Raw genomic sequence first — 72,089 nt, 5'->3', positions numbered from 1 at the left:
GTTAAACGCTGCTGTTATTTTATACAACACAGGAATTTACTAAGAATTTGTATTCTCAATCACTGCCGACAATAGCCAAACACTGCTGGGAAAGCATAGAAGTCGTTCAAAAATAAAACTTTCAAAAAGAACTACTTTTGGCTGTATTGATTTGATAGTCATGCATGGATCAGTGAGATCCATGCATGATTATCTGTGGAAAAGTGTCTGAAAGAGGTAAAAAAAAAATTGCGTGGGATTCCCCCTCCTAAGCATAACCCGCCTCTGGCTTTTTGAGCCGTCCTGGTTGTTAAAATACTGGGGGGGAAAATTGTACTGGGGTTCACCAGTATTTATATAACCAGCACAGGGATCTTAGACCGGTCCTGCTTCCAAAAATATGAGGGACAAAAGACGTAGGGGTGGCATTAGCCCTATAACTAGTCACCACTGGAGGAGTGGGGACCCCTTAAATTGGCTAACCACAAGATTAATTGAGGTCACTCTTGTGTGTGACCTCAATTAACCTTGTGGTTAGTCGCAGACCGCAATTTTCCCACCATAGACTAAAATGGAGGACTGCGATCCTCCATTATAGCTGTTGCGCTTTGCTTGATTAATAGGCCAGGAGTGCACAGCAAATCAGGAGAGCGCTATGACATAGCACTCCCTGATTGGCTGCCGTGTCCACTAGTGACAGCAGTCAGGGGGTTCCCGGCATTCGGGGAGAGGGGATCCATGTGTAAACATGGATCCCTTTTAGTTCGTTGGTTCAGTTTTTTCATTATTTTTTTTTAACCCATGGATGCCTACAGGGAAAGAAGATGACCAATCTACACAGGATTTTTTGTGAGTATATATATATATATATATTTTAACAGGTACCGTATTGGATTCTACATGGAGAAGTGGATGTGAATGGCGGTATGAGATGTAGGTAAGTATGTATGAGTGTGTAAGTGTGTTTTAATAAAATTTTATTGTCACAGTGTGTTGTGTGTTTTTTGGGGTATTTCCTTTGTTGTGAAACTACAGGTACCAGCGGGCCCGTTAATTCCCTGCATGATGGTACTTGTGGTTCTCAAAGTTCCACCATGTGGTGGAGGCTTGCTGGTACTTCTAGTTCCACAGAAAAAGACAATATTATATTGTTACACAATTTTAATGGCTATCATCCCTCCATCCACTGCCCGGCCTTGGGTACCTAGAGGGGGGGACCCCTTTATTTAAGGGGTCCCCACTCCCCCATGGAACCCTGGCCAGGGGTGACTAGTTGGGGGGTAATGCCATGGCTGCAGGGACCTACATAAATGTGTCCCCTGGCTGTGGCATTATGTCCCTGGTTAGTAGAGCCCGATGCTGGTTTCAAAAATATGGGAGACCCCTACGTCTTTTGTCCCCTGTATTTTTGGAACCAGGACTGGTCCGAGTGCCCGGTGCTGATTGTATAAATACTGGGAAACCCCTGTACAACTTTTCCCCAGTATTTTAACAACCAGGACTGGCTCAAAGAGCCCAGGGCTGGTTGTGTTTAGGAGGGGGGACCCCATGCAATTTTCTTTTTCTTTTTTACTATTTCACAAACTGTATACAATGAAGCCCTGCACGGATCTCACTGATTCGTCCAGGATTCATTGTGTTAACTCCGGCAGTGTTTTACTATTCTCTCCCGTAAAATACTACCGGCAATATGAATTACACCAACATCAGTGATTTTGAATTGAAAAAACATGGTAGTTTAGTAAATTACCGTGTTTTTTTCTCAAAAAGTTGCAATCTCACACTGCCGATGTCAGCTGAGATTGATCTCGGCTGAAATCGGCAGAAATACGATTGTTAGTAAGATGTACATTTGAGAATTTGAGAAGGTGTTTGATCTCTAATTCTTCTTAAACTGTCAACTGTCCATCTTAATAAATTGAATTAGCGGGTTAAATTAAATGAGCAAGGTGAGAAAAGCTATTTTATTTACTTTGAAGAAAAGTATCATCAATGTAACCTGTTTATATATTCTATATCAATAAAAAATAATCCATTACACTTTTTCTTTACTGCTGATAAAACAGGGGACCAATGATCATGATTTGCAAATGACAAAAAAATGATTTCACCATCATCATGGGAAATTGTTTATTTACTTTAAGCATGATTAAGCATGACATTGATTGCCACATAAAGTAGCTATAGAAAGTTTACTAACAGATTTTAAAAATTAATTAGGTGTCTTTTGTAGTCTCTCCAGATATGCCGATCCGAGAATCGCCATCCATGACTTCTGGATTACCATGTCACTGCCACCAGCAGGAAGATTTTAGCGACCAAACGCAAGGCCGTCTTTGCTTCAGCCTACACACACACTTATTAATACATCACAAAATAATAGTATGGACCATGAAGGCCTTGGGCATAAGAATTGCAGAACCAAAACTAGAAATTAAGTATTTAATTTCAAGAATATCTTCAGAGCTTTAGTTACAAAAATGAATTACAAAGATTATGAGAAAGTACACACAGATCAGGATACAATTTCAAATAAAACAAAAGGGAAGATAAGTTCAGAAACCTAACTTACTCAACAGCAGGTAAGCCTTCTGTGTGGAGGGATTTCACAATGTAAGAGATATATGGTGCATTCCCAGCTCCTAGCTATTTTCCTCAGAAATGAACAACACAGTATGTGTGAGAGGGGCAGATATAGCCCCATCACAGCTGCAGCCCCCACTGTGTCCTTAACTCTCTCAATGCTGTGTACCTGGGCGGTAAGAAACCAGATTTACTATTTCCACGGCTGTCTTCTTAAATTTTAAGAGGTCTGGTTTCTTGACCTGGCTATTCTGTAATGTTTCTTCTAACTATATAGTTTCTTAGATAAGGGAAGGGCCATAAACTAATCTTTGACTCCCCTCTATACATCAAGTGTCCTCTACTCCCATATCTGTGTAGCTATGTGTTCACTTAGAGGACAGGCTGGCATCCATGTTGTGTCACGGACTCCATTTCATTATACATTAGACATTACATACAAGTCTTATATCACTGGATGCAAGTAAATGTCCCATTTTGCCACATTCCCGCCTGTAAATTGAAGTATAGGGGACTAGTGTCACACATCACAGTCTTACCTGTGTGCCACTGACCAACTGATCATTTTTGTGTGAAAGCCCATCAGCATTTCCGTGCTGTGTACACTTTCTATGCTGAATAGTAAAATTGATTTGTTGGAGCACCACACTCCATCTTAGGAGTTTGCCATTACCTCTGGTAACTCTGAGTGGATTGTTGTCCATGATTATGATGAAGTCTCGTCCATACAGGTATGGCTGTAGTGTTTGTAGAGCCCACACAATCGCCAAGCATTGCTTTGCAATGGTAGCATAGGCTACTTCCCGGGGGAGAACTTTCTTACTTAATAAAAAGGCAGGATATTCTTCCCCCTGCTCATTAACCAGACTGAGCACAGTGGCTAACCCATAGTTAGATGCATCAGTCTGTACTATGAACCTCTTTTCACATTCTGGCTCTGGGGAAAGGGCACACCCTCCTACACAGAGCCATTTATATTTCACCTCTCCCATTCTAAACAGGCATTTCTCTAGTTTCCCAGCTAAAGGTGCCTGGTAGGGGCGCAGTGCATCTGCTACCTGCCCCCTCTGCACCTCAGTTACTTCCTGGCTATAGTGGACATTGGTTAACATCCCATCTGTCAGGACAAATATGTGTTTTGCGATGGGGACACTCTCCTTCGTACACTTTGCTCCCTGTGTTGCTATCTGTTATGGTATGAGTTATAGCTGCTTCACAGCTATGGTCTTTGTCACTCTGCCCCATCTCCACAATACTGGGGTCACTCACCAGAGGCGTCACTAGGGTTGGTGTCACCCAGTGTGGTAACTCATGGTGTCACCCCCCCATGGACCATACCGCGCGTGCTCACAAAGTAAGATGCAATCGCATCCAACTTATGCGAACACCGTTGCATGATTTGACAAGCAGAGTAGTTCAGGGGGTGGCGATGCGGCGTTGTGGGGCTATCGACTCAACATTGTGGGGGAATGGTGTCATAAATAGAGATGGTTCGGGGCGGCTGTGTGATGTCACACGCTGATGCTGCGATTGGAAACATGGCGGCGTGTTACCCTAAATCAGCGATGCGATCACAATTGTATTCTTGACAAGTATATCACTGGCTGCCAATAGCATGCTGGGAGGCTTTTCCCTGTGCTGGGCATCCCCAAGAATGCAAGAGATAGCAGTTGCAGTTTTGTTATTTTGGCAAAACTGCTACTGAAGCTTAATAAGGCACCTAGGCCAGTATACAAATACACGTGGAGAAATATTGGGAGCGATAAACTCTGATGCTTCTTTGATATATTTTTTGGGGGGCTATCCAATTAGGTGACCTGGAGTAAAAGAAGTTAATTTTCTCCACAAAACACAAAGGTTCAGGGAAACCTGTGTGTTTTCAACGGCCCTGTTTTCGGACAATAACTGGGTTGTTTTCAGGGATTTTGCTTTGCCTGCCTGAGGGACGTGCTTAAATGTAGTGTACCACACCATATACCCCTTATACACATGATGCACCACAATAGTAGTATCCCCTATACTATCTAGTACTGGTGCTCCTTACACATTATGCCACATGGCATGAGCCAACATTCACATTATGCCACATGGAATAAGACAAAATTGACATGGAATGAGACACAATTCACATTATGCCATACAGCAGGGATGGGGAACCTTTAGCCCTCCAGATGTTGCTGAACTACACATACCAGCATGCCCTCCAACAGTTTTGCAATTAGGCCATGCTAAAACTGTTGCAGGGTATGCTGGGATCTGTAGTTCAACAACAGCTGGAGAGCCAAAGGTTACCCATCCCTGCCATACAGTATGAAATTAAATTCTAATTTTTACACACAGTATGAACCAAAATTCACATGGAATGAACCAAATTCACATTATGCCACACGGAATGAGCCAAATTCACATTATACCACACGGAATGAGCCGCAATTCAGGGACAGAGAGAGTGACAGCAGGGACAGGGAGAGTGACAGCAGAGACATAGGGACAGGGAGAGGGACAGCATGGACATAGGGACAGGGGGGGTGACAGCAGGGACATAAGGACAGTGACAGGGAGAGTGACAGCATGGACATAGGGACAGGGAGAGTGATAGCAGGGACAGGGAGAGTCACAGCAGGGACATAGGGACAGGGAGAGTGACAGAGAGAGGGACAGCAACGACATACAGTACAGAAGGGAGAGAGAAAGGCAGCAGTGTAAAATTACCTAATCAGCACCGGTGGTGTGGAGGAGTCGGTGATTGGTGGCGTGGAGGATGAGGAGGTTGTGGTCAGCAGTGGTGCAGAGTTAGCTGTGGTCGGTGGCGGATGAGGAGGCTGTGGCTGGCAGTGCAGAGGCTGTGGGCAGCGGTGCGGAGGAGGCTGTGCTGTGGGAGGCAGCAGTGCAGAGAAGGAGGCTGTGGGCGTGGGTGCGAAGAAGACAGCGGGCGGCAGTGGTGGCCTTTGGTGCAGCTATGGTCCAACTATGACCGCCACTATATCAAATCTGCCACAGACCGGCAGCCAATCAGGAGCGGCTGCACCGCCGCTCCTGATTGGCTACTGGTTCAATGGCGCTGAATTTTAATTACTGCGGCAGCGGGGGTCTCAGTCAGTGCTCGAAGTGGCAGTATGCCATAACGGTGTATAGCGGCTCACTTCGAGCACTATATTTACAGAAAAATATATAGATATTTTATATATATATATATATATATATATATGGACAAAAACAAAAGTTCTCTTGGGGAGCTTTACCACCACAGATATACTTATATAATTATAAAATCATTTATTAAAAAACATGTATACTTTTATAACATGAATCACAAGATCACATATGTCATATGAGCAATACATTCATTTCTGATTGTCTGTTATACATGATGTTTTCAATCATTAGATGAAATACTTATTCCTCAGCATGAGAAAGTATGAATGATCAGTTCACTGTTTTTACGGAAAACGCACAATCGTTGAAACCCAACGCGTTTCGTCCCTTAGGACTTCATCAGGGGTGCAAATCTGGGTGGTTCAATAAAAAAATATATATATCAAACAGTGTCCCTTCACATATATTTCAACTTCATGAAACCACTTCATTATTTAATAAAATTTTACCTGCTTTATATACAAAACAAATCACATAGAAATGCAAAGAAGGGAGGATATACTGAAAAAAAGTAAGGAGAACATCGGAGGAGGAGGAAAAACATATGGAGTGTAAAGTAAGGATTGGATCCCTACTGAATGGTTCAAATTTAAATACCAAATATATACCATATAACTATATAGTTCAGTACACATCAATTAATGAACAGTTTACATAATGACCAAGGATGGCATCTAGTGCACGTGATACTTAATTGATTAAATGAAGTAATTGTACATACCAAAGAATGGGTTCACCAAAGGGAATACAAACAGAGCATGAATTCACTGAGAGTGTATTCCTACAAATTAGAATTGTACTTCTATTAGAATACAAAAACATCTTAGAAATGAGGCATCATTCTATTAGTAATGATTCTTAAATGAAATAGTTGGCACCAATCACTCAATTAATATTATGGTGCTCATCAGGAGTTAGGTATAGTCGTTAAACATTTATTAAACATACCACTGGTCAGTTTTCAATAGATTCTCCCACTAATATTGAAATGTGCCTCTTATTAACAAAATGATATACGATGAATTTGTTAAAACAAAACATCAATGTCCATGTTGTATCTACATACATACATATGGTGGTTAATGAGGGACCATACTGAAATAGGTAGATTGTAACCGATGGGAATTCTACTAAAACGATTCATATGTAGCCAAAATAGGATATAGTCTTTTCTACATACTAAACGTGATTAAGGTGTGTGCTCATTTATGAGAGTATATGCTCCCCTGTGGAAACTTAACAAGCCATCAAATTATGGGTGTTGGCTGAAGTACATCAATAGTACATCCATGTATTTCCTATAGGGTTATGGAGTGTTTGATTAGAAAGGGGTACTAGCAATAGATCACCTCCAATGCAGCAACAACTTAAAATATAAAATGTGACAATCAAAATTATTTAGAAAGAGATCCTAATGACACTATTGATTAATTAGATGTCAAGCTCACCTACCAGAAACTTCTATTTAGATTTCACAAACTGGCAATTCGGATGAGATCAGGAGATATTATCCGATCAGACCCTATAAAGATGGGATGTCTTAGTTGGAAATATGACAAGTCTAAATCAATAAAAAAGACTGAATGGAATAAGGTATTTACCTGGCGTGTTGTCTCAAGGTCCACCTCACAGCTATAAGTGAGAGTGAACTCTTTAGTCCTATATATACCCCCTGTGTAATTGACATCATTTCCTGTCAAGCTAATTATGTCCCTCAATTAAGTTAATTGACTACTAGACTACTAGTGGATATTATAGCTAGTGGATTAACCTGTTAAGGACTTGTATCATTTAGAGGAGTCACAATAGACATTGTATAAATTGTGTTTACTATATACGCCGCTCTAGATAAATTGAGAAATGTATAATTGCGTTCCACTCCTATCGAGCGATATGCGCTCCACAGCCGTGACTTCCGGTTCCGGCGGAAATACCGGCGGTCCCGGCGGAATTGCATCTTTCATTTAATAGAATTGCCTGAAAAGATCCCAATGGATCCTACAGCTTGTAAAACAATCCTTTGGGGACATGCATCATACAGAAAAAATCCCTAACGATGTCCTGCACACTATGTCACCTGTGCATTCCGCTACAGACAGGCCACGGAATGCAACATTGCGTTCCATTCCTGTCGGGCGGTGTGCGTTCCAAAGCCGTACCTTCTGGTTCCGGCGGAAGCGCGTCATGCGTTCCACGGACGCCGATAATGCGTCTCATGGTACCTGATGCGATGTTCTAGTAAAGCGATAACATTATGCTTTCCATGGACATTAATTCTGCGTTCCACGGATATTGGGCTCCGTGTATCAATGTCCCTAATAGATTCTACTAACATCATAACTTCAAATAACTCCAACAGAACCACTGGTATTGATGGGTATTACCTTATACAAAGCCTTGTCAATTTACATATATTAACTATGTCAGTGATTTTTCAAAAGGGCTACATAATAATTATGGTAATATAGTGATAATATAATGTGCTCGACTTCCTAAAAAATATTTTATATTTTATCCATAATCAGATCCTATTGCTAATAATATATTACATTTAATTAGTGTGGTGCATTAATCACGTCATTAATCTTTAATTGTGAATGAGACCAATTTAACTCTTAGAAAAAAAAAAAAAAACTATGTCCCATATCTCATCTATGGGTATTAAAATCATTTAAATCAGTGATTAATTTATTAATTAGTGTACTAATTAGTGACTATATCTATACCTACCCGCTAAACATGAATGGACAGTGTTAGGATATAGATCCATCGATCTACCTATTCTCAATTATCCATATACACATTATTTCCACCCTAAAGGTAGTAAATCCAAACTCGGATCTACCCACACTATTGGGTGTCAAGAACAATAAACAACAGTGATTTGTGCAGGCTAATGAGTAAATCCTACTACTAATAAAAAGGATCTATAATTTGCTAAATACAACAATGGGATCGTATAATTACCATAAATTTGATGAATAGTTATAATATCAGAACTAGGAAACAATCCACATCAGCGTGATCCCTCATTTTACAAAACTTTTACACAGAACATATAATCCCAAAGCTCACAATCAAGTGTTTCAATTCCTAAATTATTAAATGGATATTATACATACAACCTTTTCCTGCTTCAATTGCCCAGTATACCAAAAACTTGGTTTCAAACATCGGGATATATAAATGAACCCTATATAAATCTGACCGAAAAATGGTATGAGTTAAGAAAATTATCCCGAAAAAGAGAGATGTGTTCTAAGTAGTAAGGAAAAAAAACCTAAACAGTAGGGATCAGACATTGGCCCATGGAAGGTTAATTTAAAGGTAATAAAGGGGAAAAAAGGGGAAATGCTATAAAAATGAGACAATGTCGATGTCCTCATTCAAGCCCTTGGGGGTCAAGGTGTTAAGTGTGTATATCCAGAATGTTTCTCGTTTTGCTAAGGTTAAATCTCTGCTGCTACCTCTTGGATCCACTGGTATGTGTTCCAAGATTGTAAAAGTAAAGTTGTCCTTGGTTACAGTTGAATTATGCTTATCGGCATAGTGTTTGGAGAGACTGTGCGATGGAAGTTTATGTCTCACATTTCTCATGTGCTCTTGTATCCTGATTTTTGCAAGTCTTTTTGTCTTTCCCACATAAGATAGGTTACAATCACATGTGATCTTATGTGGGAAAGACAAAAATGCTTGCAAAAATCAGGATACAAGAGCACATGAGAAATGTGAGACATAAACTTCCATCGCACAGTCTCTCCAAACACTATGCCGATAAGCATAATTTAACTGTAACCAAGGACAACTTTACTTTTACAATCTTGGAACACATACCAGTGGATCCAAGAGGTAGCAGCAGAGATTTAACCTTAGCAAAACGAGAAACATTCTGGATATACACACTTAACACCTTGACCCCCAAGGGCTTGAATGAGGACATCGACATTGTCTCATTTTTATAGCATTTCCCCTTTTTTTTCCCTTTATTACCTTTAAATTAACCTTCCATGGGCCAATGTCTGATCCCTACTGTTTAGGTTTTTTTTCCTTACTACTTAGAACACATCTCTCTTTTTCGGGATAATTTTCTTAACTCATACCATTTTTCGGTCAGATTTATATAGGGTTCATTTATATATCCCGATGTTTGAAACCAAGTTTTTGGTATACTGGGCAATTGAAGCAGGAAAAGGTTGTATGTATAATATCCATTTAATAATTTAGGAATTGAAACACTTGATTGTGAGCTTTGGGATTATATGTTCTGTGTAAAAGTTTTGTAAAATGAGGGATCACGCTGATGTGGATTGTTTCCTAGTTCTGATATTATAACTATTCATCAAATTTATGGTAATTATACGATCCCATTGTTGTATTTAGCAAATTATAGATCCTTTTTATTAGTAGTAGGATTTACTCATTAGCCTGCACAAATCACTGTTGTTTATTGTTCTTGACACCCAATAGTGTGGGTAGATCCGAGTTTGGATTTACTACCTTTAGGGTGGAAATAATGTGTATATGGATAATTGAGAATAGGTAGATCGATGGATCTATATCCTAACACTGTCCATTCATGTTTAGCGGGTAGGTATAGATATAGTCACTAATTAGTACACTAATTAATAAATTAATCACTGATTTAAATGATTTTAATACCCATAGATGAGATATGGGACATAGTTTTTTTTTTTTTCTAAGAGTTAAATTGGTCTCATTCACAATTAAAGATTAATGACGTGATTAATGCACCACACTAATTAAATGTAATATATTATTAGCAATAGGATCTGATTATGGATAAAATATAAAATATTTTTTAGGAAGTCGAGCACATTATATTATCACTATATTACCATAATTATTATGTAGCCCTTTTGAAAAATCACTGACATAGTTAATATATGTAAATTGACAAGGCTTTGTATAAGGTAATACCCATCAATACCAGTGGTTCTGTTGGAGTTATTTGAAGTTATGATGTTAGTAGAATCTATTAGGGACATTGATACACGGAGCCCAATATCCGTGGAACGCAGAATTAATGTCCATGGAAAGCATAATGTTATCGCTTTACTAGAACATCGCATCAGGTACCATGAGACGCATTATCGGCGTCCGTGGAACGCATGATGCGCTTCCGCTGGAACCAGAAGGTACGGCTTTGGAACGCACACCGCCCGACAGGAATGGAACGCAATGTTGCATTCCGTGGCCTGTCTGTAGCGGAATGCACAGGTGACATAGTGTGCAGGACATCGTTGGGGCTTTTTCTGTATGATGCATGTCCCCAAAGGATTGTTTTACAAGCTGTAGGATCCATTGGGATCTTTTCAGGCAATTCTATTAAATGAAAGATGCAATTCCGCCGGGACCGCCGGTATTTCCGCCGGAACCGGAAGTCACGGCTGTGGAGCGCATATCGCTCGATAGGAGTGGAACGCAATTATACATTTCTCAATTTATCTAGAGCGGCGTATATAGTAAACACAATTTATACAATGTCTATTGTGACTCCTCTAAATGATACAAGTCCTTAACAGGTTAATCCACTAGCTATGATATCCACTAGTAGTCTAGTAGTCAATTAACTTAATTGAGGGACATAATTAGCTTGACAGGAAATGATGTCAATTACACAGGGGGTATATATAGGACTAAAGAGTTCACTCTCACTTATAGCTGTGAGGTGGACCTTGAGACAACACGCCAGGTAAATACCTTATTCCATTCAGTCTTTTTTATTGATTTAGACTTGTCATATTTCCAACTAAGACATCCCATCTTTATAGGGTCTGATCGGATAATATCTCCTGATCTCATCCGAATTGCCAGTTTGTGAAATCTAAATAGAAGTTTCTGGTAGGTGAGCTTGACATCTAATTAATCAATAGTGTCATTAGGATCTCTTTCTAAATAATTTTGATTGTCACATTTTATATTTTAAGTTGTTGCTGCATTGGAGGTGATCTATTGCTAGTACCCCTTTCTAATCAAACACTCCATAACCCTATAGGAAATACATGGATGTACTATTGATGTACTTCAGCCAACACTCATAATTTGATGGCTTGTTAAGTTTCCACAGGTGAGCATATACTCTCATAAATGAGCACACACCTTAATCACGTTTAGTATGTAGAAAAGACTATATCCTATTTCGGCTACATATGAATCGTTTTAGTAGAATTCCCATCGGTTACAATCTACCTATTTCAGTATGGTCCCTCATTAACCACCATATGTATGTATGTAGATACAACATGGACATTGATGTTTTGTTTTAACAAATTCATCGTATATCATTTTGTTAATAAGAGGCACATTTCAATATTAGTGGGAGAATCTATTGAAAACTGACCAGTGGTATGTTTAATAAATGTTTAACGACTATACCTAACTCCTGATGAGCACCATAATATTAATTGAGTGATTGGTGCCAACTATTGCATTTAAGAATCATTACTAATAGAATGATGCCTCATTTCTAAGATGTGTTTGTATTCTAATAGAAGTACAATTCTAATTTGTAGGAATACACTCTCAGTGAATTCATGCTCTGTTTGTATTCCCTTTGGTGAACCCATTCTTTGGTATGTACAATTACTTCATTTAATCAATTAAGTATCACGTGCACTAGATGCCATCCTTGGTCATTATGTAAACTGTTCATTAATTGATGTGTACTGAACTATATATTTATATGGTATATATTTGGTATTTAAATTTGAACCATTCAGTAGGGATCCAATCCTTACTTTACACTCCATATGTTTTTCCTCCTCCTCCGATGTTCTCCTTACTTTTTTTCAGTATATCCTCCCTTCTTTGCATTTCTATGTGATTTGTTTTGTATATAAAGCAGGTAAAATTTTATTAAATAATGAAGTGGTTTCATGAAGTTGAAATATATGTGAAGGGACACTGTTTGATATATATATTTTTTATTGAACCACCCAGATTTGCACCCCTGATGAAGTCCTAAGGGACGAAACGCGTTGGGTTTCAACGATTGTGCGTTTTCCGTAAAAACAGTGAACTGATCATTCATACTTTCTCATGCTGAGGAATAAGTATTTCATCTAATGATTGAAAACATCATGTATAACAGACAATCAGAAATGAATGTATTGCTCATATGACATATGTGATCTTGTGATTCATGTTATAAAAGTATACATGTTTTTTAATAAATGATTTTATAATTATATAAGTATATCTGTGGTGGTAAAGCTCACCAAGAGAACTTTTGTTTTTGTCCATTCTATGTGCAGTACTCCTTCTGACAGGGGGTACCTCTCAGTGGTTTGAGCTATTAGACTATAGCGCAATTAAGGGGTCTTAATTTTTCTGTTTTATATATATATATATATATATATATACACTGCTCAAAAAAATAAAGGGAACACTAAATTAACACTTCCTAGATCTGAATGAATGAAATATTCTTATTAAATACTTTGTTCTTTACATAGTTGAATGTGCTGACAGCAAAATCACACAAAAATTATCAATGGAAATCAAATTTATTAACCCATGGAAGTCTGGATTTGGAGTCAAACTCAAAATTAAAGTGGAAAAACACACTACAGGCTGATCCAACTTTGATGTAATGTCCTTAAAACAAGTCAAAATTAGTCTCAGTAGTGTGTGTGGCCTCCACGTGCCTGTATGACCTTCCTACAACTCCTGGGCATGCTCCTGATGACCTGGACTAAAGCATCCGCCAACTCCTGGACAGTCTGTGGTGCAACGTGGCATTGGTGGATGGAGCGAGACATGATGTCCCAGATGTGCTCAATTGGATTCAGGTCTGGGGAACGGGCGGGCCAGTCCATAGCATCAATGTCTTTGTCTTGCAGGAACTGCTGACACACTCCAGCCACATGAGGTCTAGCATTGTCTTGCATTAGGAGGAACCCAGGGCCAACTGCACCAGCATATGGTCTCACAAGGGGTCTGAGGATCTCATCTCGGTACCTAATGGCAGTCAGGCTACCTCTGGCGAGCACATGGAGGGCTGTGCGACCCCCCCAAACAAATGCCACCCCACACCATTACTGACCCACTGCCAAACCGGTCATGATTGAGGATGTTGCAGGCAGCAGAACGTTCTCCTTGGCGTCTCCAGACTCTGTCACGTCTGTCACATGTGCTCAGTGAGAACCTGCTTTCATCTGTGAAGAGCACAGGGTGCCAGTGGCGAATTTGCTAATCTTGGTGTTCTCTGGCAAATGCCAAACGTCCTGCATGGTGTTGGGCTGTAAGCACAACCCCCACCTGTGGACGTCGGGTCCTCATACCACCCTCATGGAGTCTGTTTCTGATCATTTGAGTAGACACATGCACATTTGTGGCTTGCTGGAGGTCATTTTGCAGGGCTCTGGCAATGCTCCTCCTGTTCCTCCTTGCACAAAGGCAGAGGTAGCGGTCCTGCTGCTGGGTTGTTGCCCTCCTACGGCCTTCTCCACGTCTCCTGATGTACTGGCCTGTCTCCTGGTAGCGCCTATATGCTCTGGACACTACGCTGACAGACACAGCTAACCTTCTTGCCACAGCTCGCATTGATGTGCCATCCTGGATGAGCTGCACTACCTGAGCCACTTGTGTGGGTTGTAGACTCCATCTCATGCTACCACTAGAGTGAAAGCACCACCAGCTTTCAAAAGTGACCAAAACATCAGCCAGAAAGCATAGGAGCTGAGAAGTGGTCTGTGGTTACCACCTGCAGAACAACTCCTTTATTGGGGGTGTCTTGCTAATTGCATATAATTTCCACCTGTTGTCTATTCCATTTGCACAACAGCATGTGAAAAGAAAAATCAGCGGCACTCCAGGACTTGATGTGGTACAATTCTTGTATTAGAACATAACAAACACTGTCATATCCATTTCGGGGCCCATAGCTCCTTGACAAAGGGCCCCGAAATGTTGCATATGACAGAGTTTGTTATGTTCTAATACAAGAATTGTACCACATCAAGTCCTGGAGTGTTGCTGCTTTTTCTTCCTTTATACACATTTCTGTGACAGAAGGCACCTGGGCAACATAGTTGAACTTAAAAGGAGTGCCGGACTATATCTACATCACATACATATATACATACATATATACATACATACATATATATACATATATATATATATATATATATATAAACATATTTTATTAACTTAGTAAAAAAAAATAACACTGGATTATACTGTTATAGTAAACTGTAAATACTAACATTAGATCACAAACACACCTTCCGGCAGCTGAAACAGCTCACAGCCAGCCAGGGAAGTAGAGACAATGAGGTCCGCACAGTCACTTCACTCACTGCAGTATAGCCAGGTCCTCCCTCTCTGGTAACGCTGCACACTGCACAGCACTCGACTCGAGCTCCTCTCTTTCTCCCTCCCAGAATGGCGTGCGGTGCCGGCATGTGCGATGACGTCACGGGGAGTGACGTATAGCACCCGGCATCTATAGAGATCGGACCCCACGGCGTTGTACATAGGCAGGCCAGGCAGTTGTCTGATTTACTTTGAATCAGGCTTATGGAGTCGGCGGGGGTGCAGGGGCTTGATGCCGGGAGTGATTGTGGGTGCCACTGCGGACGTGGATTGGATGGGGGTGCGGGGGTGCAGCTCTTTTTGGTGCATACTTGCCTACTTTTGAAATATAGTTTAAGGGAGATCGTAGGTGTTAGCAGAATGCGCCACATGCCGTTGAGGGGGCATGTCATGTTCCACCCAAAAGGCGTGTCTCGCTCCACCTTTACATACAAACACACTGATGATATATATCCAGAGCAATAAATCTGTCACAAAACTTTGTATAGCAGCCCATACAATGCTTTCACATACAGGTATATCCGTCGTATTGTCTGTTAATATGCTGCAGAAAATATAAACTCCTAAGTGTCACAACTGAGGGCCTTAGCTGACGGGAGGCAGCCTCAGTTGTAGGGGCTGAGATGTACCGGAACCTGGGAGGTTGTATCAGACCCCTGGACATGTAAGTAACATGAATAATAACTGCCCGAAGGCGTGATCACGACAACTTGGATAAAAGTCAATGATGTTTATTATGACAACTCCGCAACACAGCAGCAGTAAAAGAAAACATAAAAGTCAGCAAAGAATAAATACAGTTCCTGGGTACTACAGGGTGGCAGGAGCCACAGGGCACTGGTAGTGTGAGATAGTTCTAATAATCTTCTAGATGGAAAGTCCTTACCAGGCCCGACTGTAGCAATGGAGATAACCCAGGATTGTACCAGCTGGTGTTCCAGGAAAAGCTGGGCTGCTGTAGATAAAACGGCTGCTGTGGATACTGGCTGGAACCAGACTGTTGTTAGCACGGAGTGGATACTGGCTGGAACCAGTTAAATAATAAATGAACTTGGGAGCGATGAAATATGAGCTGAAATGTAGAGCTTGAGAGCGGAGAAATAATAATACCGGTGGAGAGTGGTAAACTGTAGAAAGGACACCGGCCCTTTAAGAGAAGCTGTACTCTGCTGGAAGCTGGGCTGGAAGCAGGAAATGTTGTAGCTGGAAACAGATGAATCCAAAATGGATCGGAGAGTCAGGCTACACCGCAGGTGGAATGCTGGTGCGGGTCTCTATGGTGGAAGTCTTGAGACAGGAGCTGGAACCTGGAAGACAATCACAGGAGAGAGACAAACAGGAACTAGGTTTGACAACCAAAGCACTGACGCCTTCCTTGCTCAGGCACAGTGTATTTATACCTGCAGCAAGGAAGGGATTGGCTTGGCAATTATGCAGATTAACAATACTGACAACAGATTGGAGGAAATGATCAGCTGACAGAATCCAAGATGGCTGCGCCCATGCAGACACTTGGAGGGAAGTTTGGTTTGTAATCCATGTGGTAATGAAAACAGTAATGGCGGCGCCGGCCACTGGAGACAGGAGACGCCAGGCTGACAAGTGCACATCCAACCACGCGGACACAGCGGAGGCCGCGGCTGACGTAATCGCCACTCTGACACTCTGCATGCAGAAGCTCAGGGATGGCGGCGGAGGCCGCGGGAGACGCCATGCCAGATGTAATATGGCGTGACTGTGACAGCGTCTCAGGGAGACAGGAGAGGATGCAGGAATGTGAACATCAGGATAACAGATGGGATCCGGTCCTGGAGCGCTGAGCCAGCCTTAGGAGGCATCTGATGGGTAAGAAATGGCGTCCAGATACCCGGATCGTGACAGTACCCCCCCCTTTAGGAGTGGCCCCAGGACACTTCTTTGGCTTTTGAGGAAACTTGGAATGGAATCTCCGAACCAAGGCAGGAGCATGGACATCAGAAGCATTGGTCCATGAACGTTCCTCAGGACCATAACCCTTCCAGTCAATAAGATACTGTAGTTGACCGTAACGGTGACGTGAGTCCAGGATCTTGGCCACTTCATACTCAACGCCTCGTTGAGTTTGGACTTTCGGAGTTGGAGGAAGTGAGGAATGAAACCGATTCAAGATCAGTGGCTTCAACAGGGAAACATGGAATGTCCTGGGTATTTTTAAGAAGGGAGGCAACTGGAGTCTGTAAGCAACAGGATTGATGACTTGTTCAATCTTGAAAGGACCGATATAGCGAGGTGCAAACTTCATACTGGGAACTCTTAACCTCAAATTCTTCGTGGATAACCATACCCGATCACCCACCTTGAGAGCAGGAACTGCTCGACGCTTCTTATCCGCAAACTTCTTGTACCTGAATGATGCCTTGAGCAGAGCTGATCGTACGCTCTTCCAGATATTGGCAAACTGATGCAAGGTGATATCCACTGCGGGAAGAGAAGTTGCTGGAAGCGGTTGGAACTCAGGGACTTTAGGGTGGAATCCAAAGTTAGTGAAGAATGGTGTTGAAGCAGATGAAGAATGATACTGATTGTTATGACAGAACTCGGCCCAGGGAAGTAATTGAACCCAGTCATCTTGAGAGGAGGACACATAGATGCGGAGGAAGGCCTCCAAGTCCTGATTCACCCTCTCGGTTTGACCATTGGTCTGAGGATGGTAAGCCGTGGAAAACTTTAGCTTGACTTGGAGGACTTGACATAAACTTCGCCAGAATTTGGCTGTGAATTGAACTCCTCGATCTGAGATAATTTCTTCAGGAAGACCGTGGAGTCAGAAGATCTCTTGTATGAATACTTGAGCCAACTTGGAAGCTGACGGAAGACCGGTGAGAGGAATGAAGTGTGCCATCTTGGTGAACCGGTCAACTACCACCCAGATGGTATTGAACTTGTTGCACATGGGTAAATCTGTAATAAAATCCATCGACAAATGGGTCCAAGGTCGACGGGGAACAGATAGTGGAACCAGTTGCCCCGCAGGCGACTGGCGGGATACCTTATGTTGAGCACACTTTGGGCAAGATGCAATAAACTCCAAGACGTCCTTTTTCAGAGTTGGCCACCAATAGGACCTAGAGATAAACTCCAGGGTTTTTTGGATACCTGTATGTCCGGCAAAACGGGAAGCATGGGCCCAATGCATGAGCTTCTTCCTTAGCATCGGTTTCACAAAACTTTTCCCTGATGGGGGCGTAGAGTCCATCCCTACCGTGGAGAATGCCAACGGATTTAAAATAGGATGCTTGTCTGAAGACTCTGACTCATTTTCTTGCTCCCATGAGCGGGAAAGGGCATCGGCCTTGCGATTCTGAGAGCCCGGACAGAACTGGAGTTTAAAGTCGAACCTGGAAAAGAAAAGTGCCCATCTGGCCTGACGAGGGTTGAGACATTGTGCGCCTTTCAGATATAAAAGGTTCTTGTGGTCTGTAAGTATGGTGATTGAATGAGAAGCTCCCTCCAACAGATACCTCCACTCTTCTAGAGCGAGCTTGATGGCTAGCAACTCCTGGTCGCCAATGGCATAGTTGCGCTCAGCTGGGGAGAACTTCCGGGAGAAGAAACTGCAAGGGTGTAAATGGCCATCTTTAGCCCTCTGAGATAACACCGCTCCTACTCCAACGGAGGAGGCATCCACCTCTAAGATGAAAGGAGAGTCGATGTCAGGCTGTTTCAGAACAGGCGCAGAGATGAACCTTTGTTTCAAAAGATGAAATGCTTGCATGGCTTCTTCAGACCACTTGGACGGGTTAGCACCCTTCTTAGTGAAAGCAGTAATAGGCGCCACTATGGTGGAAAAGTCTCGTATAAACTTTCGGTAATAGTTGGCGAACCCCAAAAACCTCTGGACCCCTTTGAGGGTTAAGGGTACCGGCCAATTTTGGATTGCTTGTAGTTTCTCAGGATCCATCTCTAGTCCGGAACCGGACACAATGTACCCTAGAAACGGAATGGACTTGACTTCAAAGACGCATTTCTCTAATTTGCAATAGAGATGATTGACACGGAGACGGGACAGAACCTCTTTAACCCAAAAACGATGTTCCTCTAAATCGTTGGCAAAAATGAGGATATCGTCTAGATAGACCACGACATGACGGTATAGAATGTCTCTGAAGATCTCATTGACAAAATGCTGGAAGACAGCTGGAGCATTGCTCAATCCGAAGGGCATGACGAGGTACTCATAATGTCCGTCACGGGTGTTAAAGGCGGTCTTCCACTCGTCACCCTCACGGATCCGGATGAGATTGTATGCACCTCTCAAGTCCAGCTTTGTAAAGATGGTAGCTCCGCTAACTCTGTCAAAGAGCTCAGTAATCAGGGGTAAAGGATAACGGTTCTTGATGGTAATGTCGTTCAAACCTCTGTAGTCGATGCACGGCCGCAGACCACCATCTTTCTTCTTTACAAAAAAGAAGCCTGCGCCGGCTGGAGAAGAAGAAGGTCGAATGAACCCCTTTGCTAGGTTCTCTTTAATGTATTCCTCCATAGAATGCGTCTCAGGCAGAGACAACGGATAAGTTCGGCCTCGAGGTGGAACCTTCCCTGGAACGAGATCAATCAGGCAGTCCCATTCTCTATGAGGAGGAAGGATATCAGCAGAAGCTTTACTGAACACATCCGTGAAATCTTGATATGGAGGAGGTGGAACATCAGACGACCTGGGGGAGGAAGAACAGACAGGCAATACTTTAAACAAACATGTCTCAGCACAGGAGGAACCCCATGCCAGGATTTGCGTAGTCGTCCAATCAATTGTAGGATTGTGAAGACGGAGCCATGGAAGGCCCAGGACCACAGGATCTGTGGCTCTTGGAATCACTAAAAAAGAAATAAGTTCGGAATGAAGAACTCCCACTCTCAGACGAACTGGTAGAGTCCTTAAAGAAATAACTGCATCAAAAATCTTGCTGCCATCCACGGCAGTTAAAGAAATGGACGAAGGAAGTCTCTCGGTGGGTAGGGACCACCGTTTAACATAGGCTTCAGAAATAAAGTTCCCAGCTGCTCCGGAATCAAGGAGGGCAACGACGTTCCGATAACGTTGAGCAACTTGAAGCGAAACTGGGAGATTACAATCTTGAGGAGATGGAGAGGAGATCATTACTCCTAGCCGGCCCTCTCCTTGGCGAGCTAGGATTTGGAGTTTCCCGGACGTTTGGGACAGGCATTAATGGTGTGAGACGGAGCTGCACAATAGAGACAGAGAGACTCGGAGAGACGTCTTCGGCGCTCAGCAGGAGTTAAACGGGAACGGCCAAGTTGCATGGGCTCATCTTTAGATGGTGACAGTTGACGAGGAGGAGGAGCAGAAGATTTTGGAGCTGATGATCTTCCACGCTCAGTTGCTCTCTCTCTGAAACGTAAATCAACTTTCGTGCAGAGTGAGATTAGCTCATCTAACTTAGAAGGTAAGTCTCTGGTAGCTAACTCATCTTTAATGCGCTCAGATAAGCCATGCCAGAATGCAGCATACAGGGCCTCGTCGTTCCATGCCAGTTCGGATGCCAGGATCTGGAACTGAATTAGATATTGCCCTACAGTACGTGATCCCTAGCGTAAACGGAGAATCTCAGATGAAGCTGAAGTTACCCGGCCTGGCTCGTCGAAGATGCGCCTGAATGTTGACACGAATGCAGTGTAGGAAGATAGCAGGGTGTCGGACCTCTCCCATAACGGTGATGCCCAATCAAGGGCTGAGCCACTGAGAAGAGAGATAATGTAGGCAATTTTTGTACGGTCACTGGGAAAATTGCCAGGTTGTAGCTCAAACTGAATCTCACACTGGTTGAGAAATCCCCTGCAGAACGTTGGAGATCCGTCAAATTTTGCTGGCGTTGGAAGATGAAGACGTGGAGCAGAAATGGGTAAGGTGGGTGGGGTTATAGCTGGAGTCACTGTGGTTGACGCACCAGACGCGCCTGATCCACGGAGAGTTGTCTGAATCCCATCCAGCCGAGTAGAGAGACCCTGGAGACAGCGGATGATGTGGCACTGTGCAGCCTCCTGATGTTCAAGTCGGGCTGCCAGTTCTTGCATCGGCCTGGCCGCTTGATCCTGGTCTCCGGCTGGATTCATTAGGTCAGTGCTTACTGTCACAACTGAGGGCCTGAGCTGACGGGAGGCAGCCTCAGTTGTAGGGGCTGAGATGTACCGGAACCTGGGAGGTTGTATCAGACCCCTGGACATGTAAGTAACATGAATAATAACTGCCCGAAGGCGTGACCACGACAACTTGGATAAAAGTCAATGATGTTTATTATGACAACTCCGCAACACAGCAGCAGTAAAAGGAAACATAAAAGTCAGCAAAGAATAAATACAGTTCCTGGGTACTACAGGGTGGCAGGAGCCACAGGGCACTGGTAGTGTGAGATAATTCTAATAATCTTCTAGATGGAAAGTCCTTACCAGGCCTGACTGTAGCAATGGAGATAACCCAGGATTGTACCAGCTGGTGTTCCAGGAAAAGCTGGGCTGCTGTAGATAAAACGGCTGCTGTGGATACTGGCTGGAACCAGACTGTTGTTAGCACGGAGTGGATACTGGCTGGAACCAGTTAAATAATAAATGAACTTGGGAGCGATGAAATATGAGCTGAAATGTAGAGCTTGAGAGCGGAGAAATAATAATACCGGTGGAGAGTGGTAAACTGTAGAAAGGACACCGGCCCTTTAAGAGAAGCTGTACTCTGCTGGAAGCTGGGCTGGAAGCAGGTAATGTTGTAGCTGGAAACAGATGAATCCAAAATGGATCGGAGAGTCAGGCTACACCGCAGGTGGAATGCTGGTGCGGGTCTCTATGGTGGAAGTCTTGAGACAGGAGCTGGAACCTGGAAGACAATCACAGGAGAGAGACAAACAGGAACTAGGTTTGACAACCAAAGCACTGATGCCTTCCTTGCTCAGGCACAGTGTATTTATACCTGCAGCAAGGAAGGGATTGGCTTGGCAATTATGCAGATTAACAATACTGACAACAGATTGGAGGAAATGATCAGCTGACAGAATCCAAGATGGGTGCGCCCATGCAGACACTTGGAGGGAAGTTTGGTTTGTAATCCATGTGGTAATGAAAACAGTAATGGCGGCGCCGGCCACTGGAGACAGGAGACGCCAGGCTGACAAGTGCACATCCAACCACGCGGACACAGCGGATGCCGCGGCTGACGTAATCGCCACTCTGACACTCTGCATGCAGAAGCTCAGGGACGGCGGCGGAGGCCGCGGGAGACGCCATGCCAGATGTAATATGGCGTGACTGTGACAGCGTCTCAGGGAGACAGGAGAGGATGCAGGAATGTTAACATCAGGATAACAGATGGGATCCGGTCCTGGAGCGCTGAGCCAGCCTTAGGAGGCATCTGATGGGTAAGAAATGGCGTCCAGATACCCGGATCGTGACACTAAGTATCAGAATATTTTAACTACTGTACATGAATACGCCAGAGGTGCTATTCATATAAACCAAGTATCAATACTGCATTCACATATCGGTGCCCTAATAATTGCTGTTCATACAAATAAGTGTGTGGTATGACCAGATTCATCTTAGAGAGGATGCAAACTAACAATTCTGTTTCCCAGAAGCATAACAAGGGTCAATAGTGCCAAGGGCAAATAAAAAACATTTTGCCCCTTAAAAAGGTGTCTTTTGTTGTGGCCCCTCTTGTATTTTCTGTATAACACCAGCATGCCTGCGTTTTCTTTATAGTGGCCACCTCTGTCCGCATATTCCCTGTAGTGACCCCCTTGTCCGCATATTCCCTTTAGTGACCCCCCCATGTCCGCATATTCCCCATAGTGACCCCCTTGTCTACATATTCCCTGTAGTGACATCTCTTGTCTGCATATTACCCATAGTTAACCCCCTTGTCTACATATTTCCTATAGTGACACCCCCCTTGTCTGCATGTTCCCCGTAGTGACCCCTTGTCTGCTTGTTTCCCGTAATAACCCCTTGTCTGCATATTCCCCATAGTGACCTCCAATGTGTGCATTTTCCCTGTAGTGACCAATTGTCTGTATATTCCCCGTATTGACCCCCTTGTCTGCATAAACCCTGCAATGACCCCCCCTTGTCTGCATACAGTATGCCCTGTAGTGACCCCCCTTGTCTGCACACAGTATGCCCTGTAGTGACACCCCTAGTGTGCTCACAGTATACCCTGTAGCGACACCCCTAGTGTCCACACAGTATGCTCTGTAGTGACACCCCTAGTGTGCACAGTATGCCCTGTAGTGAGACCCCTAGTGTGCACACAGTATGCCCTGTAGTGACCTCCTCTGTCTGCATATTCCCTAAAGTTACCTCCTTATCTGTGTGTTGCCTATAGTTTCCGCCATTGCTTACATTTTGCTATAGTTACCCCCTTGTCTTTATTATGCTTTCGGAGAATCCCCAAACCCCCCCATGTTCCTTACTGGCTCCTGTTCCCCTATCCAGATCTTCCTGCTAGTGCTCCCAACTCCTCCCAGTAGTTACTTACCATAGTAGAAGGGCCTCCTTCCTTCCCTCCACATAGTCTTGGCTCCTCTCTGACATGCAGCATGATAACTCACCAGCACTTCCTGATGCTGCTGGGGGATGAGTCATCGCTGTAGCTGGGGAGGTGTCACAACTGAGGGCCTGAGCTGACGGGAGGCAGCCTCAGTTGTAGGGGCTGAGATGTACCGGAACCTGGGAGGTTGTATCAGACCCCTGGACATGTAAGTAACATGATGAATAACTGCCCGAAGGCGTGACCACGACAACTTGAATAAAAGTCAATGATGTTTATTCATGACAACTCCGCAACACAGCAGCAGTAAAAGGAAACATAAAAGTCAACAGAGGATAAATACAATTCCTGGGTACTACAGGGTGGCAAGGGCCACAGGCACTGGTAGTGTGAGATAGTTCTTATAATCTTCTAGTTGGAAAGTCCTTACCAGGCCTGACTATAGCAATGGAGAGAACCCAGGATCGTACCAGCTGGTGTTCCAGGAAAGGCTGGGCTGCTGAAGATAAAACGGCTGCTGTGGATACTGGCTGGAACCAGACTGTTGTTGGTACGGAGTGGATACTGGCTGGAACCAGTTAAATAATAAACGAACTTGAGAGCGATGAAATAATAATGAAGTTTGGAGTTTGAGAGCGGTGAAATTATAATGCCGGTGATAAATGACAAACTGCAGAAAAGGGGTACCAGCACTTTAAGGAGAGCTGACCTCTGCTGGAAGCTGGATGCTGAAAGCAGGTAGATCTGTAGCTGGAAGCTGGTGAATCCAAATGGATCGGAGAGTCAGGCTACACCGCAGGTGGAATGCTGGTGCGGGTCTCTGTAGTGGAAGGATTGACACAGGAGCTGGAACCTGGAAGACAATCACAGGAAAGAGACAAACTGGAACTAGGTTTGACAACCAAAGCACTGACGCCTTCCTTGCTCAGGCACAGCATATTTATACCTGCAGCAAGGAAGGGGTTGGCTAGGCAATTATGCAAATCAACAATACAGACAGCAGATTGGTGGAAGTGATCAGATGACAAAATCCAAGATGGCTGCGCCCATGCAGACACTTGGAGGGAAGTTTGGTTTGTAATCCATGTGAGAATTGAAGCAGCAATGGCGGCGCCGGCCACAGGAGACAGGAGACGCCAGACTGATGAATGCACATCCAAACCACGCGGGCACAGCGGAGGCCGCGGCTGACGTAATCGCCACTCTGACACTTTGCATGCAGAAACTCAGGGACGGCGGCGGAGGCCGGGGGAGACGCCATGCCAGATGTAATATGGCGTTTACTGTGACCGCGTCTCAGAGAGACAGGAGAGGATGCAGGAATGTAAACATCAGGATAACAGATGGGATCCGGTCCTGGAGCGCTGAGCCAGCCTTAGGAGGCATCTGATGGGTAAGAAATGGCGTCCAGATACCCGGATCGTGACAGCACCCCCCCCTTTAGGAGTGGCCCCAGGACACTTCTTTGGCTTTTGAGGAAACTTGGAATGGAATCTCCGGACCAAGGCAGGAGCATGGACATCAGAAGCATTGGTCCATGAACGTTCCTCAGGGCCGTAACCCTTCCAGTCAATAAGATACTGTAGTTGACCGTAACGGTGACGTGAGTCCAGGATCTTGGCCACTTCGTACTCAACGCCTCGTTGAGTTTGGACTTTCGGAGTTGGAGGAAGTGAGGAATGAAACCGATTCAAGATCAGCGGTTTCAACAGGGAAACATGGAATGTCCTGGGTATTTTTAAGAAGGGAGGCAACTGGAGTCTGTAAGCAACAGGGTTGATGACTTGTTCAATTTTAAAAGGACCAATGTAGTGAGGTGCAAACTTCATACTGGGAACTCTTAACCTCAAATTCTTCGTGGATAACCATACCCGATCACCCACCTTGAGAGCAGGAACTGCTCGACGCTTCTTATCCGCAAACTTCTTGTACCTGAACGATGCCTTGAGCAGAGCTGATCGTACGCTCTTCCAGATATTGGCAAACTGATGCAAGGTGATATCCACTGCGGTAACAGAAGTTGCTGGAAGCGGTTGGAACTCAGGGACTTTAGGGTGGAATCCAAAGTTAGTGAAGAATGGTGTTGAAGCAGATGAAGAATGATACTGGTTGTTATGACAGAACTCGGCCCAGGGAAGTAATTGAACCCAGTCATCTTGAGAGGAGGACACATAGATGCGGAGGAAGGCCTCCAAGTCCTGATTCACCCTCTCAGTTTGACCATTGGTCTGAGGATGGTAAGCCGTGGAAAACTTTAGCTTGACTTGGAGGACTTGACATAAACTTCGCCAGAATTTGGCTGTGAAATGAACTCCTCGATCTGAGATGATTTCTTCAGGAAGACCGTGGAGTCGGAAGATCTCTTGTATGAATATTTGAGCCAACTTGGAAGCTGACGGAAGACCGGTGAGAGGAATGAAGTGTGCCATCTTGGTGAACCGGTCAACTACCACCCAGATGGTATTGAACTTGTTGCACATGGGTAAATCTGTAATAAAATCCATCGACAGATGGGTCCATGGTCGACGGGGAACAGATAGTGGAACCAGTTGCCCCGCAGGCGACTGGCGGGATACCTTATGTTGAGCACACTTTGGGCAAGATGCAATAAACTCCAAGATGTCCTTTTTCAGAGTTGGCCACCAATAGGACCTAGAGATAAACTCCAGGGTTTTTTGGATACCTGTATGTCCGGCAAAACGGGAAGCATGGGCCCAATGCATGAGCTTCTTCCTTAGCATCGGCTTCACAAAACTTTTCCCTGATGGGGGCGTAGAGTCCATCCCTACCGTGGAGAATGCCAACGGATTTATAATAGGATGCTTGTCTGAAGACTCTGACTCATTTTCTTGCTCCCATGAGCGGGAAAGGGCATCGGCCTTGCGATTCTGAGAGCCCGGACAGAACTGGAGTTTAAAGTCGAACCTGGAAAAGAAAAGTGCCCATCTGGCCTGACGAGGATTGAGACATTGTGCGCCTTTCAGATATAAAAGGTTCTTGTGGTCTGTAAGTATGGTGATTGAATGAGAAGCTCCCTCCAACAGATATCTCCACTCCTCTAGAGCGAGCTTGATGGCTAGCAACTCCTGGTCGCCAATGGCATAGTTGCGCTCCGCTGGGGAGAACTTCCGGGAGAAGAAACTGCAAGGATGTAAATGGCCATCTTTAGCCCTCTGAGATAACACCGCTCCTACTCCAATGGAGGAGGCATCCACCTCTAAGATGAAAGGAGAGTCGATGTCAGGCTGGTTCAGAACAGGCGCAGAGATGAACCTTTGCTTTAAAAGATGAAAGGCTTGCATGGCTTCTTCAGACCACTTGGACGGGTTAGCACCCTTCTTAGTGAAAGCAGTAATAGGCGCCACAATGGTGGAAAAGTCTCGTATAAACTTTCGGTAATAATTGGCGAACCCTAAGAACCTCTGGACCCCTTTGAGGGTTAAGGGTACCGGCCAATTCTGGATTGCTTGTAGTTTCTCAGGATCCATCTCTAGTCCGGAACCGGACACAATGTACCCTAGAAACGGAATGGACTTGACTTCAAAGACGCATTTCTCTAATTTGCAATAGAGATGATTGACACGGAGACGGGACAGAACCTCTTTTACCCAAAAACGATGTTCCTCTAAATCGTTGGCAAAAATGAGGATATCATCTAGATAGACTACGACATGACGGTATAGAATGTCTCTGAAGATCTCATTGACAAAATGCTGGAAGACAGCTGGAGCATTGCTCAATCCGAAGGGCATGACGAGGTACTCATAATGTCCGTCACGGGTGTTAAAGGCGGTCTTCCACTCGTCACCCTCACGGATCCGGATGAGATTGTATGCACCTCTCAAGTCCAGCTTTGTAAAGATGGTAGCTCCGCTAACTCTGTCAAATAGCTCAGTAATCAGGGGTAAAGGATAGCGGTTCTTGATGGTAATGTCGTTCAAACCTCTGTAGTCGATGCACGGCCGCAGACCACCATCTTTCTTCTTTACAAAAAAGAAGCCTGCGCCGGCTGGAGAAGAAGAAGGTCGAATGAACCCCTTTGCTAGGTTCTCTTTAATGTATTCCTCCATAGAATGCGTCTCAGGCAGAGACAACGGATACGTTCGGCCTCGAGGTGGAACCTTCCCTGGAACGAGATCAATCGGGCAGTCCCATTCTCTATGAGGAGGAAGGATATCAGCAGAAGCTTTACTGAACACATCCGTGAAATCTTGATATGGAGGAGGTGGAACATCAGACGACCTGGGGGAGGAAGAACAGACAGGCAAAACTTTAAACAAACATGTCTCAGCACAGGAGGAACCCCATGCCAGGATTTGCGTAGTCGTCCAATCAATTGTAGGATTGTGAAGACGGAGCCATGGAAGGCCCAGGACCACAGGATGAGTGGCTCTTGGAATCACTAAAAAAGAAATAAGTTCGGAATGAAGAACTCCCACTCTCAGACGAACTGGTAGAGTCCTTAAAGAAATAACTGCATCAAAAATTTTGCTGCCATCCACGGCAGTTAAGGAAATGGACGAAGGAAGTCTCTCGGTGGGTAGGGACCACCGTTTAACATAGGCTTCGGTAATAAAGTTCCCAGCTGCTCCGGAATCAAGGAGGGCAATGACGTTCCGATAACGTTGAGCAACTTGAAGCGAGACTGGGAGATTACAATCTTGAAGAGATGGAGAGGAGATCATTACTCCTAGCCGGCTCTCTCCTTGGCGAGCTAGGATTTGGAGTCCCGGACGTTTGGGACAGGCATTAATGGTGTGAGACGGAGCTGCACAATAAAGACAGAGAGACTCGGAGAGACGTCTTCGGCGCTCAGCAGGAGTTAAACGGGAACGGCCAATTTGCATGGGCTCATCTTTAGTTGGTGACAGTTGGCGAGGAGGAGGAGCAGAAGATTTTGGAGCAGATGATCTTCCACGTTCAGTTGCTCTCTCCCTGAAACGTAAATCAACTTTTGTGCAGAGTGAGATTAGCTCATCTAACTTAGAGGGTAAGTCTCTGGTAGCTAACTCATCTTTAATACGCTCAGATAAGCCATGCCAGAATGCAGCATACAGGGCCTCGTCGTTCCATGCCAGTTCGGATGCCAGGATCTGGAACTGTATAAGATATTGTCCTACAGTACGTGATCCCTAGCGTAAACGGAGAATCTCAGACGAAGCTGAAGTTACCCGGCCTGGCTCGTCGAAGATGCGCCTGAATGTTGACACGAATGCAGTGTAGGAAGATAGCAGGGTGTCGGACCTCTCCCATAACGGTGATGCCCAATCAAGGGCTGAGCCACTGAGAAGAGAGATAATGTAGGCAATTTTTGTACGGTCACTGGGGAAATTGCCAGGTTGTAGCTCAAACTGAATCTCACACTGGTTGAGAAATCCCCTGCAGAATCTTGGAGATCCGTCAAATTTTGCTGGCGTTGGAAGATGAAGACGTGGAGCAGAAATGGGTAAGGTGGGTGGGGTTATAGCTGGAGTCACTGTGGTTGACGCACCGGACGCGCCTGATCCACGGAGGGTTGTCTGAATCCCATCCAGCCGAGTAGAGAGATCCTGGAGACAGCGGATGATGTGGCCCTGTGCAGCCTCCTGATGTTCAAGTCGGGCTGCCAGAGGATAAATACAATTCCTGGGTACTACAGGGTGGCAAGGGCCACAGGCACTGGTAGTGTGAGATAGTTCTTATAATCTTCTAGTTGGAAAGTCCTTACCAGGCCTGACTATAGCAATGGAGAGAACCCAGGATCGTACCAGCTGGTGTTCCAGGAAAGGCTGGGCTGCTGAAGATAAAACGGCTGCTGTGGATACTGGCTGGAACCAGACTGTTGTTGGTACGGAGTGGATACTGGCTGGAACCAGTTAAATAATAAACGAACTTGAGAGCGATGAAATAATAATGAAGTTTGGAGTTTGAGAGCGGTGAAATTATAATGCCGGTGATAAATGACAAACTGCAGAAAAGGGGTACCGGCACTTTAAGGAGAGCTGACCTCTGCTGGAAGCTGGATGCTGAAAGCAGGTAGATCTGTAGCTGGAAGCTGGTGAATCCAAATGGATCGGAGAGTCAGGCTACACCGCAGGTGGAATGCTGGTGCGGGTCTCTGTAGTGGAAGGATTGACACAGGAGCTGGAACCTGGAAGACAATCACAGGAAAGAGACAAACTGGAACTAGGTTTGACAACCAAAGCACTGACGCCTTCCTTGCTCAGGCACAGCATATTTATACCTGCAGCAAGGAAGGGGTTGGCTAGGCAATTATGCAAATCAACAATACAGACAGCAGATTGGTGGAAGTGATCAGATGACAAAATCCAAGATGGCTGCGCCCATGCAGACACTTGGAGGGAAGTTTGGTTTGTAATCCATGTGAGAATTGAAGCAGCAATGGCGGCGCCGGCAACAGGAGACAGGAGACGCCAGACTGATGAATGCACATCCAAACCACGCGGGCACAGCGGAGGCCGCGGCTGACGTAATCGCCACTCTGACACTTTGCATGCAGAAACTCAGGGACGGCGGCGGAGGCCGCGGGAGACGCCATGCCAGATGTAATATGGCGTTTACTGTGACCGCGTCTCAGAGAGACAGGAGAGGATGCAGGAATGTAAACATCAGGATAACAGATGGGATCCGGTCCTGGAGCGCTGAGCCAGCCTTAGGAGGCATCTGATGGGTAAGAAATGGCGTCCAGATACCCGGATCGTGACAGGAGGATTCTTTCTGTCTTCCTCCTTGTGTGCCTCCCGCAGCCAGCAGCATAAATACAAAGAGCGGCTGTGGGCGGCGCTGAAGCCAAGGCCGCCAGTACAGTGAGTGCACGGCAGGACCTGGACAGCACCGCAGGACCCGCCCCCGGCATTTCTGGACCTTTTCAGGGAAGGGCATAAACGCAGGAGGGCAAGCAAGGTTTGCGGGGCAGAGGGAAGCCTGTTCTGGTGACACCCCATTGAAGGGTGACATGTGGGTACGGGCCGCACCTCCGCACCCCCCTCATGACGCCACTGTCACTCACCTCCATACACAGCCTCTGTGAATAAACACTGTATACCTCTACTCCCCTGTTACCTTCATCCGGAGAGATAGTACCATCAATCATCATTTTTTTAAATTGTGGTCATCTTTCAGGGTTGTCAGCATAAGGGGTGAGGCTCTCACCTGTGCAAGCTGAGACACTGACACAGCCACCCTCCTTACAGCAGGACCTGATGCATGGTCATTAACCCCTGCAGTACAAGGCAACATCTGACCATCTGTTGTATCTGACATCCCACAAGATCTACATTTCCCATCAGTAACATATTGAGGACATAACCTAATGGGCTCTGCTCTGTGAGGTAGAGGGATGGAAAGGGCGGGCCTGGAGAGGTAAGCTTTCCACTGAAGCCTCAGTGTGTGAGAATCCCTGCTGGGTGTCTGCATGCAACAGGAGTGCAGGGAGGGGGGAGTCAGAGGGGGAGAACAGCAGCGTGTGTTTCTCCCTTCTCAGCTGTTGACACAGCCCCCTTCTCTGGCACTACCCTGGTACCTAACATGCTGGCTGCACCCCTGACAGACACATTATTTCCCACATTGATACATGCATCATCAGAATTACTGGTAACATAGGTACAAGACAATACATCATCCCCATTATTATCCTGACTGGGTGCATCATCCTGGGGTACTTGCAACACAACATGAGCATTTTCATCAATACAAGGAATCATTACCCCTCCTTTACTAAAAGACATTTGCATGTTTTCAGGGCCCCTCAGAACCTGCAAATCCACATGAGATGTTTCAACAATACAGGGTGTTATTTCCTTGTCACTACACATAGACATTGGCATGTTATCTGGATCACATGGGACCTGTGAAAGAATAGTGTTAGCAAGAAAAACTGGCAATGTTGATGTAATAGGGACATCAGCCTGCAGCCTGCATTCGGCCCAGATCTGTCCCTAGCAGAAAATTGGGAGGCAAGCTGGGTTGCCCAGACACATCCCTTATGTCTCCCCCGGTCTCCCTTTCCAGATAGTGATACTCTCTGATCAGGGAAGAAACAGGTTCACCCTTTAGCAATGTATCATTGGTGACATCACTATCAATACACATGCTACTAATCTGCATTTCTAAATCATCCAAGACTATAACAGGTTTCTTGCCTAAACCCACGCAACTGCAAGTGCTAGCACTGGTACCTATCAGAGGCTCACCACCATATACTGTACCACTATCAAATTGGGGTATGAACAATGATCACATAGCATTACAGGTACTGTACATAGATTCACATCATTGCAAGGTTTAGCTTCATCACATACTACCTGAGATGAATCATATATTTCAACAGACTTAGAAATGTCAGGCAGGCACACATTGTGCTATCAATTGTCCAAAGTCAGTCCTCACGAACACATTCTTTGGAATAATAACTCCCACCTCTCTTATCAACATAGTCTCCTCCACAATCAGTTCCTCCTGAAAATCAGCCTCTCCAATCTGCAAATTCTGCACAGACGGTGGTAATATGCTGTTTGCAACAACAGCTCCCCCCAGTAAGATGCACTGCACCTTGGGATGCGAGAACTCTGTAACATAGTCCACACCGACTGTAGATGTTGGGGGTATCTATCCCTCTTGGGGCACTCCTGCATGCTGGGCGACTGCTTCTTCCACTGATAAAAGAAGCTTTCGTAGTCATTGTCTTTCATCATCCACTCGGCGACACTGATCATGCCAGAATGGAGTATCAAGCGTCCTCCAATTGTGTGCCTTTCTCCAAGCATCTGCAAAACATTCCTCCAGCTCATGCAGCAGGTACCCAGGACTCATCTCGGGACCTGACTGCAGAAGTGTGGATTGATACTGGCTGAGAGCATGGCATTCATTCTCCTCTGCCCAACAGAGCTGCCAGAACATCTCGCTGAGGGTATTGTCATGGCAGGAGAGACCCTGCAGCTGATATTCTTTAATTAGCTCCTCCGTACTCATCCTGGAAAACAGGTCATCTGGAACTGCAGCACTTTCTGCCATCTTCCTGGTACTGGCTGAGGTGTCAGATCTCTGTCAGGCATCCGTTGTAAAGTCCAGGGTCAGCTGGTTCTGTGAAATACAGCTGGAGTTTACTTGGCCTTCTCTGTCTGCCTCCAGCATGGGGAAGTGGACACAATGCGATCGATGTAGGTTTGCGTCTCTGACCATAGGCTGCCAGTCAAGTTTTGCTAACTCCAACTGGAACTTGCATTAAGCATCTTTTTCTGCAGCAGCTGCCTCTCTGTACAGCGCTGCTTTCTCTCTCTCCAGCGTAGCTTGGCATTATGCAGCCTCTCGTGCATTAAACTGCTCCATAACTTGCAGTACCATCACTGCATCTGGCTTTTTTCACATACAGATGGATCCAGGTTTATCTTCGCCTTTAATAGGATTAACTGAGCCAGGTTAGTCAGACTTAATCCCTTGCTGTATTGACTTAATCCCCTGATGTATTGTTTTCTGTTTTGTATTGAAGCTGAGAACAATAGATGAAAGGCTTATGTTAATAAACCATGGTGTGCCTAGGCACAGCAAAGAAGTCAAGATAAATTTGGACCCATCGGTACTTCAGAACCGATTGTAGATATTGATCCATCCTTAAGGCCATTCATCGAAGGCCCACACTGATATCAGAGTCCACATCAGAGTCCAACTTCGCAGTATCACATCACTCAGTACATAATTGTCCAGTACGGGCTACATCCCAGGCTAATGCATTAGCCCTTGCTGATGAACTCTCCCCCAGTACAGGTCTGCTGACATCCCAATGCTCTGTATCACTTTCCACAAGGTCATGGATCGATCTCTTCTCATAAGTAGCTGCCATTCCTCTGCAGTTACTTTGCCAAAATAATAAAAACAGGTATGGGGAACAGAAATTGCCTTAACTGTGTGACTTTATGATTTTCTGCTTCTGGCAAAGTGGGTTTTCCTCTCAAAGAATTATTCCCAAATTCGCTTAAGTTCTTATCAAGAAAACAATTATCAATCCCACATGCTGCGAGCCACTTTGTCATGACGACCGGCTGAATCTCCTGATACGCCAATCCAAGAATCGCTATCCGTGACTTCTGGATTACTTTAACCATGACACTGCCACCAGCAAGAAGATTTTAGCGACTAAATGCAATGCCGTCTTCACTTCAGCCTACACACTCACTTATTAATATGTCACAAAATAATAGCATGGACCATGAAGGCCTTGGGCATAAGAATCACAGAACCAAAACTAGAAATTAGGTATTTAGTTTCAAGAATATCTTCAGAGCTTTAGTTACAAAAAAAGAGTTACAAAGATTATGAGAAATATTTAAAAGTACACACAGATCAGGATATAATTTAAAATAAAACAAAAGGGAGGATAATTTCAGAAACCTAACTACTCAACAGCAGGTAAGCCTTCTGTGTGGAGGGATTTCACAATGTAAGTGTCAGGAATGTGTATTTGCTTTATGTCACTTACCGGTGCTCTGATGTGCTGGGTCTCTGGAGGTCACATCCTCAGCCTGGCAGCATGTTCTATGATTGCCTGCAATGTGCAGAGAATCTCTTCAGTGTGTACCCTGCTTTCCATACAGCGTGTACCCCAAGATATTCCCACCATCTCCAGAGTATGGGTGCTGCCATGACACCTGCAGTCAGCTGACTTGGTGCTATCCACTCCTGTGCACTGGAGCGCTCACATGACTTGATTTTCCAATACTTGCTGACAAGGGGGTATATAGCCAGAGTTCCTGCTCAGTATCATTGCCTTGAACAATGCATCCCATCCTGTGAACAAGCATCTCCTGGCTCCAGTCTTCAGAGAGTCCCCTGTGTCAGTGCTCCGTGGAACTACAGGCACCAGCCATCCAGTTCAGTTGCATCTCCATCTACATTCTGCTCCAGCATTCACTAGCAGTCTCCTGAGACTCTCCTGTGTCAGTGCTCCATGGAACTACAGGTACCTCTGCATCAGCACTACGCTATTCAACCTGCACTAAAGCATCCTGCTTAAGTTCAGCTGTCTCCTGCAATAACCTAACCTGGTTCTGTTGTTGTATGCAAGCATTGCCTATTGACTGTGTTACCAATTGCCAGTACAAATCCTGTTTCAAGTTCCTATCGGTTTCCAGGCCAAATATCTGCATTGCATATAAAAATCCTGTTTCAGGTTCCTATCGGTTTCCAGGCCATTTATCTGCATTATCAATTGCCTGTACAATCCTGTTGCAAGTTCCTATCGGTTTCCATGCCATTCATCTGCATTATCAATTGCCTGTACAATCCTGTTGCAAGTTCCTATCGGTTTCCATGCCATTCATCTGCATTATCAATTGCCTGTACAATCCTGTTGCAAGTTACTATCGGTTTCCAGGCCGATCATCTGTGTTACCAATTGATTGTGCAAATCCTGTTTCAAGTTACTATCGGTTTCCCGGCCGATCATCTGCATTACTTACCTGCAAAGTACTGTTTCAAATTGCCATCGGTTTCCAGGCCGATCATTTATATTGCCAAGTATCTCTGTAAAGTTCTGTTTAAGTTATCATCAGTTTCCAGGCCGATCCTCGCTTACTTTCAGCTGTTATCAGTTCCCAAACCAACCTATTGCATGTGATTGCTTCTCCAAAGACTCTGTCAGCCTCCATGCAGACATACAGTTGTATTTGCTATTGCTCCAGTGATATTTATATTTCCTGTGTGCTCTCAATAAAACATAATTTGCGCACATGCGCAGGAACTTATTACAGCCTCCTCGTTTCCTCCACCACACCACTACTGACCCACTAGTGTCCCCTCCGGGAACAGACACAAACCCAGACCTGACAGTTTGTTCAAGGCTCATGGACTCGGATAGCAGACAGAGTGTGGGGTCAGGGACCCTCCAAGGTCTTGCATCGTGACTCGATGGTCAAGAGGCTACACAACAGCAAGTAATCCAGTTTTTACAGAGAATGTCTACCCGCTTGGATACTTTGCAGCGATCCTTTCCAATTTCCATTTCTCCTCCGGCCCCTGTTCTAGTCACTCCTGTTCCAGCTATTCCAGCTTCTACTGTTCTATCCGTTCCTATGGTTGGACCTCGTTCAAGTCAGCCCTATGGCACACCCTTTAAAGATAATTCACCTGAGAGGGCAACTTCCTCTTTCAAAGGTTCCAGGACTCCTCTGTCTCCTACTGTGAAACCTGAACCAATAAGCACTCTCTGTCATTTATTGGAACAACTTCAAAGTCTTCTATCAATAATTATTCCAATAATACCAGAAATTCTAGAAGGTAATTTAAACACAGTAAATAATCCTACTCAACCTACTGAAACTAATACAACCACAGTGTCAGACTTCATTAAAACTAAAGTCTCTCCTCCCATGCAGAGAGAGGGTAGATTCCAGAGCTACCCATCCTCCAAACTCTCGGAAGCTGATCTCCGTCATCGCAAGCAGCTTCACCTCTGTTTCTACTGTGGTATTTCTAGTCACCTCATTAAAGACTGTTCTCTCTGCAAGTAAAAAGTTGGCAACAGGTCCCAGCATCACAAAGTTCTTACCTGCAAATCTTCCTGAGTATTGTCTACAATTCCAGTTTCTTCTATTCCAGACATCAGTGTCCAAAAAGTCTATGATTGGGGTCCTGTGACGAATAGGCCCAATTCCGAGTTCAGAAATTGAAAGAGACTGTTTATGCAGTGCCGGCCTTAGCTATAGGCAGGCTAGGCATTTGCCTAGGGCATCCAAGCATGTCTAGGGGCATCCAAGCATGTCCCTGCAATATCTCATGCTGGGAGGGACAGTCTGCAAACTAACTGTTACTTTCCAAAGTATTCAATCAGTACTGGTATACACTGCTGTTTACATTTGTCAAATAAAATGCACACTCTCCCTTAAAGTTCTTTAAACTCCCTCCGACATGCTTGAATGCCCCTGACTTGTGAGACCTCAAACAGACAGCAGAAGCCTGGTAACTGCAATTCCTGGACCTGTGACATTTTCACTGACTATATAAGGTTATTACTGGATGGCTCCTAATGATACCACATGTGTATTTGGAAGACTGCTTCACATAAATCTGACATCACCTATACTGCTTGTGCACATGGGGGAGGGGAACCCTGCCATCCTGTGTGTGTGCCCCTTATCCCTGTGCAAACCCCAGGTGTCTGCAGGGACATAACATGGACAGTGTTCTGCTCACACTTTATTTCCTAGTCAGTCCATGCCATAAAATTACTCTGCCAGGATGGCATACCCTGTGAGGTCACATCCCTTGTTCGGGTACCCCTATAACAGGTGCGAGTGCAAGCACGCCCCACCCATCCTGCCACCACCTATCTCACAAAACGCAGTCACAGATCCAGGGAGCTGCATGGGTGCACACAATGACTGCAAGTACACCAGCAAGCAAAATTAAGTTTTATAAAAAAAGCTACTAGCATTACTGATGTGGGGCATATGTGTCAGGTGCATTACTGTGTGGAATTATGTGTATTATGGGCATTACTGATGTGGGGCATATGTGTCAGGTGCATTACTGTGTGGAATTATGTGTATTATGGGCATTACTGATGTGGGGCATATATGTCAGGTGCATTACTGTGTGGAATTCTGTGTATTATGGGCATTACTAATGTGGGGAATATGTGTAAGGTGCATTACAGTGTGGAATTATAAATGTGTATTATGGGCATTACTGTGTGCCATTATGCAGGGTTAAACTGGCCCACAGAGTAACCCCCCCTGGTGGGCACCACTGCCTAAGTGTTGCTGGGTCAGATGCAGAACTAGCGGCGGTGCTAGGGGGCACCAGACAAAATTTTGCCTAGGGCATCAAATTGGCTAGGGCCGGCTCTGTGTTTATGTTACCCATGACTAAAGAAGTTTCTATTTCTACAGCCCCAGGTGGGGCTTCTGATGTTGTAATCCTAGAAGGGGTATCTGATGTTCAGATTCCAGAAGCAGCATCTGGGCATACAACTCAAAGAAGTGTGTCTGATCTATTAACCCCAGGAGGGGTCTTTGAAGTTTCAGCCTCAAGAGAGGTATCCAGGGCCAAGATCCCAGGAGGAATTCTTAAAGCCACAGATACAGACATGAACTTTTGTTTGTCAACTTCTGAGAGTGCTACCAGCTCTGTACAGTTCAAAGATGGATCATCTGAACATCTGGATTCTGTTTATAAAGAGTCAGGTATCAATGGACCTAGCCCAGTTCCGGCCAAAAAGACTCCACTGGATCCAGCCAGCCTGAGTAGCTCTGTTTCCAATGCTGAGCTACCTCCTTCGGTTCCAGATGATTCCAGCATCTTCTGATTTAATCCTGTCCTATCCATCAATCCAAAGGCTCCTCTGGTCCCAGCCAGTTCAAGCTTTTCCTGACCCAATCTGGTCCCATCCATCAGTCTGGATCAGCCTCCTTCAGTTCCAGTCGATTCAAGCATCTTCAGATCTAATATGGTCCTATCCGTCAATCTGAAGACTCCTCTGGTCCCAGCCAGTTCAAGCTTTTTCAGACCCAATCCAGTCCCATCCATCTGTCTAGATCCTCCTCCTTCTGTTCAAGCTGATTCAAGTATCCCTGGACAAATCCCGGTTCCATCTGTCTGTCCAAAGTCGCCTTCAGTTCCTATTGATTCAAGTTCCTCTGAACCCGATGTGGTTCACTCCATTGTTTCAAGTAATTAACTCCTGTCGATATGTCCGGAGTCCACAGTTTTTGCAGATATTGCAATTGCCTCAACCCAGATGGAGGCTCTAAGCATCTCATTCCAAGATAAAGCTTCTAGTGTTCAGTCAACTTCAGCTGGGAACTCCTGTCAGTCAGTTCTGGAGATGACATCCTCTCTCCACCCTAGACCATCTCAAGTTGATTATACTCCTGTTTCTTAATGCTTATTACAGTACTCTACTCTCAAGTACATTGTCTTCTGAGACTTCAAATGACATTCAGCATTCCAAGTGTCCACTTGATACTCCAGCTCCCATTTACTTTGATGGTGATTATGCTCAGTTCTGTGCATTAGCGAGCTAATACTTTGCTGTTACTGCGTCGGGATCTTCAATGAGTATTGCTCCAGTCAATGCAATCAGATATTTTAGGACTTATCTGATTATTTTGAGAGAAAGGAAGCAATATTTTCATGCAGTAGACTAAATTGGTAATTGAAGAGGTAAGTGGATGCAAGTATTATTTAACAAAATTAGTATTTTAAGGTGATATTACCCCAGTATCATAGTAACAATGCTTTTTTATACATTGGTAGTCTTTTTACTGCTATATTTTAAGCATAAAAGTGCTATGTCCAATTCTTAACTCAGTTTTTGTTTTTAATTTGTCTTTAACTCTAAATATCTGTTTCTTCTAAAAGTAACTCCTTCATCCACTTGCCTTTTCTATTCATATTGTCGCTTTGTACTGTCTTCCTTTATATCATGATATATTGTGATGTTAGTGGACCTATGTCTCTTTAAAACTTACTATGATCTTTGCAGAAAACTTACTACAACTAAGTAACTGTGAGGGTAATTCAGAGTTGATTGCAGCAGCAAATTTGTTAGCAGTTGGGCAAAACCATGTGCACTGCAGGTGTGGCAGATATAACATTTGCAGAGAGAGTTAGATTTGGGTGGGTTATTTAAATTCAGATTTCAGTTTGAATACACCCCACCCAAATCTAACTCTCTCTGCACATGTTATATCTGTCCCCCCTGCAGTGCACATGGTTTTGCCCAGCTGCTAACAAATTTGTTGCTGCAATCAACTCTGAATTAGGCCCCGTATTTACACAGTTCAAAGAAAGGAGCAGTGTCATGTTGATTCCAGAGATTACACTCTGTAATTACAGATACTAAACTCCAGTGGCAGAAATGCTTAATAGTCAGATACAGATATACTCCAATCAAATAGTGATTAAATCTTTCACCTGCTGACAAGGTACTGTATTCTGAGCTTAGCAAGTTCACAGCAACAGAAGGTGAGTCTCAATTAAAACACCTCAGCATTCCGGGGTGATCCCAAACATCCCACTGAGTTCTCAGACAGGTATCCAGTTAGATACAATCCAAAGACAGAAGCATTTCAGGTACACACCAAGCACTAGTAATGGGTAGCCATGTATTATTAGGTAAAGATAAATCAGGTCAGGTTCAACTTGAGGTACTGTAACAGGTTTACAAGTATGAATGGGCAAATACAGAAGCAAGTCAGGTTCAATATGAAGTCCGATAACAGGCATCCAAGTATTAATATTGCTGAAAGGCACAGGAATTAGAAGTGAAATGTCTGTAAGAAGACTAGTCACCTAACCCTGTTAGGTGAGACACCTTCAAGCACCTTCAAACAGACTACTCTTTTGGGCCAGTCTTAACTCTCTCTCTACTTTGCATCACCTGTAGTTCTGATATCTGCATTCAACAATGATGCCAATCTCCAGACATTAGAGTCACTTTTGTGTTTGAAAAATGGTAATGCATAAGCAAGGGACAGCAGACTGATTGTGGAGAGAACACTGATGCTGATGTACAGTACTGTTAGTCTTCTTATAATTAAACTGCATCTTTATAAGCATTTCTACAAATAGTAGTAAAAATACTGTTTCAGTATAAGAAAACTAGCAACAGTTTCCTTTAAATGACCTCAGTGTAGGTGCCACCTTGTTGCTGTTCACATTGGTTGCAAATGGTAGACAATCTGCAGCAGCATCTTTCACCACAAAGCTGGGATCAGCAATCACATGGAGGTGAGGATTAGCTCATGACTACAGAGACACCAATGGAGAAATTATATTTCCAGAGGACTGGTACTACTTTGCATCTAAAATATTTTGAGTACCGTAATTCAAATTGATTGAAAAACTTAATATTATCAAAGTTATTTTCCAGAGATACCAGTTCATTCATACAGAATTTTTCACATGGAGGTATTATGAAAACATTGAATTAGTTTTACAGTTAAAACAGTTGAGGTTTTGTTTAATATTAGAAAACATACATTCTTCATGAGGAACTGGGACATATCTATGGGAATAATAGTGCCTAATAGGGTGCAATCCTTATGAATTAGGTTTGTGAGGGAAACCAAAGTACTTGTTATTACAATGTCTGAATCATCAAAGTGATGTGGAAGTCATGAGTCATCAAATGCTAGTAGACTACAAAAAATAAGTGCACCACCATTATCCTCCACGGGAAGTTTCTGTCCTCCCTTAGCACCTCTTAGGACACCTATTATTATTGTAACAGAGCACACAGATACAGATGAATATAGAAATGGTGGAGGGCATATTTGAGACATAACATAATAGATTAATAGAAAACAAGCTTGAAAGATTAAAACAAATACAGAGAAGTGCAAATGACAGAGAATGAGGGCTTTGAAGGTTAAGGTTTGAAATGGATTCTACAGAGGTTAGGGAGCCATTGTAGAGTTTAGCAGACAGATTAGGTAGAAGCAGAGTGGTGAGAGAGGAAAATGACAAAGATAGGTGTTATGAATGCCAACAAGCAAAGGTTGCAATAGTTGTCGTGAGAGACATTATTTATTTATTAACAGTTACTGATATATTGCTGCATATTTTGTTGAGCTTTACAATTTCAAACAATAGTAATAGAACAAAATAGAAAAAAATCTGGAACGAAATAGATCAAAACTGGGTAATGACAGAAAGATATAGAGGTAAGAGGGCCCTGCAGCAAAGTTTACAGTCTATTGGGAAATAGGCAATTGTACACAAGGATAGATGTCACTTATTGCATAATGGTCTAGCCAGATTGCAAACATTCATGCTGGGCTGTATGACACAGTCACATAGCAATGTGTGAGGTCATGTTTGGACTGTATAGAGAGGATGTAATTAGAAGGTTATGTGGGTGGTTCTGGAATTTGATAAGCTTGTCTGTAGAGGTGAGTTTTCAGGGAATGCTTTAAGGTTTAGAGACTAGAGGTCAGTCTTATTATGTGTGTATGCGTTTGTGTGAGGAAGGAGTTGGGGGGGATAATTCCACAGAGAGTGCGCAGCAGATTATAAAATGGCTTTTTTGCTGGTATTAATTGTGAATGAGAAAGTATTCTGGAAAGAAGATTCCCACCAAACTCGTACATTTTTTTAAACTACAATAATTTACAAGGCAAAACCAGGTTGGCTAATGTAAAAATAACTTTTTTATTGATATGGAGTTGAGCACTGTATAGGTAAGGGAGTGTGTATGCTGGGCACTTTATGGGTATGGGGGTGTATGCTGGGCACTGTGTGGGTATTGCGGTGCATAGGATGTAAGTTGACCACTGTATTGGTGTGGGGTAGTGTATGCTGGGAACTCTATGATATGGGGGTGTATGCTGGGCACTGTGTGGATATTGGGGTGCATGTTGGTCACTTTATTGGTATGGGTGTGTATGCTAGGCACTATGTGGAAGAGAAGAGGGATGTAAGTTGGGCACTGTAAGGATATAGGAAGGTGTATGCTGTTGCAGCCAGGTATGCCATGCAGCAAGCCATGTCACCTCACACCAAAGATGAGCATGGCTACATCTGTAAATGCAGGTTTAAGTAAAGCCCTTGCAGGATCCAGAGTACACAAATACAGTAATGCAAAACATACTCACTAGGAAAATACAGGTCTGAATGAGACTTGAAATAGAAGCTGAAACAGTTGGTAGCTACCCTTGAAATTTGCAAGTATGCTGAATGCTGTGAAACATGGTTTGAGCAAGAGTTCAGGATTCTACTGTTAGTAAACATGAAGAATCTGACACAGAGATTCAGTAACAAGGAATTCAAACACAGAGAGTCCAACAGAGGCAGAAAACTCCAGCATTACATGGCAAGCATGACACAATAATTACCAGCCACAAACTGCCTTAGTGGATTGTTAACTCCTTGCAGATCATCAATCCAGAGCAAGAGGAGATAAGTCTAGGTAGCAGCTCCTGCTGCACATTGTGACTGTGTATGGGGGCACACTGCACACTGATGTATGCTGCGCTATACTCTGCTATAATGGCTGTGCTGTGTCCAGAGTCTCACAAGTTGCTGTGCTGTATAGTGACTGTATATAGGAGCACACTGCACACTGCTGAATGTTGAGTCTCACAAGTGGGTGTGCTCTGTATAAAAACTGTCTAGGGGCACTCTATTGTATGATGTGCTATATTCTGCTTTAAATTGTACTGTTTGGTGCACTTTACCCTAGTGTGCTCTGTTTACATACATTTATAAGCCCTGTGATCCATGCAGTATGAACCTAGCTACAAGTAAAAAAAAAATAACTATAAAATTTATATTTCTATTGTTTGTACTGGTTGGTTGGTGCACTTTACCCTAGTGTGCTTTGTTCACATGCATCGATAGGCCCTGTGACTCCACGCAGTTTGAAATGGGCTGCATGTTTAAAAACAGAAAAATAAATATATCTACAGTATATATAAACATAGAAACATAGAATTTGTCGGCAGATAAGAACCACTTGGCCCATCTAGTCTGCCCCTTTTTTTTTTTTTTTAATATTATTTTTTTTTATCACTAACCTTATTTGATCCTTATTTCTTTGTAATGATATCCTTATGTCTATCCCATGCATGTTTAAATTGCTCTACTGTCTTAGCCTCTACCACCTCTGATGGGAGGCTATTCCACTTGTCCACTACCCTTTCTGTGAAATAATTTTTCCGCAAATTTCCCCTGAACCTCCCCCCCTCCAGTCTCAGTGCATGTCCTCGTGTCCTATTGCTTCTCTTCATTTGGAGAATGTTTCCCTCCTGGACTTTGTTAAAACCCTTCATATATTTGAAAGTTTCTATCATGTCCCCCCTTTCCCTTCTCTGCTCCAAACTATACATATTGAGATTTCTTAGTCTTTCTGGGTATGTTTTGTGATGTAGGCCATGCACCATTTTAGTTGCCCTCCTTTGTACAGTTTCTAATGTATTAATATCCTTTTGAAGATATGGCCTCCAGAACTGAATACAGTATTCGAGATGAGGCCGTACCAATGACCTATACAGTGGCATTATTACTTCTTTCTTTCTGCTGCTGATTCCTCTCCCAATGCAGCCAAGCATCTGACTAGCCTTCCTCATTGCCTTGTTACATTGCTTACCTGCTTTTAAGTCATCTGAAATAGTGACTCCTAGATCCCTTTCCTCCTCAGTAGTTTTCAGTATAGTGCCATTAATACTGTATTTAGCTTTAGGATTTTTGAGACCCAAGTGCATGATTTTGCATTTTTGGGCATTGAACTGTAATTGCCAGACTCTTGACCATTCCTCTAGTCTACTTAGATCCTCAATCATTTGTTTTACCCCACCTGGTGTGTCTACCCTGTTGCATACCTTTGTGTCATCTGCAAAAAGGCATACTTTCCCTTTAATGCCATTTGCAATGTCACCAATAAAGATATTAAAAAGCACTGGTCCAAGTACAGATCCCTGGGGTACTCCACTGGTAACATTTCCCTCCTGTGAATGCACTCCATTTACCACAACTCTCTGTTTTCTATCCTTCAACCAAGATCTTATCCATTCAATAATCCTAATATCCAATCCCAAACTTTCAAGTTTATTTAGCAGTCTGCGATGTGGAACTGTATCAAAAGCCTTACTAAAGTCTAGATAAGCTATATCCATGGCTCCACCTTTATCCATCACTTTAGTCACACAATCAAAAAAGTCAATAAGATTTGTTTGACATGATCTCCCCCCAGTGAATCCATGCTGTTTGGGATCCAGTAAATTGCCGGATTTGAGATGATCTACAACTCTTTCTTTTAAGAGTGTTTCCATCAATTTCCCTACTACTGATGTAAGACTCACTGGTCTGTAGTTGTTTGCCTCTTCCTTGCTTCCACTTTTGTGCAGTGGGACTACGTTTGCTCTTTTCCAGTCCCCTGGAATTTCTCCTGTAGCTAATGACTGGTTGAATAATTCTGTCAATGGTGCTACCAGCACCTCTTTAAGTTCTTTTAGTATCCTTGGATGTATCCCATCTGGCCCCATAGATTTGTCCACTTTCAGCTTTGAGAGTTCTGTTAGGACCTTCTCCTCTGTAAATGTACTTGTTTCATTTTCCTGAATATCCCTGCAACTTAACTGTGGCCCCTTCCCCTCTCTTTCAGTAGTAAATACTGAGCAAAAATAATTATTAAGATGATCTGCTATTAAATTGTCTCCTTCAACAAGACTCCCAGTGTCCGTCTTTAGTTTTATAATTCCGCCTTTTGTTTTTCTCTTTTCGCTTATATACCTAAAAAAAGTTTTGCCTCCTTTACCCACTGACTGGGCCATTTTCTCCTCAGCTTGTGCCTTTGCACATCTGATTACCTTCTTTGCCTCCTTCTGTCTAACAAGATATATTTTTTTGTCTTCATTATTTTGTGTCTGCTTATATTTCCTAAAAGCCATCTTTTTTGCTCTCACAATATTTGCTACTTCTTTTTCAAACCACACTGGCTTCCTTTTCCTTGTGTTTTTCCTAACAGTTTTGATACAAAGGTCTGTTGCCTTCAATATTGCACATTTGAATGTTTTCCACCTCTCCTGCACTGTTTCCAAGTTCCTCCACTCTGCCAAAGAATCGCTTACACATTTTCCCATCCCTACAAAATCAGCCTTCCTAAAATCCAACACCTTTGTTTTTGTATGGGACGAGTCAGTCTCTGTCTTAATGCTGAACCATACTGCTTGATGATCACTGGATCCGAGGTTTTCACCCACTTTTACGTCCGATAATCTGTCTCCATTTGTAAGTATTAAGTCTAATATTGCGTCTTTCCGAGTGGGCTCCCTCACCAATTGGTGGAGGGATGCTCCCTGAAGGGAATTTAAAAAGTTCCTACTTCTAGTGGAACTAGCAACAGACACCTCCCAGTTTACATCAGGAAGATTAAAGTCTCCCATGATTATTACCTCTCCTTTTAATGCCATTTTAGTTATGTCCTGCAATAGGTTCTTGTCAAGTTCCTCTTCCTGACCTGGTGGCCTGTATATCACGCCAATACGAATAATCAACTTTTCCCCTGTTTCTATGGTCACCCAAAGGGCCTCAGTTTTTTCTTCAATACTTTGTATTAATGTAGTATTTATGGCATTTTTTACATACATTGCTACCCCTCCTCCAATTTTTCCAATTCTGTCCTTCCTAAACAAAGTATATCCTGGTATAGCTATGTCCCAGTCATGATTTTCATTGTACCATGACTCTGTAATTGCCACAATGTCTAGATCATCCCTTGTCATTATTGCAGTTAGTTCTGGGATTTTATTCCCTAAGCTCCTAGCATTTGCACACATAGCTTTTAGAGTTTTGTTTGTGCTTTTTCTGTTCCTAGCTATGTTCTTCTCTCTGCCTATTTTTATTTGGTTTTGATCTGAATTATTTTCTGTTGCTGTGGATATGCTTCCTATTCCCTTTGCCTGCAGAAACAATACCTCTGTGTTGGGGGAGCAGATTTCTTTATTCCTATTTGGTTCACTGCCCCCCTTTGTTAGTTTATATAGATCTATTGTTTGTACTGTTTGGTGTGCTTTAGCATTTTACTCTTGTACCTATTGTTTGCACTGTTCTGTGAACTGTACCACAATATGCTGTGGCAATGTTTTATAGATGTGCTATAAACTGCCGTGTGTTTGTACCACTGTTCTGTCACTTATTAACCATCTAGTTCAGTGCAGCTTTTGGTCAATATTGGTGAAAACAATATTGGGAGCTGTGAGGTGGTCAAAATTGATTGGAAAAGACTAGATATTAATTTTATTGAGGTTAATAATACTCTAGGAACAAAAAAAAAACCCAAATTATGTGATTTTTTTTTTTTTTACCCAAATCCAAAACTAGTCACGGCGGTTTGGCAAATCCAAATCAAAGGTGGATGACAAATCAGAGCCAAATTCAAATCCAGCAAAAATGTCCCGGTGCACATCTCTACAGATTATATATTACTGTATACAATTTAGGGATGTGCACTTGAAATTTTTCGGGTTTTGTGTTTTGGTTTTGGGTTCGGTTCCGCGGCCGTGTTTTGGGTTCGACCGCGTTTTGGCAAAACCTCACCGAATTTTTTTTGTTGGATTCGGGTGTGTTTTGGATTCGGGTGTTTTTTTCAAAAAACCCTAAAAAACAGCTTAAATCATAGAATTTGGGGGTCATTTTGATCCCAAAGTATTATTAACCTCAAAAACCATAATTTCCACTAATTTTCAGTCTATTCTGAATACCTCACACCTCACAATATTATTTTTAGTCCTAAAATTTGCACCGAGGTCGCTGGATGACTAAGCTAAGCGACCCTAGTGGCCGACACAAACACCTGGCCCATCGAGGAGTGGCACTGCAGTGTCACGCAGGATGGCCCTTCCAAAAAACACTCCCCAAACAGCACATGACGCAAAGAAGAAAAAAAGAGGCGCAATGAGGTAGCTGTGTGAGTAAGCTAAGCGACCCTATTGGCTGACACAAACACCTGGCCCATCTAGGAGTGGCACTGCAGTGTCACGCAGGATGGCCCTTCCAAAAAACACTCCCCAAACAGCACATGACGCAAAGAAGAAAAAAAGAGGTGCAATGAGGTAGCTGTGTGAGTAAGCTAAGCGACCCTAGTGGCCGACACAAACACCTGGCCCATCTAGGAGTGGCACTGCAGTGTCACGCAGGATGGCCCTTCCAAAAAACACTCCCCAAACAGCACATGACGCAAAGAAGAAAAAAAGAGGCGCAATGAGGTAGCTGTGTGAGTAAGCTAAGCGACCCTAGTGGCCGACACAAACACCTGGCCCATCTAGGAGTGGCACTGCAGTGTCACGCAGGATGGCCCTTCCAAAAAACACTCCCCAAACAGCACATGACGCAAAGAAGAAAAAAAGAGGCGCAATGAGGTAGCTGTGTGAGTAAGATAAGCGACCCTAGTGGCCGACACAAACACCTGGCCCATCTAGGAGTGGCACTGCAGTGTCACACAGGATGGCCCTTCCAAAAAACACTCCCCAAACAGCACATGACGCAAAGAAGAAAAAAAGAGGCGCAATGAGGTAGCTGTGTGAGTAAGCTAAGCGACCCTAGTGGCCGACACAAACACCTGGCCCATCTAGGAGTGGCACTGCAGTGTCACGCAGGATGGCCCTTCCAAAAAACACTCCCCAAACAGCACATGACGCAAATAAAAATGAAAGAAAAAAGAGGTGCAAGATGGAATTGTCCTTGGGCCCTCCCACCCACCCTTATGTTGTATAAACAGGACATGCACACTTTAACCAACCCATCATTTCAGTGACAGGGTCTGCCACACGACTGTGACTGAAATGACGGGTTGGTTTGGACCCCCACCGAAAAAGAAGCAATTAATCTCTCCTTGCACAAACTGGCTCTACAGAGGCAAGATGTCCACCTCATCATCATCCTCCGATATATCACTGTGTACATCCCGCTCCTCACAGATTATCAATTCGTCCCCACTGGAATCCACCATCTCAGCTCCCTGTGTACTTTGTGGAGGCAATTGCTGCTGGTCAATGTCTCCACGGAGGAATTGATTATAATTCATTTTAATGAACATCATCTTCTCCACATTTTCTGGAAGTAACCTCGTACGCAGATTGCTGACAAGGTGAGCGGCGGCACTAAACACTCTTTCGGAGTACACACTTGTGGGAGGGCAACTTAGGTAGAATAAAGCCAGTTTGTGCAAGGGCCTCCAAATTGCCTCTTTTTCCTGCCAGTATAAGTACGGACTGTCTGACGTGCCTACTTGGATGCGGTCACTCATATAATCCTCCACCATTCTTTCAATGGTGAGAGAATCATATGCAGTGACAGTAGACGACATGTCCGTAATCGTTGTCAGGTCCTTCAGTCCGGACCAGATGTCAGCATCAGCAGTCGCTCCAGACTGCCCTGCATCACCGCCAGCGGGTGGGCTCGGAATTCTGAGCCTTTTCCTCGCACCCCCAGTTGCGGGAGAATGTGAAGGAGGAGATGTTGACAGGTCGCGTTCCGCTTGACTTGACAATTTTGTCACCAGCTTGTCTTTGAACCCCAGCAGACTTGTGTCTGCCGGAAAGAGAGATCCAAGGTAGGTTTTAAATCTAGGATCGAGCACGGTGGCCAAAATGTAGTGCTCTGATTTCAACAGATTGACCACCCGTGAATCCTTGTTAAGCGAATTAAGGGCTCCATCCACAAGTCCCACATGCCTAGCGGAATTGCTCCCTTTTAGCTCCTCCTTCAATGCCTCCAGCTTCTTCTGCAAAAGCCTGATGAGGGGAATGACCTGACTCAGGCTGGCAGTGTCTGAACTGACTTCACGTGTGGCAAGTTCAAAAGGTTGCAGAACCTTGCACAACGTTGAAATCATTCTCCACTGCGCTTGAGACAGGTACATTCCACCTCCTATATCGTGCTCAATTGTATAGGCTTGAATGGCCTTTTGCTGCTCCTCCAACCTCTGAAGCATATAGAGGGTTGAATTCCACCTCGTTACCAATTCTTGCTTCAGATGATGGCAGGGCAGGTTCCTGCGTTTTTGGTGGTGCTCCAGTCTTCTGTACGTGGTGCCTGTACGCCGAAAGTGTCCCGCAATTCTTCTGGCCACCGACAGCATCTCTTGCATGCCCCTGTCGTTTTTTAAAAAATTCTGCACCACCAAATTCAAGGTATGTGCAAAACATGGGACGTGCTGGAATTTGCCCATATTTAATGCACACACAATATTGCTGGCGTTGTCCGATGCCACAAATCCACAGGAGAGTCCAATTGGGGTAAGCCATTCTGCGATGATCTTCCTCAGTTGCCGTAAGAGGTTTTCAGCTGTGTGCGTATTCTGGAAACCGGTGATACAAAGCGTAGCCTGCCTAGGAAAGAGTTGGCGTTTGCGAGATGCTGCTATTGGTGCCGCCGCTGCTGTTCTTGTGGCGGGAGTCCATACATCTACCCAGTGGGCTGTCACAGTCATATAGTCCTGACCCTGCCCTGCTCCACTTGTCCACATGTCCGTGGTTAAGTGGACATTGGGTACAACTGCATTTTTTAGGACACTGGTGAGTCTTTTTCTGACGTCCGTGTACATTCTCGGTATCGCCTGCCTAGAGAAGTGGAACCTAGATGGTATTTGGTAACGGGGGCACACTGCCTCAAGAAATTGTCTAGTTCCCTGTGAACTAACGGCGGATACCGGGCGCACGTCTAACACCAACATAGTTGTCAAGGCCTCAGTTATCAACTTTGCAACAGGATGACTGCTGTGATATTTCATCTTCCTCGCAAAGGACTGTTGGACAGTCAATTGCTTGGTGGAAGTAGTAAAAGTGGGCTTACGACTTCCCCTCTGGGATGACCATCGACTCCCAGCAGCAACAACAGCAGCGCCAGCAGCAGTAGGCGTTACACGCAAGGATGCATCGGAGGAATCCCAGGCAGGAGAGGACTCGTCAGAATTGCCAGTGACATGGCATGCATGACTATTGTCATTCCTGGGGAGGGAGGAAATTGACACTGAGGTAGTTGGTGGGGTGGTTTGCGTGAGCTTGGTTACAAGAGGAAGGGATTTACTGGTCAGTGGACTGCTTCCGCTGTCGCCCAAAGTTTTTGAACTTGTCACTGACTTATTATGAATGCGCTGCAGATGACGTATAAGGGAGGATGTTCCGAGGTGGTTAACGTCCTTACCCCTACTTATTACAGCTTGACAAAGGCAACACACGGCTTGACAAATGTTGTCCGCATTTCTGGTGAAATACTTCCACACCGAAGAGCTGATTTTTTTGGTATTTTCACCAGGCATGTCAACGGCCCTATTCCTCCCACGGACAACAGGTGTCTCCCCGGGTGCCTGACTTAAACAAACCACCTCACCATCAGAATCCTCCTTGTCAATTTCCTCCCCAGCGCCAGCAACACCCATATCCTCCTCATCCTGGTGTACTTCAACACTGACATCTTCAATCTGACTATCAGGAACTGGACTGCGGGTGCTCCTTCCAGCACTTGCAGGGGGCGTGCAAATGGTGGAAGGCGCATGCTCTTCACGTCCAGTGTTGGGAAGGTCAGGCATCGCAACCGACACAATTGGACTCTCCTTGTGGATTTGGGATTTCGAAGAACGCACAGTTCTTTGCGGTGCTTTTGCCAGCTTGAGTCTTTTCAGTTTTCTAGCGAGAGGCTGAGTGCTTCCATCCTCATGTGAAGCTGAACCACTAGCCATGAACATAGGCCAGGGCCTCAGCCGTTCCTTGCCACTCCGTGTGGTAAATGGCATATTGGCAAGTTTACGCTTCTCCTCCGACAATTTTATTTTAGATTTTGGAGTCCTTTTTTTACTGATATTTGGTGTTTTGGATTTTACATGCTCTGTACTATGACATTGGGCATCGGCCCTGGCAGACGACGTTGCTGGCATTTCATCGTCTCGGCCATGACTAGTGGCAGCAGCTTCAGCACGAGGTGGAAGTGGATCTTGATCTTTCCCTAATTTTGGAACCTCAACATTTTTGTTCTCCATATTTTAATAGGCACAACTAAAAGGCACCTCAGGTAAACAATGGAGATGGATGGATACTAGTATACTTATGGATGGACGAGCGACTGCCGACACAGAGGTAGCTACAGCCGTGGACTACCGTACAGTGTCTGCTGCTAATATAGACTGGATGATAAGGAGAAGAAATTAATATATATATATATATAATATCACTAGTACTGCAGCCGGACAGGTATATATATTTATTATGTAATGACTGATGACGGACCTGCTGGACACTGTCAGCTCAGCAGCACCGCAGACTGCTACAGTAAGCTACTATAGTAGTATGTATAAAGAAGAAAGAAAAAAAAAACCACGGGTAGGTGGTATACAATTATGGATGGACGAGCGACTGCCGACACAGAGGTAGCTACAGCCGTGGACTACCGTGCTGTGTCTGCTGCTAATATAGACTGGATGATAATGAGATGAAATCAATATATATTATATCACACTAGTACTGCAGCCGGACAGGTAGATATATTTATTATGTAATGACTGATGACGGACCTGCTGGACACTGTCAGCTCAGCAGCACCGCAGACTGCTACAGTAAGCTACTATAGTAGTATGTATAAAGAAGAAAGAAAAAAAAAACTACGGGTAGGTGGTATACAATTATGGATGGACGAGCGACTGCCGACACAGAGGTAGCTACAGCCGTGGACTACCGTACTGTGTCTGCTGCTAATATAGACTGGATGATAATGAGATTAAATCAATATATATATATGTAAAAAATATGAGTAAAGCGCCACATGTGGGGGAAAACAACACCTGAAATAGAATACACTTATATGTAAAAACACTCCCTTATGAGTAATAGGGTGTCAGCCGTCCCCTGAACAATTTTACAGCATTGGTGAGATGCTGTATAGGATTAGATAAGTATGGGTAGATAGGGGAATGGCGACCAACCGGTGTTTTTTTATACAAAAATATTTAGCGGACTAGTACTAAGAATGAAGGATTGGATTAAGGAAATGACTCCTTTTTATGTAAAAGAGAAATAACAATTTATTTTATCAATAAAAAATATATATTTTTTACACTTTGCTTTTCTAAAAGATACATATAAAACCGATTCCTCTACAGATATAAAAAATGTATAAAAACGGATTATATAGTAAAAAGCAGTTGTATAAAATATTTTAAGACATAAAATGGAAAGAGATAAAGAATATTTTTAAAAAGATTTTTTGTAGTTAGTAAAAAGCAGCTTAACTTAGGGTGGAAGGTCATACAGGAAATCCCAACGCGTTTCGTCTATCTGACTTCATCAAGGGGTAGTGACTGAATGATCCCAGTGGGCTTAAATACCCACAGATAAGGAGCTACTGGTTATGACATCACTTCCTGTCTGTTAGTAATGAGAAAATGTATTCCACATATAATTTATATTAAAACATTATAAACAATGATGGAGCAGTATAGTGGATGACATGGGGAGGCTTCCCATGTTAACATTGAAAAAACGAGTGTTATAACTTAGTTTTAGCAGTTTAGATCAATAATTTTGTGTTAAAAGGCGCACTTCCGCCACACTTCCGGTTTCGGCAGGGCTTCAGTGCGCATGCGCAGATGCCCCACTTCCGGTTTCGCGTCTCCGGAGTGCGCATGTGCAGACGCCGCACTTCCGGTTTTCGCGTCTTATTCACTGTGGGTGTTCAGGGCTTCATGCCCCACTTCCGTTCTGACAGTTCATGTATTTCTATGCCCCACTTCCGGTTTGTGAGTCCGGAGTCACATGGTCTTTTTGTGAGGATGTATGGGAGAGTTCTGTGTAAGAGCGGCGGCCATTTTATTGAAGTCCCTATTTGAGGACAATTATTCTCCATATATAGATCCCATTGACATGAAATAAACGGAAAAAGACAATCGTTAGTATCAATGTACTTTAAATATTGTCAGTAGAGATGCGTTTTTTGCGTGGAATTGTGTCCACTGTCCAATCTTATATATGAGGCATACTGTTAGATTAATAAATGACATTTTTATGGCAGAAGAAAAAACGGACTTTACCACCTGATTAGACTGGCATATGTTATTCATAAGCACAAATATGGGTATTTTTTGGTCTAGATTAATTATATTATATATATATTATGTGCAAGTGTGAAGATATCTATATTTATAGTGCATATACTTAAATGTCATATATGTGCTTTTAGTGACAAATAATGCTATATGCTTAATTATGCGCTCTAATGGTAAGAGAATCATACGTATTGCATAAATAAACATATTTAGACACATTCGAGTTTTTTAGAAACCATTTTTTACAGTACTTTAGCTTCCCAGGGGGTCTCCCTCTTGGTACTGTTAAAGCCCAACACTGCTTAGCTTCCAAGATCGGACGGGCTTGGGCGTGGAGCCAGTGTGGTATGACTGTATCTTATTGGTTATGAGAGGCACACTCATTTCTGTGTCAAAAATGTTTTTATTTTCAAGCTCACGTATACAGTAGTTTAGTATTGTGACAGTCGTGGAATAGAATATGAAGATATCAATGACCTTATAGGAAGGGGGCAATTTCGTAGCCCTCATTAAATCCTGCCGGGTGCATCGTGTTGAGCTGGTAAATCCAAAACATTTCCCTTTGGGACAGTTTATTCGCCAAGTCTCCTCCTCTTTCTCCAATCTGTACGTGTTCTATTGCTTTAAAAGATAGGTCTTCTGGGTTTGAGTTGTGTTCCAAAAGGAAATGTCTGTAGATGAGGTGGGTGTCGAGCTTGTTTTTGATGCTCCTGATGTGTTCCTGGATTCTTATTTTGAGTACACGCTTCGTTTTCCCCACATACTTCTTCTTGCATGTGCACTCCAATAGGTAGATGACTGAGCTGCTGTTGCAATTGAGAAATTCCTTTATCTTGAATTCTTTATTATTTCCAGAGTCAGAGAAAGTTTTCCTGTTTGGGTTTAAGAACTTGCAGATGTTGCACCGTCCGCATTTGTAAGCTCCCGTGCATTTCATGAATGTTTGGGATATTTTTTCTTTATTGGTGTTGCATAGCATGCTTGGTGCAAGGTGGTCTTTGAGACTTTTGGATTTACGGAAGACTATCTGCGGTTTTTCCGGTAGAATTTCCTTTAGTACCGGATCCATAAGCAGGATTTTCCAATGTTCCTTGAGGGATGTTTTTATATGATTCTCATGTTGGTTAAACGTGGTAATGAATGCAGTAGATTCCTTCGGGGCTTCCTTCCTTTTGTATTCTAGAAGGTCTTCCCTTTTTAAGGTGTTTGTTCTTAAAGTAGCTTTGTCCAATATTGATCTTGGGTATGACTTATCCTCAAAGCGTTTTCTGTAGATGGCTAGCTGTTCATTGCAGTCCTCTTTCCTGCTGCAGTTCCGTTTTATTCTATGGAACTGTGAGTAAGGGATGTTATCCTTCCATGTTTTTGCGTGGCTACTTTGATAATGTAGGTAGCTATTTTTATCTACCCCTTTGATGAAGTTCCTGGTTACCACTGTTGAACCTTCGCCTATTAATACAAGATCCAAGTACTCTATAGAAGTTTTACTTGTATTGTACGTGAAGGTAAGATTCATATCGTTGGTTTTTAAAATATTAAAAAATTCCATAAAAAGTTCCAGACTGCCATCCCATATTATTAAAATGTCATCGATATAGCGTTTGTATAAAATCACATTATTCTTGTAAAATTGGGTATTATACACATGAAGTTCCTCCCATATTCCCATAAATAGGTTTGCAAAACTTGGTGCAAATATCGTACCCATCGCGGTCCCACAGCGTTGAAGATAAAAACTCTCTAAAAATTTAAAATAATTTCGGCTTAAGATAAAATTCATCACATCACAGATAAAAGATCTTTGTGTAGTTGAGAGGGTGGGGTCTTTGTCTAAAAACTCCTTGCAAGCCTTAATACCTTTAGAATGCTCGATGCACGTATACAGAGACTGGACATCCAAAGTAATCCATAAAAAGGTGTCCTTCCATTCGACTGATTTCATCAGGTTCAATACCATAGTGGTGTCTTTAAGGTAAGAAGGTAATTCCTTGACATATGGGTTTAAGAAGACATCCACATATTCAGATAGTTTCGATGTTAGGGAGTCAATGCCGGCGACAATGGGTCTCCCTGGGGGATTCAAGAGGTTTTTATGAATCTTCGGTAAATAGTAGAAGATGGGGGTAATGGGACTAGATTGCATTAGGAATTGGTATTCTTCCTTAGTGATACTTCCATTCCGGAGTCCTTGTGTGAGGAGTACTCTCAACTCTTCTATGTAGGCGTCCTTGGGATCATTCTGTAGTGGTTCATAGGATGCGATGTCTCCTAATAAACGATGAGCTTCTTTCACATAGTTGTCTCGATCCAGAATAACTAGTCCCCCCCCTTTATCAGCCGGTTTTATCACTATTTCCGAATTTTTCTGTAATTTCTTGAGTGCCTCTTTTTCTCTGTTGGTGAGATTTTTTGTGGCCACTGGTGCAAGGTTGGTGTCGCACAAATCTTTTTTCACCAAATCGTAAAATATGCTGATATGGTTGCCTTTTGATTCGATCGGATAATATTTTGATTTGCGCTTCAACCCAGACCTTGATGCTTCCTCATAGTTCGTGATGATGGCATTATCCTTACGTGCAAAATGTCTTTTGAGTGTGAGCTTACGGATGAATTTATTTAAGTCTATAAATGTCTCAAATTTATTCAATTTCTCTGTGGGTGCGAATGATAAACCTTTACTTAATAGTGAGGTTTCATAATTTGTTAGTACATGTTTCGAAATGTTAAAAATGCCCTGCTCCTCAGGGACTAGTGCTGTACATTCCTCCTTTTTGTGTTGTAATCTTTCCCTCCTGCCGCCCCGTTTTCCTCTTCTTCTGCATGGGGCCTTTTTAGAGGGGATGCATGTGTTGATTCTTCTTGTAGTGTGCCTCTGAACGTGTTTTTTGGACGAGCTCCTAGGCGTGGTGATAAAAAAACCTTTTCGTCTGTTGATCCTAATCTTCGTAGAGTGGAATATTTGTTTTGTGTCTTGATCTTTTGTGTATGGTGAGAGTCGTTTCTGGTATTTGATCTGCCTCTGTGTGGAACCGTTTTCCACACCTGGTTCCCACGATTTTGTGTATTTGTGGTAGTGAATCTGCTCCAATTTTTTGTTTTACCATTGTCATAGTCCTCTTTGTCACGAAGAAACTTCTTTTCTTTGCCCCGTATGACTTATTCCTCTATGCGTTCTATTTTCTTATTAAGAACCTGTTCATTGATTTTGTAGTCCTCTTTGGTCTTATGAGGTTCTAGTTCGCTTTCCTTCTCCTTTATGTCTTTCTCAATGGAAGGGACATTCTTTCTCCTTTCGGCAATCAACAATTTCATCAAATTTATTGAGCACGTGTGTAGGGTGGAGTCCCATTTTTCCATGAATTCTGGATCAGATGTTCCAATGGTGGGTTGTTTCACTAGTCTCAGTCCCCTCGGTACTCTGTTGACTGATATGTAGTGTTCCAAACCTTTTATGTCCCACCATGTTTTAATTTCTTTCACCAGGAGTCTCTCCATGTCCCAAAACAGATCATCCAAGTCCCTGGAGGGAGTTGGGATGTCAGTCACTTTGTCTTCGCTAAATATTTTCTGGCACCAATCATTTCTTTTGTTGGTGCGTTCATTGATTCTGAACATAATTTTTGGGTGTTATTTTAGATCACAGCACCAGGCAGCTAAACAATTAACCAGTCTTAAATGTAAAAAATATGAGTAAAGCGCCACATGTGGGGGAAAACAACACCTGAAACCGGACTAGTCCGCTAAATATTTTTGTATAAAAAAACACCGGTTGGTCGCCATTCCCCTATCTACCCATACTTATCTAATCCTATACAGCATCTCACCAATGCTGTAAAATTGTTCAGGGGACGGCTGACACCCTATTACTCATAAGGGAGTGTTTTTACATATAAGTGTATTCTATTTCAGGTGTTGTTTTCCCCCACATGTGGCGCTTTACTCATATTTTTTACATTTAAGACTGGTTAATTGTTTAGCTGCCTGGTGCTGTGATCTAAAATAACACCCAAAAATTATGTTCAGAATCAATGAACGCACCAACAAAAGAAATGATTGGTGCCAGAAAATATTTAGCGAAGACAAAGTGACTGACATCCCAACTCCCTCCAGGGACTTGGATGATCTGTTTTGGGACATGGAGAGACTCCTGGTGAAAGAAATTAAAACATGGTGGGACATAAAAGGTTTGGAACACTACATATCAGTCAACAGAGTACCGAGGGGACTGAGACTAGTGAAACAACCCACCATTGGAACATCTGATCCAGAATTCATGGAAAAATGGGACTCCACCCTACACACGTGCTCAATAAATTTGATGAAATTGTTGATTGCCGAAAGGAGAAAGAATGTCCCTTCCATTGAGAAAGACATAAAGGAGAAGGAAAGCGAACTAGAACCTCATAAGACCAAAGAGGACTACAAAATCAATGAACAGGTTCTTAATAAGAAAATAGAACGCATAGAGGAAGAAGTCATACGGGGCAAAGAAAAGAAGTTTCTTCGTGACAAAGAGGACTATGACAATGGTAAAACAAAAAATTGGAGCAGATTCACTACCACAAATACACAAAATCGTGGGAACCAGGTGTGGAAAACGGTTCCACACAGAGGCAGATCAAATACCAGAAACGACTCTCACCATACACAAAAGATCAAGACACAAAACAAATATTCCACTCTACGAAGATTAGGATCAACAGACGAAAAGGTTTTTTTATCACCACGCCTAGGAGCTCGTCCAAAAAACACGTTCAGAGGCACACTACAAGAAGAATCAACACATGCATCCCCTCTAAAAAGGCCCCATGCAGAAGAAGAGGAAAACGGGGCGGCAGGAGGGAAAGATTACAACACAAAAAGGAGGAATGTACAGCACTAGTCCCTGAGGAGCAGGGCATTTTTAACATTTCGAAACATGTACTAACAAATTATGAAACCTCACTATTAAGTAAAGGTTTATCATTCGCACCCACAGAGAAATTGAATAAATTTGAGACATTTATAGACTTAAATAAATTCATCCGTAAGCTCACACTCAAAAGACATTTTGCACGTAAGGATAATGCCATCATCACGAACTATGAGGAAGCATCAAGGTCTGGGTTGAAGCGCAAATCAAAATATTATCCGATCGAATCAAAAGGCAACCATATCAGCATATTTTACGATTTGGTGAAAAAAGATTTGTGCGACACCAACCTTGCACCAGTGGCCACAAAAAATCTCACCAACAGAGAAAAAGAGGCACTCAAGAAATTACAGAAAAATTCGGAAATAGTGATAAAACCGGCTGATAAAGGGGGGGGACTAGTTATTCTGGATCGAGACAACTATGTGAAAGAAGCTCATCGTTTATTAGGAGACATCGCATCCTATGAACCACTACAGAATGATCCCAAGGACGCCTACATAGAAGAGTTGAGAGTACTCCTCACACAAGGACTCCGGAATGGAAGTATCACTAAGGAAGAATACCAATTCCTAATGCAATCTAGTCCCATTACCCCCATCTTCTACTATTTACCGAAGATTCATAAAAACCTCTTGAATCCCCCAGGGAGACCCATTGTCGCCGGCATTGACTCCCTAACATCGAAACTATCTGAATATGTGGATGTCTTCTTAAACCCATATGTCAAGGAATTACCTTCTTACCTTAAAGACACCACTATGGTATTGAACCTGATGAAATCAGTCGAATGGAAGGACACCTTTTTATGGATTACTTTGGATGTCCAGTCTCTGTATACGTGCATCGAGCATTCTAAAGGTATTAAGGCTTGCAAGGAGTTTTTAGACAAAGACCCCACCCTCTCAACTACACAAAGATCTTTTATCTGTGATGTGATGAATTTTATCTTAAGCCGAAATTATTTTAAATTTTTAGAGAGTTTTTATCTTCAACGCTGTGGGACCGCGATGGGTACGATATTTGCACCAAGTTTTGCAAACCTATTTATGGGAATATGGGAGGAACTTCATGTGTATAATACCCAATTTTACAAGAATAATGTGATTTTATACAAACGCTATATCGATGACATTTTAATAATATGGGATGGCAGTCTTGAACTTTTTATGGAATTTTTTAATATTTTAAAAACCAACGATATGAATCTTACCTTCACGTACAATACAAGTAAAACTTCTATAGAGTACTTGGATCTTGTATTAATAGGCGAAGGTTCAACAGTGGTAACCAGGAACTTCATCAAAGGGGTAGATAAAAATAGCTACCTACATTATCAAAGTAGCCACGCAAAAACATGGAAGGATAACATCCCTTACTCACAGTTCCATAGAATAAAACGGAACTGCAGCAGGAAAGAGGACTGCAATGAACAGTTAGCCATCTACAGAAAACGCTTTGAGGATAAGTCATACCCAAGATCAATATTGGACAAAGCTACTTTAAGAACAAACACCTTAAAAAGGGAAGACCTTCTAGAATACAAAAGGAAGGAAGCCCCGAAGGAATCTACTGCATTCATTACCACGTTTAACCAACATGAGAATCATATAAAAACATCCCTCAAGGAACATTGGAAAATCCTGCTTATGGATCCGGTACTAAAGGAAATTCTACCGGAAAAACCGCAGATAGTCTTCCGTAAATCCAAAAGTCTCAAAGACCACCTTGCACCAAGCATGCTATGCAACACCAATAAAGAAAAAATATCCCAAACATTCATGAAATGCACGGGAGCTTACAAATGCGGACGGTGCAACATCTGCAAGTTCTTAAACCCAAACAGGAAAACTTTCTCTGACTCTGGAAATAATAAAGAATTCAAGATAAAGGAATTTCTCAATTGCAACAGCAGCTCAGTCATCTACCTATTGGAGTGCACATGCAAGAAGAAGTATGTGGGGAAAACGAAGCGTGTACTCAAAATAAGAATCCAGGAACACATCAGGAGCATCAAAAACAAGCTCGACACCCACCTCATCTACAGACATTTCCTTTTGGAACACAACTCAAACCCAGAAGACCTATCTTTTAAAGCAATAGAACACGTACAGATTGGAGAAAGAGGAGGAGACTTGGCGAATAAACTGTCCCAAAGGGAAATGTTTTGGATTTACCAGCTCAACACGATGCACCCGGCAGGATTTAATGAGGGCTACGAAATTGCCCCCTTCCTATAAGGTCATTGATATCTTCATATTCTATTCCACGACTGTCACAATACTAAACTACTGTATACGTGAGCTTGAAAATAAAAACATTTTTGACACAGAAATGAGTGTGCCTCTCATAACCAATAAGATACAGTCATACCACACTGGCTCCACGCCCAAGCCCGTCCGATCTTGGAAGCTAAGCAGTGTTGGGCTTTAACAGTACCAAGAGGGAGACCCCCTGGGAAGCTAAAGTACTGTAAAAAATGGTTTCTAAAAAACTCGAATGTGTCTAAATATGTTTATTTATGCAATACGTATGATTCTCTTACCATTAGAGCGCATAATTAAGCATATAGCATTATTTGTCACTAAAAGCACATATATGACATTTAAGTATATGCACTATAAATATAGATATCTTCACACTTGCACATAATATATATATAATATAATTAATCTAGACCAAAAAATACCCATATTTGTGCTTATGAATAACATATGCCAGTCTAATCAGGTGGTAAAGTCCGTTTTTTCTTCTGCCATAAAAATGTCATTTATTAATCTAACAGTATGCCTCATATATAAGATTGGACAGTGGACACAATTCCACGCAAAAAACGCATCTCTACTGACAATATTTAAAGTACATTGATACTAACGATTGTCTTTTTCCGTTTATTTCATGTCAATGGGATCTATATATGGAGAATAATTGTCCTCAAATAGGGACTTCAATAAAATGGCCGCCGCTCTTACACAGAACTCTCCCATACATCCTCACAAAAAGACCATGTGACTCCGGACTCACAAACCGGAAGTGGGGCATAGAAATACATGAACTGTCAGAACGGAAGTGGGGCATGAAGCCCTGAACACCCACAGTGAATAAGACGCGAAAACCGGAAGTGCGGCGTCTGCACATGCGCACTCCGGAGACGCGAAACCGGAAGTGGGGCATCTGCGCATGCGCACTGAAGCCCTGCCGAAACCGGAAGTGTGGCGGAAGTGCGCCTTTTAACACAAAATTATTGATCTAAACTGCTAAAACTAAGTTATAACACTCGTTTTTTCAATGTTAACATGGGAAGCCTCCCCATGTCATCCACTATACTGCTCCATCATTGTTTATAATGTTTTAATATAAATTATATGTGGAATACATTTTCTCATTACTAACAGACAGGAAGTGATGTCATAACCAGTAGCTCCTTATCTGTGGGTATTTAAGCCCACTGGGATCATTCAGTCACTACCCCTTGATGAAGTCAGATAGACGAAACGCGTTGGGATTTCCTGTATGACCTTCCACCCTAAGTTAAGCTGCTTTTTACTAACTACAAAAAATCTTTTTAAAAATATTCTTTATCTCTTTCCATTTTATGTCTTAAAATATTTTATACAACTGCTTTTTACTATATAATCCGTTTTTATACATTTTTTATATCTGTAGAGGAATCGGTTTTATATGTATCTTTTAGAAAAGCAAAGTGTAAAAAATATATATTTTTTATTGATAAAATAAATTGTTATTTCTCTTTTACATAAAAAGGAGTCATTTCCTTAATCCAATCCTTCATTCTTAGTACTAGTCCGCTAAATATTTTTGTATAAAAAAACACCGGTTGGTCGCCATTCCCCTATCTACCCATACCAATATATATATATATATATATAATATCACTAGTACTGCAGCCGGACAGGTATATATATTTATTATGTAATGACTGATGACGGACCTGCTGGACACTGTCAGCTCAGCAGCACCGCAGACTGCTACAGTAAGCTACTATAGTAGTATGTATAAAGAAGAAAGGAAAAAAAAACCCACGGGTAGGTGGTATACAATTATGGATGGACGAGCGACTGCCGACACAGAGGTAGCTACAGCCGTGGACTACCGTACTGTGTCTGCTGCTAATATAGACTGGATGATAATGAGATGAAATCAATATATATTATATCACACTAGTACTGCAGCCGGGCAGGTAGATATATTTATTATGTAATGACTGATGACGGACCTGCTGGACACTGTCAGCTCAGCAGCACCGCAGACTGCTACAGTAAGCTACTATAGTAGTATGTATAAAGAAGAAAGAAAAAAAAAAAACACGGGTAGGTGGTATACAATTATGGATGGACGAGCGACTGCCGACACAGAGGTAGCTACAGCCGTGGACTACCGTACTGTGTCTGCTGCTAATATAGACTGGATGATAAGGAGATGAAATTAATATATATATATATAATATCACTAGTACTGCAGCCGGACAGGTATATATATTTATTATGTAATGACTGATGACGGACCTGCTGGACACTGTCAGCTCAGCAGCACCGCAGACTGCTACAGTAAGCTACTATAGTAGTATGTATAAAGAAGAAAGAAAAAAAAAAACCACGGGTAGGTGGTATACAATTATGGATGGACGAGCGACTGCCGACACAGAGGTAGCTACAGCCATGGACTACCGTACTGTGTCTGCTGCTAATATAGACTGGATGATAATGAGATGAAATCAATATATATATATATATAATATCACTAGTACTGCAGCCGGACAGGTATATATATTTATTATGTAATGACTGATGACGGACCTGCTGGACATAGTCAGCTCAGCAGCACCGCAGACTGCTACAGTAAGCTACTATAGTAGTATGTATAAAGAAGAAAGAAAAAAAAAAAACCACGGGTAGGTGGTATACAATATTATATATATATTATATACAATTATATATATATATATATATATATATATATATTAAACTGGTGGTGACTGGTGGTCAGGTCACTGGTCACACTATCAGCAACTTGCAAGTAGTACTCCTAAGCAGACAATCACAATATATATTATACTGGTGGTCAGTGTGGTCACAATGGCAGTGTGGCACTCTGGCAGCAAAAGTGTGCACTGTACGTTATATGTACTCCTGAGTCCTGCTCTCAGACTCTAACTGCTCCCCACTGTCAGTGTCTCCCCCACAAGTCAGATAATATACAGTCACACTATCTATCACTTCAGCAAGTAACTAGTACTCCTCCTAATGCTCCCCAAAATTACTACTGTGTCTCTCTCTACTGTCTCACTCTCTTCTCTATAAACGGAGAGGACACCAGCCACGTCCTCTCCCTATGAATCTCAATGCACGTGTGAAAATGGCGGCGACGCGCGGCTCCTTATATAGAATCCGAGTCTCGCGATAGAATCCGAGCCTCGCGAGAATCCGACAGCGGGATGATGACGTTCGGGCGCGCTCGGGTTAACCGAGCAAGGCGGGAAGATCCGAGTCGCTCGGCCCCGTGTAAAAAAACATGAAGTTCGGGCGGGTTCGGATTCCGAGGAACCGAACCCGCTCATCCCTAGTATACATCAGCTTCAATGATGCATCCAAAATTTGCATTCACAATTAAAATGTGCCATCCACAGTGGTCAGCACCCTGCCCCAAAATATCCAAAAGTCAGCACTATGTATATATAAATGTATAATATGTATATATATATATATATATATATATATATATTTATTACAAACAAATATAACACCACAGCACTCGCCACCCCAGAAGCGGGGTTCAATGTCTGCACTCACCACTCATAGGGTGGGGTGCATGTAGCCCATGGCCACCTACTTAAATATATACAAACATAAAATTCAGCACTCAACATAGCAAGCTCACTTATCCTCACCTGTCCCTGGTGCCCTAATACAGCTATAGAAAAAGCAATATCCAGGTATAATAAAGTACAGTAGATGTAGGGGTTCATAGATAGATAGATAGATAGATAGATAGATAGATAGATAGATATGCAGATTGTTGCACTTGGACACACCACTCGCTACTTCCACCATTGGAGCCCATCCCTAATTCATAAGCTTGGTTTGATACTACTCAATATCTTTAGTATGCACATGCAATACCTCTATATTACTGTATAATACATACATTTGAAAACAGAGGCACTTTTATTTAAAAGGAAAAGGGTTGGTTTTCAGGGAACGGGTTATAAATGTTCTGCAGCCACAATTTTGTTGGACGTACAGTATCAGTATATGGGGGTACAGTGGTATTACAACTATGAGTCTACAGTCAAGGAATAGGCTAAAGCATAATTATTAAGGTCAATAGCATAATGTTAGAGACATAGAATTGCAATCCTGGCGGTTGCTCCAATATGCTACTTTAACTTGAAATACTTTAAATATGCACATTTTGAATATTATTATACTTGGGCTCAGGATAAAAATAATTGAAGTTGTGTGTACCAATGAAAATTTAAATACAGAATTTACAGGGAGAAAATATGAATCCCATTTATATAAAGGTGTCTATCTTGGTGTCAGGCACAAATAATGTGTGGGGAAAAAAAACGTAGGCGCTAGTAAGCAGCTCAGATGTAGCCTTTATCCATAAAAAAGTCTAATCACCTATGTAACATATGTATCGTATATGTGATTATTTCAATTAGATTCACTGCAGCAGTCTCATTAACAAATAATGGGGTAGATGTATTAACCTGTAGAAGGCATAAGGAAGTGATAAAACAGTGATAAAGCAGTGTTAAGTGCAAGGTGATAATGCACCAGCCAATCAGCTCCTAACTGTTAATTTACATATGGGAGCTGATTGGCTGGTGTGTTTATCACCTTGCATTTATCACTGGTTTATCACTTCCTTATGCCTTCACCAGGTTAATACATCTGCCTCAAAGTGAGGAATGGGGGTTCATGGCTTTAGCATCATCTACAACAAATTATCTTCCCATTAGGTAGCACAGATTGCCTTTTCAATGAAGCTCAAATTGAATGCAACAATATTGTGTATGTATATAGAATACATGTAGAATATTATAGAAAATACACATGCACTTATAATTAGGCCCTGATATTTTCTCCCAAAGGCCGAATCTATATTATGCTTGAATTCTTCAATCTAATGTTTCTCATTATACTTTAATGCACAATATATTCAATAGTTCTTTGTAAATAAATATCAATTTGTTTTTCCATGTACAATCTCTATGATATAATATTCACAAATCCCAACACATGTAATTTATCTTTCTATGGTGCCAGAGTATAAATTGTAACCAGAAAATAAACACAAACGGCTCTCCTGCTTTTAGATTCTGTGCCATGAAAAAAGCAGCAACAGTGAGTCAAACCAGAGAGACAAGACTGTAGCTCTTACTTTGATTAGTATTCATGAAGCATTCGACTCCAGAGAGGATTAATAGACTCTGATGCCTAATATCCTGGAGAACAATTAATTTGCCCACAGTTTTGTCATGGTTGAAAGTCAAATGCTGGAACAGATCGATGCACTGAGCGGCACGTTGAAACAGTACAACCTTCTGCTGGAGCTGAATTTTAATTTCTATATCATCATTTCTCTGCCATCACTGGCTTCTACTATTTTCTAATAGATCACAAAATCTCTTTATAGCTGATGTTAGTCTTTATTACTAAACTCTATTTTGATTTCTCAAATATTACATTGCAAAATGTTACTCTATTAAGGAGATTATATTCATGCTTGTAATTTCATGTGACATTTTCTTCAGTTTATTTATAATACATTTGTGCTATTTGTTTCGTACCATGAAATCTGTATTTTATTGTTATTTATTTACAGTATGCTTAGCAAACAAACACACAACACTAAAAGACAGTACTGAATGAGGATGTGAAAAGAATTATTTAAAAGCTAGATAAGTGGAAGACAATGCTGAGAATAACACACACACACACACACACACACACACACACACACACACACACACACACACACACACCTATATATATATATATATATATATATGGGTTTCTCAGGGTGCACCATTTATTAGTCCTTTTATATAAGTCCAATGACTTTAGTGACAACTTTTTATCTTTATTCTCATTTTGATATAGGGATACAACAATGGAGGTTTGTGATTTAGTCTTTTCAATTCTACAACGAGGCCCTCATACCAGAATTCACTCAAAAACATACACAATCAATATTTGTAGAATTTGTTTATCATAATATTTCAATACATCAGAAAAAACAAACTTACATAAGCAAAAGTGTCCTTGTGAGGTTGGATGTTACAGACTTTCTGTCCTCCCAAACCTTTTCAAGTCACAAAAGCAATGTCCACACAAGTTCACAACGTGTTTTGTCTCTTGCAACTTACTCAGGGGTGTGTTCTATGGTGGCTTTGAATGTCTTCAATAGACTTTTCAAGTGGTCATTTCTCTCAAGTAATTGTCTCCAGGACTTATTGATGACTTCTGTCCATATTTTAGTATCCACATTAACTGGACCAGCAGTATTTTTCTTAAGGACTCAAAGGAGGACTGTCAGCATGCATTCTGTTCTTCTGTCATTCAGTGAAGTTTATTACCACATATGAACATATCTGCCACTCTGAAGATGGAGGACAATTCTATACCAGATTATCAAAATCTGTGGAGCACTTTGTACATAACAATGTCTGCTTATTACACAAAGAACTATTATATATATTGTTGGTATTAACAGAAATATATGCAGTTTCTCTAAAGTTGCATTTTCTTATGTATAATTGCAGACTTGTAATATATCCTTAATATAGTAGACATTATGGACCTAATTCCGAGTTGTAGGCTATTGCATTTGTGATTTTCTACGATACACAACTGCTGATATTAGCAAGTGAAGCTTCCACCTAGAAATGAAAATAAACACCCACCGGAACAAACACAACTCATTCACAATTTGTGTAACATACTCAGCCTATACACAAGAATGTTAAACATCAACTGCTTGAGTAGGTCTAAGACTACACAGGATAGATGCAGCAGTAGTCATGCAGGTGCCATGTTTTTGTAAGGAGCTTGCAGCTGACATCACATACATTCCATGTAAACAGCCATGACACGCCTGCATGTTTACAACCATTCCACCACTGGCGTATTTTTCCCCATCATTTGCGCATGCGCTCTAGGCTCTTGGACAGTGCTACGGACCCTAGTGACCAGAGTCACGGCGCTGCCACCGGCAAGAAAGTAGGGGGCCCTGACAGAGTCTGTTTTTCTAGAAACGCTCCTGCACTCCCAGCTATCACCTTGCTACCACCCCCAAATGGACACTTCCTGTTAATCACTTTATGACTAAATCCTCATTGGGAACACAATCACAAAGGTACCTTTGCGCATGTGCTGTGTAATTGCAGCACAAGCGATGCCTGTAAATAATTGCTTGATTGCGAAAACATCGGCATAATGTACTAAACTGAATTATGCCCGATAATGCCAATTTCAGTTGACATAATGGCTGATTCTGGCTACTTTTGTCCCACAAATACTGGACAGCTGTGGTTTTAAACTACGGGTCTAATTCAGATCTGATCGCAGCAGCAAATTTGTTAGCTAATGGGTAAAACCATAAGCACTGCAGGGGGGGGGCAGATATAACATGTGCAGAGAGAGTTAGATTTGGGTGGGGTTTGTACAAACTTAAATCTAAATTGTAGTGTAAAAATAAAGCAGCCGTAATTTACCCTGCACAGAAACAAAACAACCCATCCAAATCTTACTCTCTCTGCACATATTATATCTGCCCCCCCTGCAGTGCACATAGGTGGTCATTCCGAGTTGATTGCAGCCAGCAACATTTTGCTTCTGCTGCGATCAACTAGTCCACGCCTATGGGGGAGTGTATTTTAGCTTAGCAGGGCTGTGATCGCTTGTGCAGCCTGCTACGCTAAAAAAATTTCAAGCAGAAGTTGACTAGCTCTGGACATACTTACCCTGTGCAACAATATCTGCAATGCTGGAGCCGGCTTTGACGTCAGACATCCACCCTCCGTTCTCCTGGACACGCCTGTGTTTTCTTGTCCACTCCCCGAAAACGGACGCCAACGGTCCGGATCCACCCAGGAACGCCTTCTTTCTGTCAATCTTCTTGCGGTCGGCCCTGCGACTGCTTTCTTCGTATAGCGCTACGAAACCCGGTGACCCCTGTCTCCGGGGTAACGGCGTGCAGCACAGTGCGGCCACTGCGCATTCCAGACCCATTTGCACGGCAGCGACAAACCGCTGCGTGCAAACGGGTCGGAATGACCCCTATGGTTTTGCCCACTAGCTAACACATTTGCTGCTGCGATAAGATCTGAATTAGGCCCTATGTACACACAATACAATTACAATTATTGCATAAATTTGCCAAAAATTGGGTATAAGACCTGTTTTAACATTTAGCATGTAGGCATGGGTGTCGATAAAATGGTCCAAAAATGTCCAGAAATGTTCAGCTTCCATTATCTGATCGGTCAATCTTGATAATATTGCCCAAAAGGTCCCTACAGTATATCATACAGTGTGTGTGCTTTCTTGATAAACTGCCCATGTCTCCAATGGTTTATAGTGACTTCCACATCATCCTTGTGAGTGGACATATGCAAATTCAGTGTGCTGTGGTAGAAAATTTATAAAATCTACTAGTGTATGCTGTCAATATTGGGCCCTCCCGCTTGCTGAATAATTGTCATGATTGTTGTGAGGACCAAAAAATTTAATAATGTGCACCAAACTTTACACTATAATTTAGCTTCGAGTTTGGGCACTCCCCATCCAAATTTACATATCTGCACATTTTTAATCTGCCCTAGCAAGTTTAAAATGTATTAAGGTAATGTATGATGGTAATATTACTTTATTTATTTTATAACAACATTGTTTTTTGTTATTTCATAATTATTATTATTGTTGTTATTTTTGTAGCTGCAGTGGATACAGGCTAAGTGATGCTAGTGTATAACTTTTAATTCAGGCCTGGTTAGTTGGGGTCCTTCTACACAGGATTGAAATGATCAGTGACCATGCCTATAGCTGATCAGTATCTGGCTCAAAGAAAAGTTTTGTGTCTTTGAAAACATTTTGTAGTATAGTTGAGAAGACCAGTTAAAGATGGACAGGAGATCTGTACTTGGAGACTGGAATATGCCAGACAAAAGACTTAACGATAAGCGCGGTAGAACCAGAGAGTCCAATTTAAGATCATTGATTGTCTTCAAGATTGAGGAAGTGTAACCTGCAGGATGCCGATTCATAAAAGTTGGAGACAGGTGGTCTATTCAAAGGGGTTTTTAGTAAGACTGAAGCTCAGGAGAATTCTTTTTTTTTTTTTAAACATTTCTTTCCTTATTGAAGCATTTTCTTAAAGAAAATAGCAATAAGTATAGGAACATTGTGAATAATAACAGAAAAAACATAATGTAATAGATACAAAACATAGTGCATGGTATGAGGAAGAGCACCAATATGAATAATCTGTACAATATTATACAATAGCAAATAACATCTGTAAATACGCCAGGAATCTTCTGAGAGATGGAGACACTCCCCAACTACTGACTATCGTTAACAAGAGTGATGGGAGGGTCATTAAGAAAAATCCTAGTTTCATACCAGAGTGTGCTATGAAAACAAGAGCTAATGGCCTCTTTGGTGTGAGTAGGAAGGGTTTCAATAAAACTTTCCCATGTTGCAAAGAAGGATTCGGTGCGAGATTCTTTTTGAAGTGAGGCCTCCAGCCAATCCATATGACAAATATAAAATAGCTTTTCCCTGAACATTTCTAGCGTCGGGACAGAACTATGAACCCACATGTGTAAAACAGCCTTTCTGGCTGCCGATGAGATTGCTAAAAGTAACTTTTTCACAGGTTTGGGAGCTCTAATACCAGGGGGTATGATGCCAAGTATGGCCCATTCCGGTGTAAAAGGGATGTAGTTCACTAAATGTTGGGAGGCAAAGCGCCATACTGCTATCCAAAACCGTCTCAAGAGTGGGCAGGCCCAAAAACAATGGTGGAGATCTGCCAATTGATGGCCACATTTGGGACAGGAAGGATCATTTAATATGCCTATTAGAAAACCTCTGTGGGGAGAAATATAAGATCTGTGAAAGATATTAAGATACATTTCTGTGTACTTTGCAGCAGGGAACGTAGCTATTGAAAAATTTAGCATATGCAATAATCTATCAACATCTAAGTTAGGAAAATGCTCTAACCATTGGGCTATGCCAGTTTAATATGCAGAATGGTCTAATATAGTACGAAGTTGCGTATTGTAAAATGAAATGGCACCTTTGGATTGTTCCGGTCGCAATAGTATGCGGTCCAATTGGCTATCCCAGTCAGTCGCAGGCAGTAGTCTGGAAATTTTGCTAGCATAATGTTGGGCTTGAAAAAAAGCAAAGTTTTGGGGGCCAATATATAGGTATTTAGATAGGGCCTCTGCGTATGTGAATGGTCTATGGGATGTGGGATTAATGAGCTGTCCTACATTACAAATTCCTAACGCTTTCCAATCACGGAAAGGGTAGGCGGCCTCTCCATTTTGAAAACTCGGGTTATGTAGAAAAGGCAGATGGATAGATATGTGTTTGTGTAATTTATGTTTGTGCCTCAAGGATAGCCAAACTTTCCTCGTAGACATTAGGAGGGGATTATTAGTTAAGTCAGTGGAAATCTCAGCATCAGTCAGGTGAAGAAAAGCAATCAGAGACACATGAGGAATGAAATTTTGTTCGAGAAGTGAATCAGTGTATGTTTGGGTACTGGACAACCAGTCCTTAATATAGCGAACATGGGAAGCGTAACTATATGTCTGAATGTCTGGAAAGTTGACCCCCCCCCCATTGTTTTTAGGCTGACTTAATTTAAATAGACCAATTTTCGATCGCTTTTTGTTCCAAATAAATTTTCTAAAGGTCGATGTTATCTGTAAGAGGTCTTGTCTAGACAACAAAAGGGGGAGAACTTGTAGTGGGTATAGGAGTTTTGGGAAATATATCATTTTAATTATATTCGTCCTTCCTAAAAAGGAGAGTTGTAAATGGACCATCGCCTCAAGATCCCTTGTAATTTTGGAAAGTGTTTTCCCAACATTAATATCATAAAGATCTGCAACGTTTTTGGGAAGGAGGACACCCAAATATGGGAGTTTCCTTCTGGCCCAATTCAAAGGTAGTTGTGCCGCCCACGAGGGCCTATAAAAGCCTTGTTTCAGATAAAGCGCACTAGATTTTTCAAAATTAATAAAAAAGCCAGAAAGAGATCCCACCCTATCAAGCAATTCGAGCAGTTGTTTGAGGGAATGTTTAGGATTGGACATGTGAATCAAAACATCATCCGCAAAAGCAGTGAGTTTCACTTCCATCGAACCCACCGATATACCCTTCAAGGTTGGCCAGGAATCAATTATACGAAGTAAGGGGTCAAGGGACAAATTGAAAAGTAGAGGGGATAGGGGACAGCCCTGGCGGGTGCCTCTGGACATAACAATAGGGTCGCTTCTCGTGCCGTTTACTAAGAGGAAAGTCGTGGGGGAACTATAAAAGAACTTTATAAGATTAATAAAATTTAGGCCGAAGTTTCTAATCGATAGGATTTTAAATAAAAAAAGGGCCAGGACACTGTATCAAAAGCTTTCTGAGTGTCAAGGCTCAGAAGCATATTGGGAACGGTAGGATTATTATTGGAAGCGATAATGGAGGCTATAGCTGTGCGAATACCTTTAACTAATTGTCTGCCTTGGGTGAAACCTAGTTGGTGAGATGAGCAAAGGGAGGAGGAGAACGATTGTAATCGAGAGGACATAATCTTGGATAGAATTTTAAAATCCACATTTAGTAGAGTAATGGGACGATAGGAACCCAGTAGTGTAGGGTCGCGGTCGGGCTTTGGAATAAGGGTAGTGAAGGCAGCATTAAAAGAGGGATAATATGGGCATTTTTTATGGATAGTGCGATATAGTTCTAGTAGAGTTGGTATAATGTCAGTGGACAGGATTTTAAAATATTCACCCG

General features: G+C 42.7%; 2 long non-coding RNA genes and 2 pseudogenes across 5 annotated transcripts; 2 read left to right on the top strand and 2 right to left on the bottom strand.

Moving 5' to 3' along the window:
- Positions 1-5,831: 5,831 nt before the first annotated feature.
- On the bottom strand, positions 5,832-7,388 carry LOC134887772 (uncharacterized). Of its 2 annotated transcripts, none has more exons than XR_010171082.1 (4): positions 7,320-7,388; positions 7,167-7,240; positions 6,440-6,499; positions 5,832-6,071 (listed from the first exon to the last, which is right to left on the bottom strand). It is a non-coding gene; the product is annotated as an uncharacterized LOC134887772 (long non-coding RNA). The 2 variants fall into 2 exon arrangements; XR_010171076.1 differs by having other exon boundaries at positions 7,171-7,240.
- A 3,974-nt stretch (positions 7,389-11,362) lies between these two features.
- On the top strand, positions 11,363-12,914 carry LOC134887563 (uncharacterized). 3 transcript variants are annotated; one of them, XR_010171059.1, is made up of 4 exons: positions 11,363-11,431; positions 11,511-11,584; positions 12,252-12,311; positions 12,679-12,914. It is a non-coding gene; the product is annotated as an uncharacterized LOC134887563 (long non-coding RNA). The 3 variants fall into 3 exon arrangements; XR_010171053.1 differs by having other exon boundaries at positions 11,511-11,580; positions 12,679-12,913; XR_010171065.1 differs by lacking the exon at positions 11,511-11,584 and having other exon boundaries at positions 11,406-11,431; positions 12,679-12,910.
- Positions 12,915-53,356: 40,442 nt separating this feature from the next.
- Positions 53,357-53,476, bottom strand: LOC134944188 (5S ribosomal RNA; annotated as a pseudogene).
- A 6,912-nt stretch (positions 53,477-60,388) lies between these two features.
- On the top strand, positions 60,389-60,508 carry LOC134944185 (5S ribosomal RNA; annotated as a pseudogene).
- Positions 60,509-72,089: the final 11,581 nt, after the last annotated feature.

This window comes from Pseudophryne corroboree, chromosome 1 (genome assembly GCF_028390025.1).
Source record: "Pseudophryne corroboree isolate aPseCor3 chromosome 1, aPseCor3.hap2, whole genome shotgun sequence".
In the NCBI taxonomy this organism is placed as follows: Eukaryota; Metazoa; Chordata; class Amphibia; order Anura; family Myobatrachidae; genus Pseudophryne; species Pseudophryne corroboree.
The sequence above is the reverse complement of the archived record's forward strand: the minus strand, read 5'-3'. Positions and strand labels throughout refer to the sequence as shown.